Consider the following 72089-nt stretch of genomic DNA (forward strand, 5'->3'; position numbering starts at 1 on the left):
ACCCACGAGAAAACATCCATCCAACCAATTGGTGACAGGAGCATGCCCATGAATCATAGTCTGAATTGATGTTCACATGAAAACATGCACTTGATTAAGTATTTATTTCGTAAAGCTCATAACACAACTAATTCACGTTGTTGACTATTAACCTTTCCCAAATCATTTTTGGGAAAAGCCTCCCAATATAGACCTAATAATCACCCCCCAAAAAAAAAAAAAAACCAAAATTAGGCCCGTCATAAAGGTGAAAGGTAAGAGAGTACAAAAATAAAGAAAAGAAATACACAGAAGGAATTGATGAATCACCCACGTCAGCTCTCCAGCTTGGCACCGCGTTTTCTTCTCTCTCCTTCACGGCGTTGGCGTTTACCCGTCTTTTCTCGTCTTCTCCCTTTCCCTCCTTCCTAGTCTTCTCCTCACTCTTTCCATTTTCCCTCAAATTTCACAGAAAAAATATCTACTACTTACTTTAGTCAACTCCTTCTGATAATCAAAATAATTCCGCTAATTGTAGCTAATTCATGGATCAAACCCACTGTTACAATGCATCGTTTACCAAATATCTTCATTACTCGTAAAAAATCCGGCAGCCGGATGGGGAGTCGGGATAGCCCAGCCGCCAAGCCGAAGCCGCGGTTGGAGCGGCGAAACGCGTTGAAGAATATAGACTATGAGCTGCCTTCAACTTCTTCGGAGGAAAATTCGTCGGTCTCTTCGGCGTCTTCATCATCGGCGGCGGTGGCGACGGCGACGGCGGCAAGAACTCGATCGCTTGATCTGATTCATCCTTTGTCGGAGAAGACCAGCTTCAGAATTGAAGGGAACGGGGAGGGTGAGTATGAGGTTATTTTCAGAAGTTTGGGCCTTTCTGGACCAGAAGATTTTGCTATTCCTACTGATGCTTGGGAGGCGATGAAGGTTCGGTCATCTTCCGATGTTCTTCCCCGTTTTTCACGGCTTAATTATAATAGTGTTAGTAGTCCTGGAGCTGGAGATACTGATGGTGAAGTTTGTGCTGCTTCGCCTAGGGTTAGTGATGTAATTAGTCCTAGAAATGAGGGGATTGATTTTGGATGTTTGAGTAGTTCTGTTGCTAGCTCTGGAGTTAGTTTAACTAATCCACAAATCCTTGGTATTGATTTCGGATGTTCAAATAGTTCTTCTGCGATTAGTTGCGGTGATCAAATTGTCGAGAAGATTGATTGTAGATTGCCGGGTAATGTGCCTATTGATGTCAATGGAGGAAGTGTTGGTGCAGCGCCTGATGTTGTGTGTGAATTATTGTATAGGTTAGGAGATAGTGTTAGAATAACTGATGCAATATCTAGCAGAATAGATGAGCAGGTTAAATTAAATCATGCTAGGGATGGTGATGGGAATCTCAATGGGAATGAGGGTGTTGAGATAATTGGTCGTGGTGGAGGTGGTGGTGGCATCAAAGGTGTGAGGCCACCAGCTTTGGCACCGCCACCTGCTATGTCATTACCTGTTATTGATAATGGGTGCTCAACTTGGGATATCCTGAGGTCCTTTGCCCCAGAGGATGATAGGGTTCCATTTAGGTTTGAGGTTAGTGATGCTGTTACTTCTGATGATGAGGGTGGAAAGGGCTATCTGGAGGAGGAAGAAGAGGAGGTTTGTGATGTGGTGGTGAGGAGGACGATAACTGGAGAGAATGGCATGCTATCAGGATCATGTTCATTTACCACAACTTCGATTGACGATGATTCATCTAGCACTACTACAGAGCCTATGTCAAATATTTCGCCCAATGGGAGATTTAGACGCATTATCACGTATTGGGAGAAAGGTGATCTCTTGGGACGTGGATCGTTTGGGTCGGTCTATGAAGGGATTGCCGAGTACGTCCAAATTATTTGTATTTGACTTACTTTTTCCTGCTTTATTATGTATTATGCTTGTTTCTTCTTTTTGCTTGTAGGATTTTGACATGCTCTTTTCCCCCCTAGTCTATAGTCCTCCATCAACATGCATGTCATTTGTTTGATCCTGGAAGTTGACATTGAATTGATGATCACTTAAAATATAGAATTAAGGAGTTGAGTTGGAGATTATGAGGAAAAAGATGCTTTCGAAGTTGGAAAAGTTACTGGTTTTCATTTTGATACCAAATGCAAAATGTTATCTGTTTTGGTAACCCAGACTTCTAAGATGCTTATTCCCCCAGCTTTTTGCAAAGCCAATTATCTTAATTCTTTGACAATTATTAGCTTTATTCTATGGCTAATTGGCCCATATAGGGTTGACCGGTTGTGATGTATGAGCTCATTGAATGGAACACTTCTTACTATGCTTTCCTATAGGGAAGAAATGTGTACTCTGGCTCTTAATGTTCAAAACTTCATTTGTTGGAAATTTATAGTGCTTTTGCACGACTGGTCATTTTGACCTTTTTTATTAACTGGTTCATTTTTTTGAAAAATAAATTCAAAGGCAATTTCTGCATTTATTTTGACAACTGAACATTTTGAGATGGGTTAGGAATTTATTAGCTAACTGTTTGCTGAAATACTTCTGCTCAGTATTTTAGGTTTATGTTCTCTAAAGGATAGATTACTTCCTCCGTTTCAAGTTTTATTGCACGGTCAACTTGGGCACAGTTTAAGAAATGTAGAATTTGTCCAAAACAAAATCATCTACAAAAGCATCTATTTCTGCTATTGCCTCTAGATTAAGCTTTTACTCTTCTTAGTTTTAAAGTTCTGAAAGCAGCACAACTACCAAAGGAAAAAGATGGTCCGTGACATTGTTTATTGAAAAACATAACTGCAATGTTTTCTGACCAAACTGTGCAAATGATCGTTAAACTATTCAAAGTTCCATGATTTGATAGGTCAACTTTTGCTTTTGCTAAAATGATCATTCAATTAAGTCTGGCATATTTTTCTGAACAAAATATGTAAGTTCTAGAGCAGGTGGTGAGCAATGTCACCATACCGTTAACTTTGACCTCTTCTGGTTAAACTTTTGTTTGAGTAAAAAATGTCACTCAACTCTTGAAAGGTAACCATTTGGTCATCCCGTCTAATGCATGTAGAAAGGATGTCACATGAATTGCATGCACATATAGTTCCTTATCACATCTAGACGGACAATCTCATTTACTTATTCAGAAATCCACTTCTCAATCGCAGGAATTGATTGAAACCTGATTATGAATTTACAATCCTATTACACTCAATCTAACAAGGTTTCCCCAAAAATCCGGTCTTTTTGTTTTCTTAATAAACCCGAAATAGAAATCAATTTTTCACCAGGGTATCAAGATGATGCAGCAAGCAGAAGATGATAGGCTGCTGGGCTTCCTCACCAAAGCCCAGGGAGAATAATTGGCTCTTAAGTGCTGGGAGGAAGTAATTGTTGAACAAAACTGCCTTGTCAAATAGCTAATATTGTTCTTGGTGGTGGTTTTAGGTTTGGGGAATTGAGTTGACCGGGGAGGTGGGAAAGAGTGATTTCATCATCCTTGTTGAAATGAGTACCAGGAGGGGTAGGGAGAGAGATAGGGAGTAGGATCTCTGGTAGTGAAGGTTGTAGTATTAAAGGCTTTGTTATATTACTTAGACGGGTGTAGGGACTTGATATATAATTTAGTTAGTGTGAGTGGGGGGAAAGAGTGATGTCATCATCTTCGTTGAAATGAGTACCACGAGGGGCAGGGAGAGAGATAGGGAGTAGGAACCCTGCTAGTGAAGGTGGTAGCAGTGGAGGCTTTGTTTTATTAATTAGACAGGTGTAGCAGCTTGTTATATAATTTAGTTGGAGTCTCTATTTCTCTGATTTAGCTATTTTGATCCCCAAAACATTTTTTCTTTTCAAAATTTCCCTGAAAGATTTTCTAGACATTTTTGCCCCTAAAAAACTATCGTGTACGTCCGTGACTCTTCCCCAACCTTAACTCCTGAATTGCATGGAGTTGAGTTGAGTATAGTTGAGTGACATTTTAAGAGTTGAGTGATGCTTTTATGAGTTGAGTGACATTTTTAGCTATAAATAAATTGTTTAAGTGACTGAAGGAAGTCAAAGTTAATGGTTTGGTGACAATGTATTCCATTTGCTCTAAGTTTTATTACTTAAAGAACGTACACTTTTATTAAATGAGTAACAAAAAATTGTATGTGCTTATTAGTTGACTGACCATTTTGGCTCAGGAAAAAGTTTTGAAACCAAAACAGAGAATTTGTGCGGTTTAACACAATTATCATTTTGGCTCAAATCTGATGGCCTTCATGCTGCTTCGTCATAAGTACAAGTTAACACAGAATTTGTGTGGTTTATCACAATTATCATTGTTTTATCTCCACAACATGCTGAACTTTGAAAACAAAATGAGAAGGTAAGAAGTGGAAAGGTAGAGCTTAGTGGGATCAGAAGTATGTAGTAAATGTTAAAGTGTGAAAACTTTTTTAAAGTATAAAATTCACTGTATCGTCTTTAATATGGAATTATGTTAATCTTTGAAGACCTTTTTTGGCTGCATAAGTTTAGTGAAACTCTAACTTCAACTGTATAATAGCTGCTTCTGTATTTCGCTTACTAGTGGAAGGAGTATTGAAGTCCTGTAAAAGAATTGCTTCTTAATTTTCCTAAGAATCTCTGCCAGATGTTTGGATTCCTCCATTCTTGTGTTTTGTAGCATGTTTGTAAAGATGCATGTTCGTTAAAATTTTGTTAGCTTTCTCTGGTGTGATATCTGGGAAGATAATCTCCGTACGGGTATGAACATATGCATGGATATGTACGTAAATGTAAGTTATACATTCGTGCATATGCTCAGATAAATTGTTAAGAACTTGGTGGCCCTAAATAATGTTTAGTGGATGCAAAAGTTATAACCTTAAAAGTTACAACCTTTGGTGAAGTGATATTGGTGGGTAAAGTAGGTGTTGCTGGAATCGCTTTGCAAAACTCTAAAAGAAAAATGTGGCGTTTCATGAATATTAACAGTAAGCTTAATTTTTGTCGATATTTTAGCACCATTTAAAATGTCAATATTGGATAGACACTCAAAATCCAAATGAATAAGGGCTATGTCTGAGGCTTTAGGTTGAAAATAGAAAAGCCAAGTGAAAAGTTTAATAAAAGAGAGGGAAGAAAGGCTTTAAAGTGGAAGAATTCTGTTTCCCATGTTTGGTATTTTGGGACAGAAAGTGGAAGGATCTCAATCCCTTCTCTGGAAGGTCAGGCAGAAAAGGTAAAATAGAAACTTATGTGCTTTTTGCATGTTACACTATCTGGCCTGTTAAACTAATAGTTCTTGCAGTGGAAAATTCAGTTTTGTTAGAAATTATTTATACTGTCAAACAGTAAAGGAAGAAAAATACTTGGTGCTACAACAAGGAACCTGGCATTTTTCACGACTTCGCTTAGTTCCTGATTCTGGACTTGTGGCTCTCTTCCTTTAGCCCAACATCCTTTAGGCTAGTACTACTCCCACTGAGGCTAGGTAATTTGCCTCATGCCCTTCTCAAAGTTTCTTACAGTGTGTGGGAATTAAGAGTGAATTCTATAGAGAGACCCTTACTTCTCTTATCCTTCTATTATGATGAAGATTCATGAACAAGAGACTCTTCTTTATTTTCCTTTTCTTTACCACGGATCCCTACTTTTCTGTCCCTTTCTTTCAATGCAAAATAAACCTATGTGTTGGACTTATAAAGTGTAAGCACTCTCTCTCTCTCTATGTCTCTCTTTTTTTTAAGAGTTATATGTTTTGTGATGTTTGTCTTGGTTCTGCTATTGCTTTAACCTGGTACCATGTTATACATATTGTTTTTTGTGCGCCCTTGGATGTGCTGTTGCATAGTTTGCCACCTTAAACATCAGGAGTCTGTAGTTGCAGAAATTTAGCTAAATTCAATATTGAGAGGACTTATCTTGTTTAAAGCCTCATTGCATAATGGTTTAATATGGTGTACTACGTCTTTTTTAGTTTCTACCTCTTTTGCTGCTGTCAGAGTCTAGACATGCTCTTGGTGGTTGTGATTGATACGGAAATGAGTAGCATAACAGAAACTTGTGTGCTATTTGAGTAGCCTATGTGGTGCTAAACCTTTCTAAGATGTACTTTTGTTGCAGTGATGGGTTCTTTTTTGCTGTAAAAGAGGTTTCTCTGCTTGATCAAGGAGAAGAGGGAAGACAAAGCATTTACCAGCTTGAACAGGTCAGTCAGGCTTAGGTGTTTCCTCATGTAAGTAAATGCGTGGACCGTGGAGTAACTGAATTAAATCCAATTCATTCATTTCCATTCTTATATTGCAGGAAATTGCTCTTCTGAGCCAGTTTGAACACGAAAATATAGTTCAGTACTATGGTACCGATAAGGTAAGGTTTATTTGCTTTCTGAGAACTTTGTTTCTCTTCGTCACTCTGTATTTTTGTTGATCCTCTATTCAGCCCTGAGCATGATGATCCCCCCTGAGATAAGTGTATGTATGTTAAGTACATTTGGTTATGATTGGGTTATACCAAAAAAGAGTTTTAGATGCAATATTTTGTTGGAGAAGGCAAGGTATGCAAGAATGGAAAAAGCATGGACTAGTTGCATTTGCTGTGTTTTCGGCGTAAAATGGAATGAGATGAATAGAGGAGCTTTTCAGGGATCAGAGAAACCTTGATGGTTACAAACCATTGGATTTTATTGGACATGTACTTTTGGAGCGGTAGACTGTTCCTCATTGGGCCGACTCTTGGATGAACTCATTCTCTGAACTTCCAATGCAAATGTATACATCGTGTAAATGGGGATTGAATTCTCCTGCTTATAAGAAGTCTTGTACCTCTAGAAATCTTACACTTGTAGATGGATTTTACTGAATGGCATACCAATTTGTGAAGCCAGGAAATGGTTAATTAGAATTGCGAAGCTTCTACTGGATTTCTTTTTTTTGCTCCGGAAGTTTTGTATGCAGCATGATTATTTATATGCTAGTTGATGTTTTTGCAGGATGACTCCAAACTCTACATTTTTCTTGAGCTGGTAACTAAGGGCTCCCTTTTAAGTTTGTATCAGAAGTATAACCTTAGGGATTCTCAGGTCTCAGCATACACAAGACAAATTCTACATGGTCTGAAGTATCTTCACGATAGAAATGTGGTTCACAGGTGATAAAGCTCAAACACCATCTCTCAATTTTGAGTTTATTATGTTTGGTTATTGTCTTGATACTTGTTCCCTCAAATATGGCTTTTGCAAGACGTTTTGATGCTAATTTCTATAGCAAATTTTCAACTAAAAGTTGTCTTTGATTTGCTTTTAGGGGATCACAGGGTGGAAAGAGTAGTAATGTTGTCCATCCATATCCCTTCTCCTTCTTCGTCTTCAGCTTTTCCTTCTCCTCCTCCTCCTTTTTCTTTTCAAGCATGAAGTTTCATTTGTTCTTATGCTGTTAGAGTGGTACTTGGCTGGCAGTTTTATTGCGTTCATGTCAGTTTGATTCTTTAGCTGATGTCTCATAGCTCAATACTGTCTTCCAGGGACATCAAGTGCGCAAATATATTAGTGGATGCTAATGGGTCTGTAAAACTTGCTGATTTTGGACTTGCAAAGGTTGTAATCTTGTGTATAATTTCTTCTGGCACTTGCAAATTTTATCCATAATTGCTTTCTAAATGGTTTAGTCTTATTTTTAATCCTATTGTTGCTATGCATATGTTATGCAGGCCACTAAGCTGAATGATGTCAAATCTTGCAAGGGAACTGCATTCTGGATGGCTCCTGAGGTAAGGCTCTTTTTTACCAATTCTCTTGTAGTTTGATGATTCTTTACTTGACATTGATATAATGTCCCCATTTGTCTTTATATACATAATGCTATCTGGATATGCAATTTGCTGATTTGTGAGTTTGTTAATGAAGATACTGCCCTTCTTTTGAAGTCAAAGAGTTCTGTATAGGTTTGTTAATGAGTTTGTTTGAAGTTCAATTTCCATATCGACCTTAGTTTATGGGGCTTGTATGTTTTTCATTAAAATCTTGGTTAAGGAATTTATGTAGTGATGGCCTATTTTCAGGTCATGATGTAAAGTAATTCATCATTTAGGTTAGACCTAAGTGAATGCGATTAGGTTGCTCATCCATTGAAGGTCGAACTGGACAAACTGGGAGTATTTGGAACTGAATAAAATGTAAAAAGATGAGCTGTTTCACAAAAGTTGCACAATATTGGATGCAATTGAGGCACATCTGTCAAGTTATTGACATCTCTACTGATATCGGCTGCCCATAATTACTACTCAATAGGTAATTAGAAGATTCAAAAGGGGGGCTAGCTAAAGACTTGATGGTCAAGAAGGATGAATTTGCTATTGGTTGCATTAAAATGAATTAAGGCTGTCAATGTGGCAATCTTGTTGGAGTTTTATTGGTGTACACCTTGGGCCAGTGGCTTGGTTCCGTTATTTACATTGGGGTAACGTCTTGTAGTTATTCCCACCTTTGATGAAATATTATTATGTTTTTCCCGTTTGATGAAATATTATTCCCACCAAATTATTGGGCACAATCACTTTGGCTAAATGGGGTTATGAGTGAAACTAAAGTGGGTCTGTCGGGATTGCAAAGATAAATCAGTGTGGAGTTTGAAACATAAAATCTGTATGTTTATCACAAATGTAGTATTCAAGTAATTTGGAGACTACTTTAGCTGGGTAACTTTTGGACTTCGATTAACTCTGAAATCATTGTGAAAGGGAGAGAAACATGTAGAAGATATGAAGAGAGGAGAGAACATGCCTTTGTCCTCTGCAGGGGAACATGGAAATGGAAGGGAATTTTGTAACTTTGAAGGTGTGTTAGTTTAGTTATTGTAACTTTGATGGTGCGTGGGTTCAGAATGTTCTGTTCTTGAGGGATCTATAATTTTAGAGAGAGAACTTCATTGGGCTTTCAGGTGTGTTGGTTCTGTTCTGTTATTCAGTGTCCAGCACGCATCTATCAGATGGAAGGAGAAAATTTTGGGGGGGGGGGGGGGGAGAGAGAGAGAGAGAGTAGGGTGGGAAAGAAAAATGGAGGGAAAATTGTAACTTTCAGATGCTTGGTTACTGTTCTATTCTCGAGGGATTTGCCATTTTCTGTTCAGGAAATGTATTAGGATATTCCAGTTCCTTTTGATTTTGAAATGTTTCTCTTGGAAACAAATGTTTAGCCCCTTTGGTCATAGATAACAAACTACTTTTGGATTTCACATTCATTTCATGTATACACTTTATCTCTCTCTCTCTCAGAATTCTTGGTCGTGTGCAATCAGTAGCATTTTGGAATGTCATTTTTCTAATTTTGATATGCCATCTTTTTCTGATTATCAACCCTTTTGACTGTAGGTTGTTAATAGGAAGACCCAGGGGTATGGTCTTGCAGCAGACATATGGAGCCTTGGTTGCACAGTCTTAGAGATGTTGACACGCAAGTATCCATACTCGCGTTGGGAACCTGTACGTATCATGTTTTTGTTGTGCTCGTGTGTTAAACAGTATATGCTGTGTTGTGATTCTTATTTTAATTAAACCAGTAATTAATGAAAGAGTTAATTACATTTATCTCCTCTGTGGTTTGGCTAAATTATAGTTAAACCCCTTGATGGCAAAACTTCTATCAAATGTCCCTCTAACGTCAATTGCTGTTAAAAATATTGCTTGCGTCAGCACAATATAAATCTGAAAGCCCCAAAATACCCTTTTATAAATTGTGTTGGTTACATTTACTTCCCTTGAGTTTTGTCCGAATTACAGTTACCTTGCTTGACTTCTATCCAAATTACATTTACGTCCCTTAAAGTTTGTCCAAATGACAAAATGAACCCTACAGTTTGTGCAAAATAGTCTAATACTTTAAAAAGCCAAACATTTATTAAATAAGCATGGTTAATAAAAAAGTTAAATAAAATTCTGAAAGTACCCATTAATTACTGATCCATTTTTATGCCTATTCTTTTTATGGCAAAATTAATAGTAGCGTTTCGGTCACTGGTGCAGTTTATTTGGCCATCTATTGTTAGTTGATATTACAAACCCTCTCCCATGTTAATGTACAAAAAATAAAATTCCATTTTCTAAAACATAAAATACACTGTTAATTTTAACTCCATCTCTAATCATTAAACTTTAATTTTTATTGACAGAGATGTCCATTTAGGAATTAGAAGCTCAAGACTGGGACAAAAGTTTAATATGGTATTATGGATAAAAGATAAAATTGTTTCGTTAAACTTATTATTCCATATTAAACCATATTTTTAAATGTAATGGATGATTTTTTATTTGGTAAAATGGGTTGGGAAAGTGTGGTGGCGACTAGAATCAGCCACAGGCAAAACAAGAAGAGAAAGGAAGTTGTTTTCTCATTATTTATTTTTATTTTGTTTACTATTTTGTGCAAGTTAGTAACGATCATTTTCTTCTAATTCGTGTTTCATTTTTCTTCACATTAAGAGGCTTCTCACCAATAGTTGGTTATTGAAGGGGTTAAACTGCATTCTGGTCAGATGCTAAGGTTCATTTTGTAATTTGGTCAAACCTCAAGGGAAATAAATGTAATTTTTTGCAAAGGGCAGTTTTGTCATTTCCCTACTTCAGTTAGTTTATTTTGAACGGCGTCATTCATGAGGGGGTGAATGTAATTTGGCTAAACTATAGGGTTCGTTTTGTAATTTGGCCAAACCACAAGGGAGGTAATTGTAATTAACTCTTAATGAAATGGTTGGTGAAAGTTGGTTAACTTAAGCTGCTAAGCACCTTTCTGGCTTTCCATACTGATGTGATTCTTGTAAAGCAGCTTCTGAAAATATACTCATGCATTGGGTTGGTTATTTGCATCACATTGGTGCTAAATTTGGAAGCACTGAGTGGTTGTTGAAGTTTTGTTTTGCTAGTTTTGAATTAGCTGATTTGCAATTTAATTAGAAATCTAGATCTATTTAGCGTGCATTTGGATGAGCTGCAGATGTTTGGTTGGTTGAGGAATCAAGTATGTGTATTGACAAAAGTTTTTTCCACCTTAGCTTTATGATTTCAGTAAAATAACATGTTTACAGGCAAATTGCTTTTCATATGATTCATTCTTAGTCCTCTGCTTGTGTGGAATAGTTGGTAATGATCTGATGCCAAATAAGTAGATTCTATGGGAGAAGTATGCATTTTATCATCTCAATAAAAGAAAGGAAAAGCTACTGAAAAGGTTCTTCCTCTGCAAAAATGGTCAACTGTGCGCATATTTTTACGTACTCCACAAAATTGTTTTTCTTGCTCGCCAGTGAACAATATATGGATACTTGAATATTGGTTGTGCTTCCTGGCAGTTTAGAATGGAGAGCTGCCTAGAGAATACACGGACTTTATTTTCTTTTCGTGAACCTATGAAAACACTAACATCACAGTTTGATTACATCGTAGCAATCTCGTCTGTCTTGTTGCCTGTCTTTTTGGTTCACTCTCTCTGTATCCACTGAATCTGAGTGTTTTTCTTTAATTGGAAGTTCATATTCCAATTAAAGAATTTCTCCTATAATGTTTATTTCAGTTTGGTTGGTTTATCTTTCTAGGTTCTTAGGCAGCTTTGATATGCAACTAATCATCTTGGAGATTGACATTGTCATTGTTATGTGTGACCTAAAAATAGATGGCGGCACTATTTAGGATTGGGAGGGGTGAACCACCAGATATTCCCGAAACTCTTTCTGGAGATGCACGCGAGTTTATCCTCAAATGTCTTCAAGTTAACCCAATTGCTCGCCCTTCTGCTGCTCAGCTGTTGGACCATCCATTTGTTAAGCGTGCACTTCCCTCATCTTGCTTAGCATCACCATACCATCCTAGCAGGCGGGTTTGAACAAATTTGTAAGTGTTGAGACCTTGTTATTTTACAAGTGATTTAATTGAATCCATTATCCAGTTTTACATGATTCAAGCAAATTTGTGATTGTTTACTGCTCTTCTTCTCTTTGTGACATGGTCTTTCTCTTTGTTTGGTAGAGTGGTACTATTTACATTGAAAAACTCTCGTCCAGGCAGCTTCATTTAGGAGCGTAGCAATTATTGATGTTGTGGACTCATCTCCGATACAGGACTTTCAGAAGCTTCATGTTATTGCGGCAGTTTGTGCTTTGCAATTTCTTGGGTTTTGTTTGGAAATTTTGGAACAGACGCAGTTGCTGTTGAATTTATCCTATTTGTTATCCTCCTTCTGAGGAGTTGTTTTCTTGCCATTGATAGGCATTTGTGGATTCCAATTCTCAAATTTTTTCTCTCTCACTGTTGGACCGAGTGTCCACCTGTAGTCTGTAGGTTGTATGTGGACAAGATCTGATGCTTTGGCTTGTAAAGATAAGACCAACTTGCATTAAATGTAAATAGCTTTTTTTGGTCGACCAAGTGTAAAACATGATACTATATATTCAACTGAATCTGTGGGTTTCTAACAAACTTAAATTTTGGGGTGGGGGCTGTGTTTTGGTGTTTTTTTTTTTTTTTTGGGGGGGGGGGGGGGGGGGGGGGAAGTGGTGGGGGCGGGGTTTGTGTGTGTGGAGATGGTTCCATGGAATATGATATACCAAGAAAGCTTAAGCCAGAGTTATTGCGATCCAGTTCTTGGGTGATAATCAAAACGTCGTAATCCACTGAAATGTCGGTATAATCTAAGCACATTCTGATTTCTCGACTAATATTGCCTAATAATAAATTTAATATTGCAAATAATTTGCAGTCATAGTAACGGATAAGAATAGGATAACGTTGAATGAATCATACGGCAGAACAAACCTAAGGATCATAAATGGTGACAAAATCTTATGAGTAAAATTTTTTATGCATTGTCAATGAGTAATCTAATTTTAAATTTTAAATTTGAAATTTAATTTTTGCATATGTGGTATACATTCACAAATGGTAGTGTAAAATAACTTTGCACTAACAATGTATAAAAATTTAATCTAAATCCTATTTTTCCTCCCTTCATGCACTCATGTAGGACAATTGGTTATAGGCGAGCCTTATTTGGAAAGGGATTTTTCATCAAATAATTTCTATATTTTATGCGAACATATTTTTCAATCGCTTTTTTATCTCACATAAATCAAATTGCTATAGTAAATTTTGTACAAAAATTTCAGAAAATTACAATCCAAACACGACCTAAGAGTTTTACATTGGAGAATAAATTAGCTAATTTTTTGCTGGACATAGTTTCATTTATATGACTTGTTTATACAAGTTCTATGAAAGTTAGACCCTTGCATATTTGCATTAGTTCAATTTTACTGGATGTGTTGTTTTCTATAATAATGTAACAGGCAATTTTCGACTTGTACGGTCTATTTATTAGGTGTTCGTCTAAAATTTTGATTTAGTTTAATGTAATTGTATTAAGAAAATATTGATATTTATCCAAAACACCTCATTTTTCCAAAACAAACGCTTACCACTCCTTCCTGTAATACTAACCACCCTTGTCCTCCCTTCTCTTCTTGTTTTCCCCTCATCTTACCACCCCCATTATCTCCTCTTTTCCCATTCACCACCTGGCCCCTCTCCTCCACCTATCCCTGGCACTAGCCACCTCTTCACACATCCTTCCCTTCCTTTCTTTATTCCTCCCTTTTTTCCCATTAAATCTACACGAGATCTGGTCCATATTGGGAGAGGTCATGAGGAGAGAGGTGTTGCTCCCCATTTTTAATGAAAAAATAAATAATTACGGGTTTTATAAAATGAATTTTTATTGAAAATATTTTTTATTTTTAGAAAATAAATAAAGAAAATGGGCCTAAAATGGAACTTAGAAATGCGACGATTTTGACTCAAAATAATAGTTTAAAAAGGGTTTTTAATAATAAAAAATAGAATTCGCCACTTGGTATTGAGTTAAGGTATACCAAGTCACCTAAAATGAATTTTGAATAAAAAAGTAGAAAAACCCTTTTTAAACGACTCCAAATCTTCGAAAATCAGAGAAAAGTGTTCGGAAGTCACGTTTAAAGAAAGGGAAGGCAAGGATAAAATCCAAGGCACCATTTCAACCTAACCTAGAGCTAGTTGGGTGATTTAGTAAAAAGTTTTCTTAATTTAATCTAAAAATTTATCACATTTGGATGTCACTATATGAATACAAATCTAGACCTAATGTATATCGGAAGGATCAAGATGTCTCTTCAAAGCTTGATTGGTGCAATTCACATGAATTGTGATGCCCAAGTTGACTCTTTGAAGAGGTCACGAATATGCAAAAATATGAGACCTGAAGAAAAGAAAAGAAAATAATAATTACACAAATATACATGACCTAAAGGAATGCATCATAACGGGTGCGGAGGGCTAAAATTTGTGACTTTAATTTTCCCTTTAATAGAGGGAATACAAGCGTGCTAAGGTTAGAGAGTCATACTCGTCCATATTCCATATTTGAGGGGTATTTCCCTAATTTAATCCGGCAAATGCACTAATCTACCCCTAATTTCCTAAATGAGATGCAAATCTAAATGTTATGTTTCACACACAGGGATAGGGAATATATATAGGGAAAATATCATGCAAAATGGTAAGGATCCTAAAAAAGTGGAAAAACATGTATGAAATGTAATGATTTGTCACACAGACATGATCTAATGCGTGGACGGTCCTTAAGGGTCTAGTGTTGGACTAACCCATGTCTATAAGTTCTCACTAGCGTTGGACTAGTGAGTAATTAGAAACGAGGGTCACAACTAGCGTTTGACTAGTGTGGTGACATCATGCATTTATTATAATCAAATAAAACATATAGAATATAATAAAGCAAATAAACACATAATATCACATAAACACATAACATATAAGCATGATATTTAGATGCAAGACTCTAAGAAAGCGAGTAACACATAAACACAAAAGCATGCGAAACACACAAAGCAAATAGAGCAAATAAAGACCTAACTATTACATTTGGGGCCCTAACTACAATTTAAAGGGGGAAGGTATAAAATAAATAATAAAATAAATACCTAACTATTACATATTTTATCTAAATACATGTCTTAAACCCCTTAACTATTACAATTTGGCATTTAAATGCCTCTTAAATAATCAAACATTAAATTAAGATAAATGTACTAAATCAAAACAATTAAAGTGACAAAATAAATAAATGAAATAAAACATTCAAAAGGCATGCAATTACGCACATAGAGTCACATAGGGGCACATAGGATCAATAAAGTGTAGAGTGTACCTCCCTTGAATTGGTGACCTAATGAAATGAAATTTCCCTTATTTACCTTGACGAAGATTTTTGGATCAAAATCAGGACAGGAAAAGCCGTGAAAGAGCTGTTGGAGTTGCTCCGTTGCGGCTTTGAACTCGCACCAGTGAAATGAAGTAGCGGGTTTGGGGGCTGAATTTGGGAGCCCTCTCAACGTTATTTACAAAATTAATATAAACAAAACTCCTTCTCCTAACTACCTAGTGTTCGCAGAAACAGAAATATACCCGAATCAAGCTAAAATGAAAGATATAAATTCATCACAAAATGGCTGAAAGTCAGCCCTTTTTTGCGAAAATTTCTGTTTCCCCCCCCCCGGAAGCTTCCTCTTCCGTTTGTTTCCTTTATGTTTCCCAATCTTGTTCACCTTTTCTTTCTTGCTATTTCCTCCTCCTCCCTTGCTTGCTCAGCCACCCTCTCTCTATCTCTCACTCTCGGTTCCTCTCTTTCTCTTTTCTCCCTCTTTTCCTCCTCTTTTTTTTTCTTGCTCTATCCCTCCCTTTCTCTCTGTTTTGTTTCTGTTCATTCCTCTTGCTCAGCCGCCCCCTTTTCCCTTAGCCGAAACCCCCTTTTTTTACTCTTGCCTTCCCTTTTCTGATTTCTTGCTTCCCGTCACCTCTTCCCCTTGCTTTTTCCTCTGGTTTTCCTTTTTTTTTTTCAGTTTTTTCTCTTGCTTCCCTTTTTTCTGGTTTTCTCCCCTTTCCCCAGTTTCACTCTTGCTCCCCGCAGTCCATCGCCCTCCCTCGCTTTTTCTTTTTTCTTCCTGCCCCCAAAACTCTCCTTTTTGGTTCTAATTTTCTTCCTCCTTCCCAGCTCACTTCCCTTCCCCTCTTCCCTTTCTTTTTGCCCGAAGCTTTTTCCTTGCCCCATTTTTTTCTAATTTTCAGATTTTTCCTATTCTAACAAGTGTCCTAACCACCTAATCTAGCAAGTGTTGTGGTGTCAAAAGAAAAATAGAGACACTTGTCTATTGCCTACTTCATACACTTAGTTAGTTTGCATGACCTCCACCTATCTATTATGCATGTGTTCCACATATTTTTCTTTTTAATTTTTTTGTTTTCCAAAACAAATTAGGATAAATAACAAATATTACATTCCTTTTTTTTATTTTATCTTGCAAAAATTCATTTTATTTTAAAAAATTGAAAAGATAAAAAAGATTGAAATTTTTATAAGAATTTTCTTTTTTCGAAACTGTCGCGCCCCACTTTTTGAATGAGTTGTGTGAGTGATGTGTGTGTGAAGTGTGGTGTGAACGTGTGCAAAATGAAAAGTAAAAAGGCCATGGGACTTTGGAAAGCGACGATTTGGCCAATTGAAATTTTAAAAAGGGTTTTTTAAATATGAAAACGGAGTCGCCACTTGGTATAGATTTGGGGTGTACCAAGTCACCCAAAAAGTGTTTTTTAAAGACAAAGTAGTAAAACCCTTTTTAAAACGACTCCTAGTCCACGTAAGCCAAAGAAAAAGGTTCGGGGGTCACGTTTGACAAAGGGGAAGGCAAGGATAGAATGCAAGGCACCCCTTTGACCTAGCCAAGGCTAGTTGCGCGACTTAACCTTACCTTTCCTAATTTTCTACCCAATATATGTTCGCACGTTGGATATGACTATATGAATGCAAAACGGAAAAAAATGCAATCCTAAATTCTACGATGTCTCTCGTGAGGCTTTTGGTCCCAAACCACATGAATTGTGGCGGCCAACAAAGGAAAACCCCATAGAGGTCGATTAATGCAAATGAGACTCAAATGTGCCAGTGTGGAAGTGTATGAAAAGAAATTAAAAATCCAAGTGTTTGTGTGCAAGTGTATGAAAAGGTGCACGTGTGCAATTGTATGAAGATTCCAAGTGTTTGTGTGCAAGTGTATGAAAAGGTGCACGTGTGCAATTGTATGAAAATTCCAAGTGTTTGTGTGCAAGTGTATGAAATATAGTGATAAGTGCATATAGGTGTAATTAAATGCAATTTCGTGAAGTAGAAATCAAAATGAACAATAAGGAAAGGAAATGTGAATTGAAAAGAATGAGTGAGTGATAAATGAGAATGAATGAACCTAAGGGAATGCATCAGGTCGGGTATGGGAATGACTCCTAACTTGTCGACTTCGATTTTCCCTTTGATTAGAAGGCAAAACTAGCGTGCTAAGGCTATCGAGTAGCCACACTCGCTCGTTTCCCTTATCAGAAAGGGACCCTCAAGCAAATGGACCCTACAACTATCATGATATGCAAAAATCCTAAAATGAAGGGAAAGGGGGTTCGAGGAGCATGCCAAGTGATAAAACTAAGAAAAATGCATGATATGTGGTGAACAAGCAAATGATATGCTAATGAGGGGAAATCCCTAAGGGTCTAGCGTTGGACTAGCCCATTCTATGAATTCCGACTAGCGTTGGACTAGTGGAAACGATAAAAGAAGCCACAACTAGCGTTGGACTAGTGTGGTGACGTACATTCATCCATTCCATTCATCCACACTATGGAAAGCAAGTAGATATACCAAATACTCATAAACACGTAGCACGTAACATTTAGCAGGCTCGACTAGATGCAAGGCCCTAATAAAGCAAGTAACAAGTAACATATAGGCATGCAACCGAGCTAATGAACTTACTACATTCACTAACTAAAACAAAAGGGGAAAGGGAAAATGGACCAAATTGCTCGCCGCAGACCTATCTATTACAAGCCAAGAGGTGTACACATACCCCATAATGAATAACTTAAATAAAAGTAAAAGTAAATGAAATAAATGCAAGGAATTAAGAAAGCAAAGTAGACATGCATACTCACGTAACACGTAGGAGCACATAGGAGAGACAAAAAGATAAAAGAGATTATACCGCCCCCTTGGAATGGTGCTCTAATGGAGTGAGATCAACTTATTTACCCTCCAAAATAATAAAGGAGTCAAGGTGCCAATTTATTTGACAAATAATCACAAAGGATAAAAATAAACATGAATTTGAATCAATTAAATCATGTCAACAACCCACATTTAAGAAGTCAAAAGAAGAAAGGACTTGATTGCACAAATTAACAAAGTTTGGAGGTCAAAATTAAAGAAAAATAAAGTTCAGGGACCTATTTGCAATTAATTTAGGGACTCAATTGAAAGCATTGAAAGTTTGTAGGGCCATAGTGAGTCAAGGGGGAACTTGGGGGGTTAAAGAGCAAAATTCAGAAAGTATTTCATGCAATCCATGCAAATGTACGAAGCTGATTCTGCAATTCAACCAAGAAACGAACTTCAGCAACCAAATGTGAAGCTTGTTATATATTGAGTTTCAAACTCAGGTTTCGGACCCAAAACGCATAGCTTTGCTTGAAGATTTTCCAGCCAAAATCAGGATTTGTAACTAAACAACAAGGCATATAATTTCAACATCCAAACCAGCAAGAAACGTAAGATGAACTGGTGCAAAATCTAGAAGAATACTCATGCGAAAAAAAAAAACAAGGTTTGGCAGGTTGAAATGCGTTTTCCAGCAAAGTATTGGAACATGCTTCGAGCACTTCAGCCCCTAAACATGCAAATTCAAACACCATTTATCCAATTTCTGGTCAACAAGCAAGTTAGGGGGCAAAACTTGGTGAGCAATCGTGGAAAGGAAAACAGCAAAGAGATTGCAGCAGTTTTTCACTTCTCCTTTAGTTCAGCCAGAGATATTTACACGCAATGAGCTCAAACCAAATCTACTAAATGACCCACCAAACCAACCTGTTCAAGCTTCAACCCATTACCATCTAACACTCCCAAGCATAGTCATTTAACCCCAGAAACTAAATGAGACAGCAGGCATAAAACATAGCAAAAGAAAAGGTGAAACTTGCGACAGGTTTAGGAAACTTTCTTCAGTAATTTCAAGCTTTCAAACGCAGGTTTCATGCAAGACTTCAAGCAAGAGCTAGTGAAAAACAATCACTCAAAATCCTTGGGCCACTAGACACCTTACTCAACGCACACCCATCAGGAACACAAACCATCAAAATGAATGACCAAAATAGGAGACACAGGTTGCGGCAGAAAAGAGAACCAGCTATCCTTCTGCAACATCATTTCATTTCAATCAAGTACCAACGTAGCTAAACAGCAGAAATTTATATCAAGGAAAAGACTGGTATGCCTTAGTGACTTAGCTAAAATGGTTCCCTGAAATATGAGGTTAAACCACATTCCAAACACAGATGAACCGGGGACTCGTGACTCGTAAAAAAAAATGTGCAACAGAAAGACACGAATAGATGGAGTGCTCCTCCAATCTACTGGGTTTGCAAAGCAAGTTTTCATTATCTATCCATGAGTGAAATCTCTACCAAACGTCAAACATTAGTCTCTTAAGCAATGAAAACACAGCAAGGCAACCATAAGAACAGCAAAGGGATCGAACACAACAAAGGACCGCAGGCGTGGTCCAACAATCCTCGTAGATTTCTCAGCCAAGACAGAGACAGAAACCCCAAACCCATTTCTTACAAAAATCATCTCAAGAAACCCCCACTAAAATCAGGAATCATGCATAATCCTCAGAAAAGATAACATATTTTTCCTTTTTACTACTGAAAAGGGAAAGAAACAAACAGGTTAAATGACTCTCATTTCAAAGATTTAAGGCAGGAAAAAGGTAAGGAAGCATTACCGTGCTCCTCCAATGACGGTTGTCAGCGATGGTGGTGGATTGTAGCGTGGTGGTCGACGGACAGCAGCAACAGCAAATGCGGACTGGTGGTGGGAGGTTCGTGGGAGGTGGTTATGATGAGCAGTGGTTGCTCCGCTTTCTTTTCCCCTGCCTCGCAAATGATCTTTTTTTTCTAAAATTCTTCTCGGCCCTCCTGGGTTTTCCCTTTCAGATGAAGCTTTCCGTTTCTTTTTTCTTTATTTCTATCTCTCCGATCCTCTCTCTCTCTCGTTGCCTCCTACTCCATTAGACCTCTACCCTTTTCCAATCAAAACCCCTCAGCCGTTAAAACCTCCCTGATTTTCTTTTGCCGTTCCCCCTTTTTTTGTTCTTGTTCTGCCCCTTATCTTTTGCCGTTTCTTTCTAGCCCAATCCCCCTCCGACTCTCCCTTTGCGGCTGCTTGATCTCCTTCTTTTTATACCAGAAAACATCCTCCTAAACCCTTAAACATTCCCACATATTTGCAGCTTAAGGAGCCGCACAAGTCCTCCTTTGCAAGCTGCAAAAATTGCAGCTTGCCGTGACTAGCACCCTTTTTTTTTTTTTTTTTTTTTTTTAACTTAACCCTTAATAAATACAGAAATGATAAAATATAAATAATAATAATAATAACAAATTGACAAAAACCAGGTAATAATAATAATAATGAAAATAATTTAAAAACTAAAAACAACAAAAATGGCCATTTTTCCATCTTTTTTTTTGTTTCATTTTTCATTTTTATCATTTTTCATTTTTTCCAAGAAAACATTGAATTAAAACATATTTTTTTTTTGAATGCTTTTCTTTTCATTTTGAGAAGTTCTATGCTAAAAACTTAAAAATAATAAAACTATAAACTAAAAACTAAAAATCGAATACGACAAAATAAAAAACTAAAAAAACTAAAAATAAATAGTAAATGAAATTACACCAAAAATTTGGTGTCTATAGTTTGCCACTCTTTGTCTGAGTTTTGAAAAAATTTGAGACAAAGAAGTAGACACCAAATACTTACCTGTTTTATTCGGCGGCGAACGTCACGAACGGTGGACGTTTTAAAAATGGGGACTGACCCCTTTGACAAAAATTTAAAATGGGATTGACCCAAACAGAAATTTAAATTTGGGATAGACCCACGGGATAGACCCGGACAGAAATGTAAAAATTAGATGAATTGAAGTGAGATGGAGTGTTGGTGGGATGAAAACACGCACATTAGTGAGATAGGCTCGATGCTAACGGCGGTAGGATGAAAACGCACACGTTAGTGAGATAGACTCGATGCTAACGGCGGTTGAAATGAAACACGCACGTTAGTGAGATAGACTCGATGCTAACGGCGGTTGTAATGAAACACGCACGTTAGTGAGATAGACTCGATGCTAACGGCGGTTGAAATGAAACACGCACGTTAGTGAGATAAACTCGATGCTAACGGCGGTAGAATGAAACACGCACGTTAGTGAGATAGACTCGATGCTAACGGCGGTTGTAATGAAACACGCACGTTAGTGAGATAGACTCGATGCTAACGGCGGTTGAAATGAAACACGCACGTTAGTGAGATAGACTCGATGCTAACGGCGGTTGAAATGAAACACGCACGTTAGTGAGATAAACTCGATGCTAACGGCGGTAGAATGAAACACGCACGTTAGTGAGATAGACTCGATGCTAACGGCGGTTGAAATGAAACACGCACGTTAGTGAGATAAACTCGATGCTAACGGCGGTTGAATGAAACACGCACGTTAGTGAGATAGACTCGATGCTAACGGCGGTTGTAATGAAACACGCACGTTAGTGAGATAGACTCGATGCTAACGGCGGTTGAAATGAAACACGCACGTTAGTGAGATAAACTCGATGCTAACGGCGGTAGAATGAAACACGCACGTTAGTGAGATAGACTCGATGCTAACGGCGGTTGAAATGAAACACGCACGTTAGTGAGATAAACTCGATGCTAACGGCGGTTGAAATGAAACACGCACGTTAGTGAGATAGACTCGATGCTAACGGCGGTTGTAATGAAACACGCACATTAGTGAGATAAACTCGATGCTAACGGCGGTAGAATGAAACACGCACGTTAGTGAGATAGACTCGATGCTAACGGCGGTAGAATCAAATGTGGTTGTCAAGAGTGGGGAATGGAAAGGTGCGCGGCGGACACTAAGCTTTGCCAACAAGAAATGAAAAAATGGATTTTCAAGAAATAGGAATTTGAATTTGATTTGATTTTGATTGATTTTTTTTCTGATTTTTTGATTTTTCGTTCTTTCTTTTTCTGATTTTTTGATTTTTCCTTCTTTCTTTTTCTGATTTTTTGATTTTTCAAGAAACAAGAATTTGAACCTGATTTTTGACTTTTTTTTTTTGATTGATTTTTTTTTTGTTTTTTTTTTGTTGTTTTTTTTTTTTTTGACAAAGAATTTTTCAAAAATAATTTGCCCCAGTATGGTGAATTTTGCAAATTGAACCCATAGTTGATGTTGTTGCACCTTTTGATCAACTTTGCTTGCAAACATTTTCGATCTGCCTTTGTTCACTGGAGGACTCTTTCCGACACCGATTCCAGTGCGAGGCGTGGTTACTTTCATCTGTGCATGCAATTTTTCCTGTGAAAGAGAAAAACAAAGAAATTGCCACCACCATTTGATCCATTTTCCTTTGTGAATCGTGTAAACATGAGTTTTTCGATGCCCGTATCAACTTTTGCTGCGGCAGCCGATTGAGTTGGATTTTTCACCCTGAGGCTTTTCTGATTTTCAAACTGACCAGGTATGTGCTTTGCTATATTGTGAAGTCTGTGTAGCTGGCTTGGCTGAATTTCAACTGTTCTCAAAAGATGACTGAATCCAAGCATACTTTTGCAATAAACCACGGGGATTGTCATTCACCACAATTCAATGATAAAGAATGAGGTATGCAAGAAAATTCACATGTCATGTAAAAATGAATATACACGAGAATGTACACCTAACCATTTGTGCTTAAATTCTACAAAAATGCCATGAATGCAAGTAATGGAAAAAATGAGTTTCCTAAGAATGTATTTGCAAAAGAATGTTTTACAAAATGACAGCTTTGGCCAACGAATGTCATATTCGAATCTCTGGGTATCCTTGTTCTGGGATTCAATGTTGCCAGAGGTATGACAAAAATGAGAAGAAATCTAAATGGACCAAACCACCAGTTGTTCTTCTTTGTGCTTGCTCATTGCAGAAACCTACCTTGGCGCCCATTCGGGTTTTCACCAAGGTTGCCCCCCACCCTTTTTGTTGGTTTTTCTTTTCTCTTTCTTCTTTTTTTTTTCCTTGAGGTGCCCTTGTGGGTTTTTCACCTAATGAAATAATGGAAGAGCTCAACCATAGTCGACTCAGGAATGTAAGTTGAAGATTGCTGGCATCAGTAAAAATGCGCTTCCCTTATAGACTTAATGAAGGCATTATGGACATCACGTGCCAGTTGATTAGCAAAATCCCTAATAGAAATGCAGCAAGTGACGAAAGCCAGGACTTTTGGGCTTTTGTAATGAGGTCAGGTGGGGTGTTTTTCAAGAAAAGTTAAGGCTTGAAAGCAGGTTTGATGAAAGGTGTGAAATAACCTGAGATTGCATCATTTTGAAATTATCTCTAATTTTGAACAAAACCGAGGAAATTTGCCCCAGTTTGATTGGATTTTTCTTTCTTTGCATTTTCTTCATCGCATTTTTCTCACTTTTTGCATTTTTCTTCAAAAAAAAAACTAAATTTGCCCCAGTGTGGGGTTCTTTCCTTTTCATCTCTTTTTCAAAATAAATTTGTCCCAGCTTAGGGTTCTTTCTTTTTCCATATCTCTTTCAAAGATAAATTTGCCCCAGTGTGGGGTTTTCCTTTTCTTTCTGATCACCTTTCAAAATGAATTTGCCCCAGTGTGGGGTTTGCAATCTTCAGGGGCTGCCAAACGAAAATTATTGTTCTGATAGCTCAAAGGGGATGACTAGGGATGAAATGTTTTGATTGAAAAGGAAGATGGCCTGACTTTTGCCTCGCCCTTTGCATGATTTCCTAAAAGAAACTTTGCATAATCAAATAAAGAACATCTTACACATGTCCGAGTTGATAGGTTGAGGGAATGTCCATCCTTCCATCTCACCCAATAAGCTTTGTCAATTTGAAGCAAATTTGCCTTCGACTTCGTCTTTCATCGCTTTAGCACTTTGTTTCCTTTTTCAGAAGATCGGTGACGGATCCTTTTGTTATGAACAGAGGTCATGTGTTTTGACAACGTTGGTCATGGCACATAGCATTCAACTGCTTTCATTAATCAGAATCAATCGTTAATGACACTGCTTTAATCAATCAGCTTACAACCTGGCAGGAAAGGGATTTTCTCAATGAAGGAATTTCTCCATGAAGGTTTTTTATGAAGGCTTTCTCCATGAAGGGGTCTCTCAAAGAAGAGATTTCTCAATGAAGGGATTTTTAATGGAGGGGTTTTCAATGGCTTTCTCAATGAAGGCTTTCCCAAGGAAGGGATTTTCAACGAAAGGATTTTTAACGAAGGGGTTTTCAATGAAGGGATTTTTAATGGAGGGGTTTTCAATGAAGGGCTACATCAGATTCCAAAACAGTGATATTCAAAGGATCAAATAATTTCATCTTTGGCCATCTCAAAGAATTAACAAAAATTCAGGAAAATAATCAAATAAACAAATTGTGCATTTCATGAAACTTCAAATCAAAGCAGAAATAAGACAAAACTCAATTGCAAAAGATGCTTTCGTTAAGCTATTCACATATGCAAGAAAAAGTTTTCGTGAATTTTAGTAAATGACAACCCCTAGATTCATCGAAATTCCCTTCGAGAGGGAGGATAATCAGCCATCCAAATTGTGCAGAGCTCCTTCAGGATTTTTAAGTTTTGTCATTGGAGGTGGATGCCTCAAAGGTGTCCTTGTATTCAGAAAAAGGATTCGTACTTATGTTCGGTCCTTGTTCTTCCCTTTTCCTTAACACTATATTTCCTGCTTCGATCATATCCTGGATCTTATGTTTTAGTACCCAACATTTACTGGTCGAATGACCGGGCGCTCCAGAATGGTAGGCACACGCGGCTTGAGGGTCGTATCCAGAAGAGAGACCTCGACGAGAGTAGTTTGGAGGAGGTATGTCATCTATTTTACCGGCAGCCTTCAATTGCTCATACAACTGGTCCAACGGTCTGCCTAGATTAGTAAAAGTGCGATTGCGGTTTTGCCTTTGAGGTTCAGTGGGTTGAGGGTAGTTGTAGGTGAGTCTATTTGGTGGAGGAAGTTGTTGATTGTAAGAGGGCCGGGATCGAATTTGTTGAAAATTAGGGTGAGTTATTTGAAAAGGGTCTACAGGTGGATTAGGATAGCTTGGGCGAGGTCGAGGGTGGTGGATGTTGGTGTGATAAACAGGATGAGAGTTTGGATAATGAGGGTAAGGGTTGGAGTAGGCAGGGTATCGTCGAAATCTGGGTTTTGGGGTAGGGTTTTGATCCCAGACAAAAGCAGTTTCCCCCTCTTGCTTTTTGAGTTGTTGCTTCTTCCCATTGCTACTTTGACTTTGCAAAACTTCCACTTGAGTTTTCAGGGCAGACACATTAACAATCTTTCCAGCTTTCACGAAGTCATCATATTCCTCCAGCTTATTGACAATAGCGGCAAATGAGCATCCAGTCATGCGAAAAATTTCCTCAAAGTACGGGGGGTCGTGTGCCTTAATGAAAGCTCGTATGATTTCGTCTTCAGTCATCGATGGCTCGACTTTTGCAGCTATTTTCCTCCATCTCTTGGCATAAGTCTTGTGATCCTCGGAGGGTCTTCTTTTCGTTCCTTCCAATGTGGTTCGCGTCGGAGCCAACTCGCAATTATACTCGTATTGCCTTATAAATGCATTGGACAGGTCCAGCCAGGTCTTTGCTTCTTCGGGTTTCAGCTTGGAATACCAGTCGAGTGCGTCACCTTCTAAGCTTTCGGGAAACAAACGAACTGGTAGATTCTCGTCATCTATTGGTTTACCCAACTTGTTGGCAAACATTCGGAGATGCGTCTTGGGATTGCCTGTGCCATTGTATTTGTTAAATTTAGGGGTTTTGAACCCCTCAGGCAACTGTACACTTGGAAAGAGACAAAGCTCATCGTAATCCAGCACTCCTTGTTTGTTCAACCCCCGACTTTTCCTCATAAACTCATCGAAACGGTCAAGGCGTTTGAGAAGCTTCGTATCAACAGGAGCAGAACATTTTCCTATCTCCGGCTTGTTTTGAATGGTATGGTCTGGCAAGAAAGGCTCAGCAGCAGCGTGGTAAAAAGTGTGTGACTCAGGTGGTATATTTGAGGTGATGTGAGGTTGTGGACCTTGCATGTAAGCGGGGAAAAATGAAGGATCAGGAGGGTAAGTGTATGGCAAATGTATGGTGGGGTATGTGAAAGTTCCTTCGGTTGGAATAGGGAAAGATGGAGCAACAGTGGCTTGAGTCGGAGGGAAGACAAATGGTTCAGATTCCGATTGTTTGATAGGCGCCAGTTCGGGCTGCACTCCGCTACTAACGAGCTCGTCGATTAACTTCTTTTGCGCTGCCATTTCAGATGCTATTTCACCAAACTTAGTAAGCATCTCAGTCAACTGAACCCCCAAACTCGCAGTCTCGGGTTGAGCGGTAGTAGTAGACCTATCTGCTTGTTCCGGTTGTGAACTCATGTTTACACGACTCCTCTGAGCTTGACTACGGGATCGTGTTATGATGGGGCTTCGACGAGAAGCTATGTTTAAATATTACCTGAGAATTTTTGAAAAGATTGCCTTTAGATTTAACTCTTGCTTAGTTATTCCAATAAAAATAAAGAAAAGAAAGAGAAAAAGGCAAGAGTTAGTAGATTTCCAGGAAATTCGGATGCATGTCCTATGGGGGAACCCTTTTTGTGCCAAGGGTAGGCCTAGAATGAAAATGCAATCCTCTAGGGTAGGCACTATACCATACCTGATGGATCTGATCAACTCATTGAGTGAAAGTAACTTTTTACAAAATGAGGTCCACGTCCGAATGGATTGATCACTTTTGATCAATACAAGATTTTGCAAAAACGCACGGGTTTGACCTTGACGAACTTCCTATCGAAGAGTTTGGAATTCGTTGATAAAATTTCTCAGTGAATTTACGGGTCAAAACCCCAACTGATCAAATGGCTGGATGCAATGGATGGTTTTCTCAAAAATCGACTAAGTTTTGAAATCCGACATTAAAACCCTAATTGGTCAAATGAAATTGACAATTTATTAAAAATCGACCGGATTACCCAAAAAAGGGAAAAAGGTCAAATGAATTGAATGAAATTTATGAATTGACCGAACGACCCTAAAAAGGGTAAATTGGTCAGATGAATTGAATGAAATTGATTTATTCAAAAATTGATCGAATCACCTTAAAAAAGGGTAGATTGGACAAATGGACTAAATGAAAACTTGATTTATTCAAAATTGGTTCGATCGCCCTACCAATGGGTGAATTGGCCAAATGAATGAAATTGAATTAGTGATTTATTCAAAAATCGGCCGAACGACCCTAAAAATGGTAAATTGGTCAAATGACCCTGAAAAGGGTAAATTGGTCAAATGAGTTGACGATTTTTTCAAAATCGACCGGGTGACCCTAAAAAGGGTAAATTGGTCAAATGACCCTGAAAAGGGTAAATTGGTCAAATGAATTGATGATTTATTCAAAATCGACCAGATGACCCTAAAAAGGGTAAATTGGTCAAATGACCCTAAAAAGGGTAAATCGGTCAAATGAATTGATGATTTATTCAAAATCGACCGGGTGACCCTAAAAAGGGTAAATTGGTCAAATAACCCTGAAAAGGGTAAATTGGTCAAATGAATTGATGATTTATTCAAAATCGACCGGGTGACCCTAAAAAGGGTAAATTGGTCAAATGACCCTGAAAAGGGTAAATTGGTCAAATGAATTGATGATTTATTCAAAATCGACCAGATGACCCTAAAAAGGGTAAATTGGTCAAATAATGGTTTATTCAAAATTGATTATGAATTTGACAAAATGGATCGATTGAATCGGCCGGCCATTGGTGGTTTCAGAAAATTAGTCTATGAGCCTTCTAAAATCACGATTTGGCCTCAATTTATTTATCGTCTCAATAGGAGGAATCATTTGTAAATTTCTTCAAATTAGTGTCCTTTATACGCAAGGGATTTTACCAACTTTGATAAAATGGCCAAAAAGTGATTATTAGACGTTCATATTCCAGAAATCACTCTATGAAAATGATTGGATCCTACCTTACCTTGTGCACTACCCCTTTGGATGATACAAAAATGTAAACGTGCAAGTCTCCTTGGATTAAGTATCCGAGACACAAGGTGGCTTATTCCTACACACGGGATTCCCTATGTGGCATTCCCTTTCTAGGGTTTATGCATGATGCCAGTTTATTAAAGCAATGTAAATATGTGACAAATATGGCCTAAAGGACATGAATAATGCATCGGGGGGAAAAGGTCTAAAAATGAAATGTATTTATTGAAAATCAAGTGTAATAACTGAAATTTAAACATGTGAGTCATCTAGTGGGTAAGTCACTAAAAGAGTGCCAAAAGGCCTCTTATTGCTAAGGCCCATGGATGCAAGCCAAGAAAACAAAAGAATGGTTAGTGCAATTGATAGTTCACATAACACATTGGGAGCAATTAAGAAAAGAAAATACAATAAAAACAAGTAAAAAGGGGTGGAACCCCTTCCCTCGTGCCTAATGTGCTTAAAAGAGGGTGAGGCTGACTCTAACCTAGGAAAATGCTAACATGGATGCATGAGGCTGGGGCTAACTAATGCAACTAGACTCGATAAGGCTTCGGCTCCCAAGCCTTCAGACCTAAAGGCAAAGGGTCATCACTCCCAAGGCCTTCGGTCGGTGGCTCGAGTGATCCCTTAGGTAGCGCTATGGGCGCAGAGCACACCATCCGCCTACCCAAGGCAATCGGTCCTAGTCCTACAAGGCGGTGTGGGATGGCGCCCACGAAAATAAAAATAAAATGGGATAAAGCAAGTAAACATGCACGTATGAAGTGTTCCCCTATTTTGAGGGAAAGGGTTGAGAACCACGCGAGGCTCTAAAGGTGACACACACCCCCCCAAATGCAATGCAAGCGCGAGATACATACATCCAATCAACCAAACATACACACGTGAGTGAGGGAATAGTTTGATACGCGCGCGAGGCGAAAAAGTCCTAAAATAGAAAATGCAACCCTAATATCCAAATGCAATGCATAAAAAGGGTAGAAAAAGGAAACGAATGGTTAAGTCAAAATGCTTGGACCCACTTAGGAGTTCCCCAGTGGAGTCGCCAACTGTCGCGCCCCACTTTTTGAATGAGTTGTGTGAGTGATGTGTGTGTGAAGTGTGGTGTGAACGTGTGCAAAATGAAAAGTAAAAAGGCCATGGGACTTTGGAAAGCGACGATTTGGCCAATTGAAATTTTAAAAAGGGTTTTTTAAATATGAAAATGGAGTCGCCACTTGGTATAGATTTGGGGTGTACCAAGTCACCCAAAAAGTGTTTTTTAAAGACAAAGTAGTAAAACCCTTTTTAAAACGACTCCTAGTCCACGTAAGCCAAAGAAAAAGGTTCGGGGGTCACGTTTGACAAAGGGGAAGGCAAGGATAGAATCCAAGGCACCCCTTTGACCTAGCCAAGGCTAGTTGCGCGACTTAACCTTACCTTTCCTAATTTTCTACCCAATATATGTTCGCACGTTGGATATGACTATATGAATGCAAAACGGAAAAAAATGCAATCCTAAATTCTACGATGTCTCTCGTGAGGCTTTTGGTCCCAAACCACATGAATTGTGGCGGCCAACAAAGGAAAACCCCATAGAGGTCGATTAATGCAAATGAGACTCAAATGTGCCAGTGTGGAAGTGTATGAAAAGAAATTAAAAATCCAAGTGTTTGTGTGCAAGTGTATGAAAAGGTGCACGTGTGCAATTGTATGAAGATTCCAAGTGTTTGTGTGCAAGTGTATGAAAAGGTGCACGTGTGCAATTGTATGAAAATTCCAAGTGTTTGTGTGCAAGTGTATGAAATATAGTGATAAGTGCATATAGGTGTAATTAAATGCAATTTCGTGAAGTAGAAATCAAAATGAACAATAAGGAAAGGAAATGTGAATTGAAAAGAATGAGTGAGTGATAAATGAGAATGAATGAACCTAAGGGAATGCATCAGGTCGGGTATGGGAATGACTCCTAACTTGTCGACTTCGATTTTCCCTTTGATTAGAAGGCAAAACTAGCGTGCTAAGGCTATCGAGTAGCCACACTCGCTCGTTTCCCTTATCAGAAAGGGACCCTCAAGCAAATGGACCCTACAACTATCATGATATGCAAAAATCCTAAAATGAAGGGAAAGGGGGTTCGAGGAGCATGCCAAGTGATAAAACTAAGAAAAATGCATGATATGTGGTGAACAAGCAAATGATATGCTAATGAGGGGAAATCCCTAAGGGTCTAGCGTTGGACTAGCCCATTCTATGAATTCCGACTAGCGTTGGACTAGTGGAAACGATAAAAGAAGCCACAACTAGCGTTGGACTAGTGTGGTGACGTACATTCATCCATTCCATTCATCCACACTATGGAAAGCAAGTAGATATACCAAATACTCATAAACACGTAGCACGTAACATTTAGCAGGCTCGACTAGATGCAAGGCCCTAATAAAGCAAGTAACAAGTAACATATAGGCATGCAACCGAGCTAATGAACTTACTACATTCACTAACTAAAACAAAAGGGGAAAGGGAAAATGGACCAAATTGCTCGCCGCAGACCTATCTATTACAAGCCAAGAGGTGTACACATACCCCATAATGAATAACTTAAATAAAAGTAAAAGTAAATGAAATAAATGCAAGGAATTAAGAAAGCAAAGTAGACATGCATACTCACGTAACACGTAGGAGCACATAGGAGAGACAAAAAGATAAAAGAGATTATACCGCCCCCTTGGAATGGTGCTCTAATGGAGTGAGATCAACTTATTTACCCTCCAAAATAATAAAGGAGTCAAGGTGCCAATTTATTTGACAAATAATCACAAAGGATAAAAATAAACATGAATTTGAATCAATTAAATCATGTCAACAACCCACATTTAAGAAGTCAAAAGAAGAAAGGACTTGATTGCACAAATTAACAAAGTTTGGAGGTCAAAATTAAAGAAAAATAAAGTTCAGGGACCTATTTGCAATTAATTTAGGGACTCAATTGAAAGCATTGAAAGTTTGTAGGGCCATAGTGAGTCAAGGGGGAACTTGGGGGGTTAAAGAGCAAAATTCAGAAAGTATTTCATGCAATCCATGCAAATGTACGAAGCTGATTCTGCAATTCAACCAAGAAACGAACTTCAGCAACCAAATGTGAAGCTTGTTATATATTGAGTTTCAAACTCAGGTTTCGGACCCAAAACGCATAGCTTTGCTTGAAGATTTTCCAGCCAAAATCAGGATTTGTAACTAAACAACAAGGCATATAATTTCAACATCCAAACCAGCAAGAAACGTAAGATGAACTGGTGCAAAATCTAGAAGAATACTCATGCGAAAAAAAAAACAAGGTTTGGCAGGTTGAAATGCGTTTTCCAGCAAAGTATTGGAACATGCTTCGAGCACTTCAGCCCCTAAACATGCAAATTCAAACACCATTTATCCAATTTCTGGTCAACAAGCAAGTTAGGGGGCAAAACTTGGTGAGCAATCGTGGAAAGGAAAACAGCAAAGAGATTGCAGCAGTTTTTCACTTCTCCTTTAGTTCAGCCAGAGATATTTACACGCAATGAGCTCAAACCAAATCTACTAAATGACCCACCAAACCAACCTGTTCAAGCTTCAACCCATTACCATCTAACACTCCCAAGCATAGTCATTTAACCCCAGAAACTAAATGAGACAGCAGGCATAAAACATAGCAAAAGAAAAGGTGAAACTTGCGACAGGTTTAGGAAACTTTCTTCAGTAATTTCAAGCTTTCAAACGCAGGTTTCATGCAAGACTTCAAGCAAGAGCTAGTGAAAAACAATCACTCAAAATCCTTGGGCCACTAGACACCTTACTCAACGCACACCCATCAGGAACACAAACCATCAAAATGAATGACCAAAATAGGAGACACAGGTTGCGGCAGAAAAGAGAACCAGCTATCCTTCTGCAACATCATTTCATTTCAATCAAGTACCAACGTAGCTAAACAGCAGAAATTTATATCAAGGAAAAGACTGGTATGCCTTAGTGACTTAGCTAAAATGGTTCCCTGAAATATGAGGTTAAACCACATTCCAAACACAGATGAACCGGGGACTCGTGACTCGTAAAAAAAAATGTGCAACAGAAAGACACGAATAGATGGAGTGCTCCTCCAATCTACTGGGTTTGCAAAGCAAGTTTTCATTATCTATCCATGAGTGAAATCTCTACCAAACGTCAAACATTAGTCTCTTAAGCAATGAAAACACAGCAAGGCAACCATAAGAACAGCAAAGGGATCGAACACAACAAAGGACCGCAGGCGTGGTCCAACAATCCTCGTAGATTTCTCAGCCAAGACAGAGACAGAAACCCCAAACCCATTTCTTACAAAAATCATCTCAAGAAACCCCCACTAAAATCAGGAATCATGCATAATCCTCAGAAAAGATAACATATTTTTCCTTTTTACTACTGAAAAGGGAAAGAAACAAACAGGTTAAATGACTCTCATTTCAAAGATTTAAGGCAGGAAAAAGGTAAGGAAGCATTACCGTGCTCCTCCAATGACGGTTGTCAGCGATGGTGGTGGATTGTAGCGTGGTGGTCGACGGACAGCAGCAACAGCAAATGCGGACTGGTGGTGGGAGGTTCGTGGGAGGTGGTTATGATGAGCAGTGGTTGCTCCGCTTTCTTTTCCCCTGCCTCGCAAATGATCTTTTTTTTTCTAAAATTCTTCTCGGCCCTCCTGGGTTTTCCCTTTCAGATGAAGCTTTCCGTTTCTTTTTTCTTTATTTCTATCTCTCCGATCCTCTCTCTCTCTCGTTGCCTCCTACTCCATTAGACCTCTACCCTTTTCCAATCAAAACCCCTCAGCCGTTAAAACCTCCCTGATTTTCTTTTGCCGTTCCCCCTTTTTTTGTTCTTGTTCTGCCCCTTATCTTTTGCCGTTTCTTTCTAGCCCAATCCCCCTCCGACTCTCCCTTTGCGGCTGCTTGATCTCCTTCTTTTTATACCAGAAAACATCCTCCTAAACCCTTAAACATTCCCACATATTTGCAGCTTAAGGAGCCGCACAAGTCCTCCTTTGCAAGCTGCAAAAATTGCAGCTTGCCGTGACTAGCACCCTTTTTTTTTTTTTTTTTTTTTTTAACTTAACCCTTAATAAATACAGAAATGATAAAATATAAATAATAATAATAATAACAAATTGACAAAAACCAGGTAATAATAATAATAATGAAAATAATTTAAAAACTAAAAACAACAAAAATGGCCATTTTTCCATCTTTTTTTTTTTGTTTCATTTTTCATTTTTATCATTTTTCATTTTTTCCAAGAAAACATTGAATTAAAACATATTTTTTTTTTGAATGCTTTTCTTTTCATTTTGAGAAGTTCTATGCTAAAAACTTAAAAATAATAAAACTATAAACTAAAAACTAAAAATCGAATACGACAAAATAAAAAACTAAAAAAACTAAAAATAAATAGTAAATGAAATTACACCAAAAATTTGGTGTCTACAGAAATTTAATGCAAAAATATCTTAAAAAGAAAAATTATGAACCTAATTTACTAAAATAAATAAAAATAAACACTAACTATCATTTTGTAAACTTAATCAACTAAATAAAATAAAATAAAATCAAAACAAGAATATATAATAAAATAAAGCTAAAATTGAATTAAATAAAATTAAAATTTTGGTGTCTACAAGAGGGAGAGAAGGGGACATGGTAGCGGAGAAAGTGGAACAGGTGGAGGGAAGAGGAAGTAAGGAAAGAGGGGGTGGCTGATACGAACGGCACCAACCTTGTGATGCAACTCGTACAGAAAGGCTAGGATCTAGAAGGCAGGGACTCGCGTTGATGACAAACGAACGCAGTGAAATTACCTAAACCCATTGATGACGTGGTCAACGAACCTCAGTATTGGTAGAAAACGCCACAATCTAGCGCGGTTCTAGATTGATAAGTCGAATTGAATACCTAAGAAATGATTCTAAAATATTCAAGGATGCTTCAATGAAGTTTTGAGAGAACTCTCAAGTATTTTTTTTTTATTAATCATCAAAAACTAAGTCATTACAATCAAATTTTCTTCCTTAAATACTAGACTAGTAATAAAAACTAATGGGCCAAGCGGCTCACTAATGTGGCCCACATGGCCTATCCCATTGACCCAAGGACTGATAACGACGACTAAGGTCCAAACCACAAGTTAGTTGGATCTTTTTATTACAGTCTACTAAACTAATAATGGCCATGGACCCCTTAGCTGAATCATGGGTTTCTAATCTTCAGAGATGGCCGAAACTAGGACAACAAGCCTAGCTTCGTTGAGGCCTTCGATGACCTTTGGCTCTCCACTAGATTCTTGGGCCGCACGAACCAATATTTGTAGTGCCTCATTTAGTCTCTTCGCGTAGGCACATGTCATAGGCCCCAATGACACCTTTACTTGCTTAACGTGGATAGCTCTATCAATCTCCTCATCATTCCCCTCCTCTTGCGAAAGATTTGTCTTCAAATCGACCTCGTCATCTGCAAGATAGGGACTTAAGTCAGCAACATTAAAGGTAGCCGAGACGTTATACTCACCAAGAAGATCGAGCTTGTAAGCGTTGTCATTGATGCGCGCCACAACTTGGAATGGTCCATCTCCACGGGGTAGCAACTTGTTGTGACGCTGGACAGGGAAACGTTCCTTGTGCAAGTGTAACCAGACCCAATCACCTGGTTCAAACACCACGCGACGCTGACCCTTGTTGGCATGCTTGAGGTACTGCTGGATTTGAGCTTCAATGTTGACCCTCACCTGCTGGTGCAAAGCCCGGACACACTCGACCTTCTTCTTGCCATCAAGGTTAGTACACTCAGACAAAGGCAAAAGCATCAAATCCAAGGGAGTCAAAGGATTAAAACCGTAAACAATTTCAAATGGAGAAAACTGCATAGCACTATGAACTGTACGATTATAAGCAAACTCGACATGTGGTAAACACTCCTCCCAAGTTTTGAGATTCTTTTTAATGATGGCCCTAAGTAAAGTAGACAATGTGTGATTAACGACCTCAATTTGGCTATTGGTCTGGGGGTGACTGGATGTAGAGAATAACAACTTAGTTCCCAACTTTCCCCACAAAGTTTTTCAAAAATAAGATAGAAACTTGACATCCCTATAAAACACAATAGTCCTAGGCATACCATGCAAATGGACAACTTTCCTAAAGAAAAGATCAGCTATGTGAGTAGCATCGTCTGTCTTATGACATGGGATGAAATGAGCCGTATTAGAATATCTATCAACAATGACAAAAATGCTATCATGATGCCTTTTACTCCTAGGCAGACCAAGCACAAAATCCATTGAAATGTCAACCCAAGATTCCGAAAGAATAGGTAGAGGTGTATACAAATCGAAGGGTTGGAGCTTGGACTTGACACGGTGACAGGTAATGCAGCGTGACACTACTCGCTCCACGTCCCGTCTCATGCGTGGCCAATAGAAATGTTCCTGTAAAACACTCAAAGTCTTGGTGACATCAAAGTGTCCCATCAACCCACCTTCGTGAGCTTCACGTGTTAGTAACTCTATGAAGACCCGAAATTTTCTTTATTTTATTTTATTTTACTGGCTTAATTAATTAATTAATTTAACTATTTAAAATCCATTTATATAGAAAAACACCTCTCTTATGTTTTTAAAGCGTTTTGTAAGAAAAGTTACTTTTTGAAAACTCGTTTAGTTCAGAACAACGAGTACACATTTTTCAAGACTATATTTGAATTGAGAGTGTATTAATTTTGAAAAAAAATAAGAATGATCAATAGTAGATTAAGAAAAGTTGTGAGAACTCGCAAAATTTATTTATTTTAAACTCCTGTTACGAGTTTATTTAAATATTTAATAGCCTGTTTGTCCCGAATATTATTTTCTAACATTTTTAGATCTAATTACATGAAATTATGACTTACATGTATTTCTAAAATGGTTTGTTATGAAAATTAATTTTTGGAAGCTCGTTTAGTGAAAAAAAGTGAATACGCGTTTCGAGACAGTGATCGATTTGGGGATGCAGTGAGTTTGGAAAATTGGAGACTTATACACCAGTCTTAAAAATAGATATTTTATGTTTAAATACTCAAGTATTAGTTAGTAGTACTATCGTTATAAGAATTTCTTAGAGATTGCACTTTATCGCGCACAAGTCGGAAGTTCACATTTTTACGCGCGCGATCAATTAAGGGACTTAAGACCTTTATTTTTAGATTATTAAAATTGAATAATAATAGTATGAATACAAGTGCATTGGAGGTTTAGTGCACTAGTGAAACAAATTCAAGAGGAAACGAGCACGAAACCCACGCGCGCGCCTAGTAAGAGTTGACTTTTTCCACACCACCTAAAGCTACTATACCATTCTTTCTCCCCAAGTTTTAACACACAAACAAAACCTTATTTCTCTCTCCTCACTCTATTATTTTCGACTGGAACCTCCAAGGGGAGAAGGAAGAAAGCTCTCTTCTCCATTTCACCTCAATCTTTGCTCCAAAACCTTCACAAATCATCACACAACTTCCACGTCACTTGCAGAGCAACTTAAGCTAGAAGAAGGACATCATCTCACAATTTTTCTTGGAGTTTTTGGTGACCAAAATTTCTGGTTTTATCATCTAAAGAAGTAACAAACGATCAACCTCTTGAATTTTAGTTTATAGAAGTTGTATTGCACATATAATCTCATATATTCATGTGGGTAGCTTTATTTATGTTGAATTTTGGTAAGTGGGCTCTATGGACTCCCACAATGGCTTGATGGACTGATTTTTTGTGTTTTGATGTTATTAATGTTGGATTAGTGGTTAAATTAGTGGAATAATATTGTATTATTGGTAGAAACTCAAAGGGGAGTGAAGGTGAAAGTTTTCCAATTCTGCCCCTATGTTGTCCATGACCCTTAGGGTGATTTTTCGTGATTCTAATGGCTTATTTATGATGTATATATGTTGTGCGGGTTGTGTAAATCTGGAAATTTTCCCGTCACTGCCTTGGCAGTGTTTTTCAAATGGCCATAACTTTTTACTCTGATGTCGAAATTGAGTGCTGTTTGTGGCACTGGAAACTAGACATTCCCAGCTTTCCAATAGTGTAAGATGCACGTTCTGATTCCTCCTGAGTAGTCTATACCAATTGTTTAAACATGACTGTCCTATTTCACGTCTACACTAGAAGCCTTGTTTTGAGCAGTGAATTGATGCTCAAATATGAGTTAGTTGTGGACAGATTTTGAAAATGATTTCTTCTGAGAAATTGTAGCTTTATGAATCTAGTTTTCAATGCTACCAATATGCTCAATTCCAATTTGAATTGAGTGAGTTGTGGCCATATTTCAAAACTGATGCAGTGAGTAAAAACCCTCTTTTTGACTAGTAAATGCCTAAATCTTGATTGGGACTTGTTGTTTTGAAATTCTTGGTGTTAATCACCTACAAAATGTATTTTGGATGTTTTCTAGACTTTTTCTACACAAATGAATCATATTTGAGATGTTTCCATTGACCAAATATTTTAGAAAAGGAAAATTGAAGTACAAGGCAGATCTGCTTTGGAATCCTTGAAATTTTAGTGATTTGGTTAACCAACATCCCGTATGTATTTTTCTATGAAAATTGTCAGAGGAATAGCCCTTATATGGTAGTATGATCATACCAAATTTGGTGTCATTCCGAGTCCGTTTAGATGTTCAATCAAAGTCCCAAAATTTGTGAATTAAATTTGGAAATTTCTTAACAGTTTCACATTTTTACCAACTTTGAGCTACTATATCTTGGTGTTCAAAACTCTGATTCTTGTTCTGCTTTTGTGTTTTAAACCTGGATTGCAACTCTAATAGAGTTCCAAATTTCAGAGGCTAGTTTACAATGTGTGAATTTTTCCAAATTTCCAAACTTTGCAAAAAAACCCAACCCAAATCTGTCTTGATAACTCAAGTCATTAACTTTGAGCCAAATTTTGAATGTTATCCATTTGAAATCATGGAAAAGTGTCTTCTAGAAAGTACTTTGGATGTAGTTTCCAATGGTATCAAGTTTTTCAATTTTGCATCTACGGAGAGTGAGATATGATTTTTCAAAGATCGCACTTCAAATCTGAAAATTTCAAATTTGGGGGGAATTGAGCTTTAGGGACTCTTCCCAATCCTTCACTACTAATTGACCATTTTGGACTTGTCTTCATGAAAGAAATCAGATTTTTCTTGTGTTGTTAAACACCACTTTTGAATCTTGAATTTTAAGCAAGTAAAGCTCAATTTCACGGTATTTCCTTAGATTGTACAAGTGTACAATCTTCCTTGATAATTAGGGATTTTTAAGTGGTAGTGTGTGATAGTTAGTTGTTATTTGTTCAAGCGCTCAAGGGGACCTTCAAGAGGAATTTGAAGTGGACGCCTAAATACTTGTTGAGCACTTACTCGTTTTGACTAGGTGAGTATTCTATATAGGAGTATGTAATTTGAATAAGTCTATGACATGCTTATGCTATGATCATTAAGTGTTAAGGGCTACATGTTAAGTATTTACCACACTCATGCATATTTAAGTAAGGTATACTTGAATTACTCGACATGAAATGCTTGAAGAGCATATTTACACGACTACTTGAATTACTCGACATGAAATGCTTGAAGAGCATATTTACACGACTACTTGAATTACTTGACATGAAATTGCTTGAAGAGCATGTTGACATGACTACTTGAATTACTCGACATGAAACGCTTGAAGAGCATATTTACTCAACATGTCTCCCAATTAACCGTTAACCGTTAACTGTAATTACTTACCATTTACCAACCTAATTGATTACCTGCTTATTTGACTACTTGAATTACTTGCTTACCGTAAATTATATGTTCACATGAAATTATCCACCATTTTAAGGCGAGTGTGTACTTTATCTCACTCGACCTATTCAAATGATAAAATTTTACCGCTCGTCGATTTACTTGATTACTTGTGCATGTTATAAGTTCTAAGCTGAACTTGCGCCTTGCCCTTGGTTACTGACTTTACTCGAGTCAGGGCTGGACTCAGTCAGGTAGGTTGGAATCTTGGGCCACCGTTTCGGTATACTCGAATACTACCACTGGAGGGATAAGATGATGGCCAGACAAATCGAGGGAATCCGGAAGTTATAAGGTGAAGATGACCGACATGGTTCCACTGGAACACCATATCCTTCAATGTGTGTTTATTTTGCATAGAGATAACTATTTCATGCAAATGTACCAACGTGCAAATCTTGTGTCATACCTATGACATGCTCAAATTACTCGTACCATGATAATTGTCTCACGTTAATGTGTCATACTTGTGACATGCTCAAATTACTCGTACCATGATAATTGTCTCATGTTAATGTGTCATACTTGTGATGTGTTCAAAGTATTCGTATAATGATAATTGTCTCATGTTCATGAGCCAACATGCAACCCCGAACCATACATGTGGTATTACTTGATTTATTAGAACTGCTAGAGTGTCTTGGAACCTCACTGGGCTGTATAGGTTATCCCACATTTTTATTTTCTTTAACAGGGTTCGAGACCAAGAGTGCTCGTGAATAGTACTAGATATATTTCTTTTGAAAATTTAAAGTTGTATTATAGTGGATGGTTATAGTACATATTCCTTTGGATTGTACTTAAGCTTGAAAGCTAAATAATTATAAGTGTGAAATATTTTGGAGTACTTTAATTATGTATTGAAGTTATTTGAAGTATTCCGAACTTTTGAATTATGGATTGTAGTGAGTCCTAGCGAGAGATGGGTAGGCATCCTGTGGATACCTCTTGGTTCGCCTCAGGGAGAAGTGGGGGCGTCACAAACTCACGAATAGAACATGACGCAATACACAATTTATCATTGCAATACAGAAATCCATCATGTATGAAGAACTTACCCTGACCCGACTTAGTACAGGACTTATAGATAGCAGAAAAGTCAGAGTCGGTATCATAGAGTTCTTTGATGAGATCAAATCCAAGGAATTTAGCATCAAGTACAGCAATCAAGGCATACCTCTTGGATAGTGCATCGGCAACGACATTGGTCTTGCCAGTTTTGTACTTGATCACATAGGGAAATGACTTCACAAAGTTGACCCACCGCACATGTCTCTTACTCAACTTGTATTGAGACTTGAGATGCTTTAACGCCTCATGGTCAATGTGGATGATGAACTCTTTTGGCTGCAGGTAATGTTACCATGTCTCCAGTGCATGAATCAAAGCATAGAGCTCCTGATTGTAGGTGGAGTAGTTCCAGGCAGCACCATTCAACTTCTTGCTAAAGTACGCGATCGGCCTTCCCTCTTGGATCAACATAGCTCCAATTCCTACACCAGAACCGTCACATTCAACCTCAAAAGTTTTATCAAAACTAGGTAAAGACAATAAGGGTGCATGTGTGAGCTTGTATTTAAGGAGTTGGAATGCCTTCTCCTGAGCTTCCTCCTACTTGAACTTCACATCCTTCTTGATAATGGCGGTCAGAGGGGCAGTAATAGTATTGAAATCCTTCACGAACCGGCGATAGAAACTCGCAAGGCCGTGGAAACTTTGAACTTCACTCATAGTCTTGGGCATGGGCCATTTATTGATGGCCTGGACTTTGCTCTCGTCCACTCGGATGCCCTGTGCGCTAACCTTATAACCAATGAAAACAAGCTCATTAGTGCAGAAAATACATTTGTTAAGGTTAGCAAATAACCTCTCCCTGCGCAATATGTCAAGAACAGCTCGTACATGAGCTACATGTTTCTCAGGACTCTTGCTATATATCAGAATATCATCAAAATACACAACAACAAATTTACCTAAGAAAGGTTGAAGCATATGGTTCATAAGGCGTATAAATGTACTTGGAGCGTTAGTCAAACCAAATGGCATAACTAACCACTCATACAGACCATACTTGGTCTTGAACGCCGTTTTCCATTCGTCACATTCCTTCATGCGGATTTGGTAGTAGCCACTTTTAAAATCAAACTTAGTGAAAATGACTGCACCATACAATTCGTCAAGCATATCATCTAAGCGAGGGATAAGGTGACGATATTTAACTGTGATGGCATTAACGGCGCGACAGTCTACACACATCCTCCAAGTGCCCTCTTTCTTTGGGACGAGGATGACTGGAATTGCACATGGGCTCATACTCTCTCGAGCCCAACCTCTTTCTAAGAGTTCATCTACTTGCCGTTGGATCTCCTTAGTGTGAGAATTCGCAAATTTCTTATTATTTTTTTCTCAAAATGCCTTTTTATTTAGAAATTCTTCATTTATTAAAGCCCTACCACCCAATCACACCACAATAAGTGCAAATGAACATGAAAGTAAAGGTTTTCACTTTTCATTTTCAAGTTGGAGCGAGTTAGGGTTTTCGCGATTTTTCCGTAGGATGATTTTTCGGTACGGAGCAAGGATCAAATTTGGTGATTAAAAGTGACTTTTAAGTGAGAAATAATATGTGATTAGGAGCAATGATATAAGGTTAGTGAATAGGAAGTAAAAACCCTAGTACGTGTGTTTTAAGGAAAAACGGTGCGAACCGACGTGTACCGCGTACTACCGATTGAACGCACCACTGGACCACCACTTTCTTACCACATGAACTCATTAATATTTGAGCAAAATATCCCCTCATTTCCAGCTGCCTTTGACCGAAATTTGTGGCAAAAAATGCAAGCGTGAGAGAGAAAAATTTGCATGGCTTTGGTGGTGCCAAGTGTCACCACCTCATGGCTCCTTGATTAATTTTTTTTTCTTGCCTTTTTATCCTTCATTTCAGCCATCTTTCTTCTTCATTTTTTCTGGTCTGGCCGAGCTTGAGAGAGAGAGAGAGTGAGAGCAAGAGAAACAACTTCAATCCATCTTGATTTGCACCATCCAAGTGAGGAACCAAAATTCTAAATCGATTAAAGAGTGAGTTGTGAGCTTGAGAAGCTAGGGGAACCAAGAATTCCAAGAGGAGGTGAAGTATCACTCTTACAAGCTTCATTTGTTGAGGTACAAGGCTAAACCATGGCTTTGGTTCTTTTATTCTGGTTTAAGTTGTTATATAATACTTGTTTTGGTTGGATTAGTGGTGATACAAGTTGTTATGATGACTTAAAGGTGATTTATGTGAGGTAGGGTTTGAGGTATTTGCTGCCTATCCTTGCTATATGGATGATATATGTTGTATTTAAGCTTATATAAGTGGTTGTGGTGATGATTGGAGCAAGAAATCAAGAAAGGTTACATTGAATCCCAAAATTCCAGGTTTCTGGAAAATTTTAGCTCTATTCTGTCTGATTTTATTGCACCATGTTAGAGGCCGATTTAGGCTTGGTGTAAAACATGAAAGTTGTATAGAATGGTATTTTATAAGTGCCTACAAAATTTCAGCTCAATCGGAGTAATGTAGCTGGTGAAACGACCAAAATATCTTCACTATTTTAGGATGTTTCCAGTGTTCCGTTTTAGTCAGTTCATCCCGTTTATCATGTTTATTCATTATGATCCATGCTGATTTAGCCAATTTTCAAAACATGAAAGTTTTATTACTCTATTTTAGCTTTTCAATGCCACCAAGAACACCTTAAACGGACTTTGGTAGCCTGAGATATGACCATTTCAAGGTAGTACGGTTAATTAGCTGATTAGTTGGAATTCAGTTCTGTCAATTGGGAATTTGACTGGGTTACACTGGAAATTTGACTAAATAATCTTCATGAAAGTTGTAGGCCTTTGTCTTAGCTTCGAAACGATATAAGTTGAACACCAATCCGATAAGCGTAGCGTCGGATGTGCCCATTCCGCAAGAACCCGTCAAAACTGTCTTTTGTAAACTTCATTTCCGCACTCGATATTAGCTTAATTTTTGTTCTTGTATTGTTTTGAGCCTATGGAATGGCTACTGAAATGAAATTTGGTTATGGATACCCTTGGGTTTGATTGAGTAAAAGGATGAAGCCATAAATGGCTGGAAAATAGGAAAATACAAAAGGCATGCTGCCCAAATTTTTGCTCGAGAACTAAGTTTCTATTTGACCTGGTATACTTACGTTTGGTCTATGAAACCCTAGTTATTTTTGTCCACGGGTCCAAATGTCCTCGTTTCACTTTAAAGTCTTTTTGTACGTTCTATTCAATAATTGTCGAGTTTCTTTGATTGCACCTAATTGTTGTGCTAAATGATCTGTAATATTCTTTCTCGTTTAATTTAGGTTTTCTCGATGACTGAGGATAATATCCGGAAGGATATTTTACCCGTTGTTTTGCGTACATAGGTGACTGTTTCTTGTTTGTTATATTCTCCATGACTTCATGACTCGTTGTTGTTGTTTGATGATGTGTTATGTGTTTTCAATGATTTCCAAAACGAATTTTCTAGGCGAGCGTGTACTTTATCGCGCTCGACCTAAATGAAATGTGAAGTTTTCAATGATTTAACGATTGGAACATTAGTTGCGCATGATGTAAGCCTTTTGGCTAAATTGGGCCCTGCCCTTCGTTATCGATCGACTCGAGCCAGAAGCGAACTCGGTCGGGCGATATGGTGACCCTGGGTGAATTTGGTATTCTCGAGTATTACCTTGTAGTCCGGCCACGTCCGGATGGGTGGAGTCCGGCCAACGTCCGGATGGGGATGAATGAACGAACACAGGCACGAGGGTTTTACTTCTCAAAAAGGAAATTTTCAAAAAATTGGAGGAATAAGGGGAAATGTCAGGGGAACGAACGAACGAACGAATAGCTCCATGTGAGCCCGTATCCTTTTAATGAATGTGTTACTATCGCTTTCCATTGTAAAAATTTCTTGGATATTGATACTCCATGTTTAACGTATTGAATTGACTATCTGACTATGTGTTCGGAACTTCACTGAGGTTTTAGCTCACCCCTTTAGTTTTGTTTTCCTTAACAGGGGACGGCGAGCAGGATGATAGCATAGATTAGCCTAGTCTAGTTCTTTTGTTTTTGTTTTGTAATGGTTCTCGCCCTAGTGCTTAGCACGGGTTGGACGTATGAAGGATTGAGAACCTTTGTATATTCGATCTCTATACTCCCTTCTTTATACTCCCTTTTGGGATGGCAATGTATATAAGTTTCGCTTTAAGTTTGGATCGCTGCCCTATTTATTCTTGTGATTTATTCCGATTTTAATTGAGAATTGTAGTGAAGGACTGAGTTCCGGCGAGAGCTGGACAGGCGATCCGCCGAACCCTGGGGTACGCCTTAGGGAGAGGTGGGGCCATCACACTTCGTCTCCTCAGGACCCATCTTATAGGCCGGTCTGTTTGGCAAGGATGCTCGGTCTGTTTGGCAAGGATGCTCCAAGGACGAAATCAATCTGGTGCTCGATCCCTTTGAGTGGTGGTAGGCCACTTGGGATCTCATCTGGAAAAACGTCATCAAATTCCTGCAACAAAGAAGAGATTTCAGGAGGTAAGTCATTGAATGCCTCATGAGAGAGTAAAATCACTTCTTTGCAATATAAGACATAAACAACTTACTTAGACAAAAGTAATTTGTGAACTTCCCTATTCTTTGCAAGTAAGCTAGGGCGTTTGTCCAATCGACCAGATGTACTAGGGGTGGATGTCTTCTCAGCCGGTGCTTTAATGATTGCCTTAGAATCGAGTAACTTTTTAGCCACCTCTCGTTCATGCTCCTGTTACAATCGCAGTTGGTCTTCATGCACCTGCTGAGGTGTGAGAGGAACAAATGTCATTTTCTTGTTGTGGTGCAAGAAAGAGTATTTGTTGGTAAAGCCATCATGAGTGGTCTTCTTGTCATATTGCCATAGCCGTCCCAACAAAATGTGAGAATCTTGCATGGGAACGACGTCGCAAAGGATCTCGTCCTCATATTTTCCAATCCGGAAAGGCACCACCACTTGTTTGGTGACTTTGATATCGCCACTCTCATTGAGCTATTGCAAGCGGTATGGGCTAAGGTGTCTTAACGTGGGCAAAGAAAGATAACCCACCATGAGAGTACTTGCCAAGTTGGTACAACTACCCGTGTCAATGATGAGACTACATACTCTTCCCTTGATGTGACATCGTGTGTAGAAAATGTTGTCACGTTGGGCCTCATCCATTCTTTTGACTTGGGTAACATGAGCCTGGTGAGCTACCAGAGCAACGCCTACTTGCTCACTGGTGGCCTCAATCTCGACCTCGGAATCTTCACATTCATTAATCAATGGAGGCATCTCGGTGAACTCGTCCTCGTCATCAGACATGACATCTCCGTTCGGTAGGACAATCATGGTACGCCTACTGGGACATTGGGAAGCAATGTGCCCAAATCCTTGGTATTTGAAGCACTTGTCGCGGTTTCGTGGCTTGGTGGAGTCGAATGAAGGCTTTGGAGTTGCCATTGGGGCTTGCTTGGGTGGTTCGGTCTTAGAAGTAAACTTAGACACCCCGGCACTGGATCGATCCCGTTCAAAGGTCGGATTGCCTCTCCAAAGAGACGTGGTCGAGAGACTAGGGTTGCGGTGGTTACCCCTCATCTTAAGCCTCCACTCAATCTTGGATGCCTTATCAATCAATTCAGGCATATCCATGTAGTTTTGTAATTCCACCAACTCAGCGATCTCAAGCCTCAAGCCATTAAGAAATCTCGCCATGGTAGACTCTATCCTCCACGATGTCTGCTCGGAGCATGGTGATCTCCATCTTCTTGTAGTAGTCCTCCACACTGCGACTTCTTTGAACTAATGTTTGGAGCCTCTGGTATAGATCACGGTAGTAATGGCTAGGTACGAATCATTTTCTCATTGTGGTTCGTAACTCCTCCCACGTATTAATTGGCCGTTCTCTATTGCGGCGTCTGCTAGTGCGTTCTTGCTCCCACCAGACAATAGCGTAATCGGTGAATTCGAGAGTTGCCAGTTTGACTTTTTGTTGATCGATGTAGTCCTCGCACTCGAATACCATCTCGATTCGCTGTTCCCATTCTAGGTAAGTCTCTGGACTAGACTTGCCTTGGAATGAGGGAATCTTGATCTTTTAATCCATCGTCCGTCCTCCGGTAGTCCTGTTTTGGCCGACGGATGAAGTCATCTTCCTCGCTATTAGAAACCAACTCCTCGCAAGGTGGAGCATCTCGATGGGCAGTGTTGGATCGAGCTTGAGAAAGCTCCAATTGGTCCATCTTTGGTGTAGGGACTCCATAGACTCCTTAATCATGCGTTTAAACTCCGCCATCAATGCTAGGTTGTTCAATTTGGGGTCAAATTTGGATGTGTCACCTCCGTCCGACATGATGTATGTAACCTACAAAAGGTTAGTAGAAAACAAATAAATATTTGCCTCACTCACTCCCTCGCATGTTTACACTCAACTCTCATGTATGTCACTCAAAGAGCACTCTAATAATCTTACCAATGCTCTTAAAATCTCTTGATAACTTACCTTGAAGAAAATAGAACTCCTTCTAGGCAAACAATCAACTTCCAATTTTGGGTCACGAGAATGTGGCAATCCTTAATGGAATAGGGACGATTGACTCGAGGGACTCAATGAAATGGAAAGACTCAAATGACAAGAAAGGGATGACTAAGACACGGACAACAATGAAAACAAAGACACGATCCAAAAAAAAAAAGAAAAATACTCTTTTTTTTCTTTAGACACAAGCTGCCTTTGCTTGTTGAGTAGGTCCGAATGGCCTTCTAAAGGAAAGGAATGGATGGCGGCTAGCATCCTAAATTTTAGGAAGAGATGGCCAACAAAGAGCGGTGAAAGGAATGGCTAAGACAACTCCAAAAAGGTAGGAAGAGTAATGGCTAAAAAGTAGGAAGGAAATCTCTAAAAAGTAGGGATAGGTGGCGGCTGGAATGAAGGCTAACAAATAGGAGAGATGTTGCAAAAACGTAGGAAAGCAATCCCTAAAAAGTAGGAATAGTGATGGCTAAAATGAAGGGATGTGTCTTGATTGGAAAGCAATCACAATTTGGTAACTGTGACGCCCCGAAAAAAAAGAGTTTGAGAACCCGTAAAAGCCCTAATCTTTTCCGAGGGTTTTATTTCCTTTAATAGCATGTTTTCTGCATTTCCTGGCTTAGGAAATTTTCCTGAGGAATTTTTATGAGTAATTATAGTTTTTAGATGATTTTTCTAGTATTGGAGAATTTTTAGAAAATTAGGAATATATATTGGGCGTGGGACCCACTAGTGCGAAAAGTTCGGAAAAATTCGGCCAATAAGGTTAAGTTTCGGATACTGTGTAAAATTTATCGGGTGTTAAGAGATAAGTAGAGTGGGTGAAATGATTGATGTGAGAGGTAAAAGAAAAGATAAGATTGCATTTATGATAGTGACAAGTGTCACAATATCATTGGTTTTGACTTAAGAACACTATTCACTATTTTGACTTTTGACCCAATTAAGTAAATATCTCAAAAATTCACAAAAATTACCATTTTCTTACCTTGTGTTGGCTCTCTCTCTCTCTTGCAAGAAGGAAGGAAGTTCTTCAACATTTCAAGCTTCCAAGTGGCTCAAATCAACCAAACCAAGGGTTTGAATTAGTTTTTACTCCATACAATCTTTCCTTTTAGTGATAGTGAGTGCTTTAGTGAAGTTTTTTGGAAGAGCTAAGGTGTCCAACATCTTCCCCTCTCTTGTTTACTTGGTAAGTGAAGCTTAAACTTCCACCTACACCTATTGATGCTTAAGATATGATTAGTAGTGATTAAAGTGCTGAAATTTCTGGTTTTATCTTGGTTTGAAGTGATTTGGTGAAGTTTTGATTTTATTGATGATTTTTCTGGTTTAATTGGATTATGGTGTTGTGGTTGTTTATGATGATTGATAATGAGGGGTTATGACTCTAGTGGATGGAAATGATTGATATTTGCAACCAATTTTGGATTTGGAATAAATTTTGGAAAGTTAGGGTTCATGAAGCTACATTCTGCCCGAATTTATTGCACCATGTTAGAGGCCGAATTGGCCTTGTCTTAAAACATGAAAGTTGTAGGTATTGATGTGTTTGAAGTGCCTGTACAATTTCAGGTCATTTGGACTAGTGTAGAGTGAGATATGTCGATTTTACTGTTGCTGTTCTGGGTTAATCAGAATGCGAAAACTGCACTTGTAATTGGCCATTTTGACTGGAATTGCTTTGGATTTGGATGTTGGTGCCTTCTGATGAAATGTATCTGGATGTCTTAGCTTCCATATGCCTTTGGAATCAATGCATTTGGACCTGTACAGACCGAGTTATACCAATTACAGCATAGTGGGATTTGTGAACCTGTTTTAGTGGTTCTGGTTTGGAATTTTTTGCATATTTGACCTAGTTGTGCTAGGAACTGGACTGAGTGACCTTCTACATTGTTGTAGCCCTGGTTCTTATCTTCGAAACGGTGGGTCTTACACCCCCATCCGACAATCGTAGCGCCTTTGGTACCATTACCGCAAAATGACGTCAAAGCTGTTTTTCTGGTTTTGAGCTTAACCTTCATTTCCGGACTTTTCCCTAGCTTGACTTGTCTTTGTACTACTTGGAGCTTGCTGAATGGATATTAGATGAACTTATTTGTGTGACTTTGGGACTGGCCGAAGTAATAATGAAGCCATGATGGCTGGAAAAGTTAGCAAATGTAGGGGAAGTGCTGTCTGAACTTTGAAGGGACTTGTTTGCATTGGGTTTGTGATCTAAGGCTTGGATTTGAGCAAGGCAATGTTATATGATGGATGGTTTCTGAGCCGTGGAGGTGAGTGACCATAAACTGTTTCCAAAGTTACTTATGAACCGTTTCTTGCACTATTTACTTGTTTGCATATCATGAGTGTTTGCATGTGGCCCATGACATGTTTTGGCTTAAATGAGTGCTTGGAATTCGTGTGCTGAACACCAACGTCTCCACCTCTGTGTACTGTTCATCTGGAGCAAATGGCTCCCCACTGACTGTTTACTGTTAAATGTTTGTTTGGAGCGTTGGGTGTTTAAGTACAACGATTTCGCTGGCTCACGAGAGCAATAAGTGTACATTTGATCTTGAAATCATGACATCACTGAAATGAACGACTGTGAAACTGAATTGATTACTGATTTTAATGGTTACTCGCTGAGCTTCTAGCTCACCCCAAAAATGTTTTATTTCCCCCCCACAGGGCTCAAGGCGAAGGAAAGCTTGGAGTGCTTATTCACGTGACTGGATGGCTTATATCGTGTACAGTTTAAGTTTGGATCTATTTTATGTACGAGCTGGTCTTGTATAAATATTTGAAATTGATATGGATGTAAGTATACGTTCCACGATTGGAATCAGTTTTCCGCTGCATTTGTAATATGTAATCATTGGAGAATTTGATGTAATTTTGAGATTTGTATTGTAATTGGGTTGAGGACTGTAGTGAGCGATTGAGTCCCGGCGAGAGTTGGGCAGGCGGCCCGCCGAACCCTCTGGTACGCCTTAGGGGGAGGTGGGGCCGTTACAGTAACCAACAAGATTAGGAAACCAATTGCAATTAGGAAACCCAATCGAAAATTGGTAGCTACTTCACGGTTTTGGAGACCACCCTTCAATCAAGCAATCCAATTAGTTTTCGGCCTCTAATAAGGAGTTGGAAACCAAAATAGTTAGGAAAGTGAATCAAGATTACGACAGGTCTTCTTAAAACCCACAATCCGTGGCACTCAACACACAAGACAATAATCAAATTCACAAATCTAGTCACAATACACTTGGCAATTTTGGCTTTGCTCAAGACAAGAGCACTACAATGGACAATCAAGATGGTGCACTCAACCCTTCTCAAGATCCCCCCCAACAAGTTACCCAAGATATCTCAAAGAAAGACTCCAAGACTCCAAGAAAACCCTTCATCACAGCTCAGGAGTACAAGAAATTTTTCACTAGACGAATGAAACAAATCCCAAGATTTAAGAGGTTCAAGAATTTCAAGAAGTAGTGGACCAAAACTTTTGATTTTTGTTTTTGCTTTGTAGTTTCGGACACACTATGTAAGTCTCGAATGGATTGGCAATAAAATTTTGGAAATTTCTGACTTGCTCGAATCAATGTTGCTCGCTGTTTTTTTTTTGAACAACGAAACACAAGGTACGGCTGCTAGGGTTTTGACCTAGTTTGGCCGCAACTAAATTTTTGGTATGGCTGAAAAGGAAAACAAATCAGATTACCTTACTTGCCAAACGTATTCACGCTACACTTGGTTGTTTCAAGAATTCAAGATTTGTCAAGTTTTCACTCTAGTGCTTCAAGAAATTCAAGATTGATGCTAAAATCAATCAAGAACTTCAAGATTCACCAAGACTTGTGGTATACTTCCCAAACAATGGCTTTCAACTCCAAAACAGTCCACAGGTGCAAGGTAGCAAGGACAAATTTTTTTCAGATAGCCCACAATTTTCTTCCAAACAAGGATGGCAAACCTAATTCAGACAGCAAGAGAATAGGTACAGTAGCCGCTTCTTCTTTTGTTTTTTTTTTTGACTCAAGAACCCTAGACAAAACCCCAATGACTCACGGCTTCCACAGCAAAGTTGTGGCAGCCCAACACACGGCACACAACACGGCACAAGATGACGAGACACGAACCACAACACCCAAACGAAAGCAAAAACGGACAGGTTATGACACACGCACAATGAATGACGCAACAAAAACCACAAATCAGAATTTTTGACTCAAGAACAAGAGTAAACAGGTGCGGACTTACTTGGACAGATTGTAGACAACCACAGTCAGAAATTTTGACACAAACAACAAGAAAACAGATTCGAACAAGGCTTGGACAGATTAGCGACACTTGGACAGAATTTTTTTTTGACTCCAAACAAGAACAGAAACGACACCAAAGGAACACAATTAACGACACAAAGGAACAAAGAAAAGGGATATACGTGATACCTTCAACTAACTCTGATGCCAGCTGATACGAATGGCACAAACCTTGTGATGCAACTCGTACAGAAAGGCTAGGATCTAGAAAATCGGGACTCACGTTGATGACAAACGAATGTAGCGGAATCACCTAAACCCATTGATCACGTGGTCAACGAACCTCGGTATTGATAGAAAACGCCACAATCTAGCGCAGTCCTAAATTGATAAGTTGAATTGAATACCTAAGAAATGATTCTAAGATATTCAAGGATGCTTCAATGAAACTTTGAGAGAACTCTCAAGTATTTTTTTTTATTAATCATCAAAAACTAAGTCATTACAATCAAATTTTCTTCCTTAAATACTAGACTAGTAATAAAGACTAATGGGCCAAGCGACTCACTAATGTGGCCCATGTAGACACCAAAATTTTAGTGTAATTTGCATTTACTATTTTGTCTTAATTTTTATTTGTCGTGTTAGTTTTATTCACTTTTTAGTTTTTTAGTTTTTTAGTTTTTTATTTTATTATTTTTATTTTTAAGTTTTAACATAGAATTTCTTGAAAAGAAAAGAAAAGCATTCAAAAAATATGCTTTAGTTGTTTTTGATTTAAATTCAAAAAAAAAAAGGACAATGTGCCGTGCATGCAGCAGCGGCAAAAGAGGATGTCATTTTTACGGGGAGATTGCTGGAAGATCGGAGGGCTGGAAATCTTGGTAGAAACCAATCCCTTATCCTCACCTTTGAGGTGAGGGTTTAGGGATTGGGGGTTCCTATAAAAAGGATGGCCGCAGCCAGGAGAGAGAGGACAGAGAGGTTAGCGGCTGAGAAACAAAAGGGCACGGACATCTGAAGGGAAAGTGACGGACAAGGAGTGACGGCGGGACAAGGAGTGACGGCTAAAACAGATCTGGGGAGAGATTGAGGGAAGAGAGAGTAAGGTAGATAGGGAGAAGTTCTTCGACCAAGAGGAAGAACGATGAGAAAGGTAGGCAGCTGAGAGTGGGTCGGTTAGAAAACTACGCGTAAGGAAGAAAAGCTAGGAAAAGCCGTGAGTTTGAGAGAGGAAAAGAAAGGAAGATTGCTGGGGTTTTATTTACGGGTGAGGAAAAGCTAAGTCCGAAGGGGTTTGGCCGAGCAGGAAGCAAGGAAAACTAGGGGGTGTCTGCGGCGACAGAGCAAGGAGAGCCACTGGAATTGTCAACCCTCACGCCACCAGTAGTTGCGGATCTTCATCAAGAAAGCACGAGTACTGTAAGTTGTTTTTCTCCTTTAAATTCCAGTATTTCCTCAAAACATAGACATCTTTCAAAGCATGTGTTTTCGTGACTTTGCTTTTGGGAAAATCACTGTTTTGTAGTCTACTCTTCCGCCCCTTCTGTCTCATGTTCCCCGAGACTTTGTGTCTTTGTTTATGAGTGAAAAATCAAGTCTTGTGGCTATGCGTGGGTTGTGTTTTGAATTGGTATGGTTGAAAATTTGTGGACCTAAAAAAGCTGTCAGCTTTGTATTTTCCTTCCCCAAAATCAGATAGTTGTGATCCGTGGGTGTCATCTGTGGTTGATTCCCCATGGCTACAAAGATTCGATTTTGATGGCTTCGGGGCTTGGGTGAAAGAGTTGTAAATATGGTTAGTTGTTGAGGGTTGTAATACTGATCTTCATGGCTGCCCTTTATTCCGAGTTTTGTTTTGCTGTTTCGCTCCATATAGCATGCAGATAATTAATTTTTTTTTCTCTTTTTTTATGGTCACTCAAGGCTGTGCTCACTTTGTAAGATTAACAAAGATTTGGGTTTGTTTTCTGGTGTTGTCAATGATTGGTGCATGAACTTGTTAAAGCTCTAAAGCATTTTTGCTTGGTTGTTTTGTTTTCATGGTTGAGTTTTCGATAGATGTTTAGGTCACATTAAGTTTTTGGATGTCTCTTTCCTCTTACCCCAAGTTTTTTCCAGTTGATATGAGTTGCCGAATTCCTTAGAACTTTTGGGTTGTTCGCATAAATACGTCTAGGCTAACTGAAAATGGCGGCAAGGCTTCTGTTTCCAGATTTGCATGCTTTTCCCTTTTTTTTTACAAACCACCAATCTCGCCCAGATTAGGTTAGCTAAATGGCTTGAGATTTTTGCTGAGTTTCTTTTTTCTGATTAATGAAACCGTGAGCTTTGTTTGAGTGTGTATGTGCGTTCATTCGCTGGATAAGTGCAGAATGTTCCTTAAATGTTGCAGATGTCTAGTTAAGAAATTTGCTAAACCATTTTACTTGGAAATTCTCTCGGATGTCCATATTTTTCTTCTAAGTTTTGTTCGTTGGATGAGGTAGTCATTCGGTTTGCTGTTTAGATCAGAGTGTGGACGTTTAGATGATTGCTTGGGACATGAGCTTGGAGACAAAAATGCCGCAGGCTTCACTTTCGGTTGTTGAATTTTTTGATCGTTTGAACTACTTATTTGAAATGTTTTTTGAGAGGTGATTAACATGGTTTTGAGTGGAGCTGATTCGAAGTTTTACATGAATTTTATGTTTGCCGAAAGTTTGCTTGGGGTTGCTGAAGTTTGTGCATGCTGGCCATAGCAGAAATGGCCGGAGGAATGGTTTCAGTTTTTGGCCGAAAATTGCTGACTGCATGCATGCAAATGTATTCTAAAAGTTACATAACAATCCCTCAAGTCTCTTTTTGTTCCCTTATGGCCTAGAAACTTTGGAAGGTCAATCAATTTTGTTCCTTTTTGACATGATTGTTTTCCTTTGGTCTTTTTTATCATTTTATGTGTCTTTGGACAGATTGTCTAGGAATTTAAGGATTTAAGGATTTAATGATTCTCGATAATTTCTAGCTTTAACTTGAATTTTTTAGTGAAATTTTGAATTTTTGTTGTTTAATCCTAGCAAATTGCTTTTCATATTTTTTGTGAATTTTCTCATTTGATTTGGTATGTTTCACCTTAGATTCTTAATTTTATTTTATTTCTTTTTAGACCCTTAGTATTTATAATAATAATAAATTGGCCTTTTAAACTTCTTTAATCTTTCAATTGGGTCTCTATTTGTCTTCATTGGTTAAATACGAGCAGTTTACTTTCCTTGGAATGCTTTGAGTGATTCAATTTAGTGTTTATTTCCATTTCTTCTGATTTATTTGTTAATTAAAGTGATACCTTGACTTTTTTATTATTTTGGAGGGTAAATAAGTAACTCGTTCTATTAGAACCCGACTCAAGGGAGGTACACTCTATCCCTCATTTTTACTTTATTTGACCTTACGTGCGTATATGTGTCTTATGTGTGCAATTGCATGACTTTAAGTGTTTATTTCATTTGCACCTTATTTATTTCTTTAGTTGCTTAGTTTTCGCTTTAATTTTAGCTCAATTTTATCATTTGGGAGGCACTCGAATGCCAAAATTGTAATAGTTAGGGATTTAATTGTTTTATTCCTTTTTATTTCCCCGTTTAGATTGTAGTAGGCATTCCCCCCTAAAAATGTAATAGTTAGGGCCTTAATTGCCTTGTGTGATTTGCATGCTTACGTGCTACGTGTTACTTGCTTTCTTAGGGTCTTGCATCTAGATACCATGTTTATGTGTTATGTGCTATATGTGATTTGTGACAGCCCCACCTTCCCCTAAGGCGAACCAGAGAGGTTAGCGGACTGCCTGCCCAACTCTCGCCAGGACTCACGGGTCAGTTTACGTCGATCTAATACGGTCCGGAACATACCCACGCGCGCAAACAAGTCAAAATCACAAAATAAAATAAAATAGAAAAAATGGAAAAACGCCGATGATGAACAATGCCGGACACGTCAGAATCCGGAGTTCAACCATACATCAATCCAACATATACATACATTGAAATTCAACGTTTACAAGCCAAACGGCATACCAAAATATCCAACTAGTCCATACATGTGCAAATAGTCAATTACAACCAACCATTGGTTGGAACAAAACACTTAGGGTTTTCACTCTCAAGGAGCTATTCAAAATACATTTACATGCTCAACTTGACAACCAACTAGCACAACCTTTCCCAAAATAGTCATTTTCCTGTAAGGAAAACAAATGGAATGGAGTGAGCTAAAGCTCAGTGAGTTACTACCACATAAGCAACAAAGAGCATATAACAAGTCCTTTCAATTAAAGTACACAATTAAGGAATGAAACAAAACAGTAAAAGGATACGGACGGCTCTCAGGAGCCCATTTCCTCGCTTATATTCTTGATCCATCCTCATTGACCCTCCGTCAATGTTAAAAGTACCAAACCGTAGACATCACTTTACTTCCATTCCTTCCACCCAACATACCCCAACCGGGCCCGCACTCCAATCAGTAGCTTTTGGTAATACTCGAGTATACCGGAACCAAGAGTCTCATTACTACAAGGTTCTCCAGTACAGTCCCCGTGGCAGGTCAATTTTCACGACCAAGCCCTCGCCGGCTCGATTCAATTAACTATCTAACGGGGTTGAGCTCAGTGATATAGTAAGGCCATTGGATATTCGTCCAAACGACACCAAATCAGTTTTCCATGACAGGAATTCAATATATCATATATCAAGTGCAATATTTCAGTAAAACGGTAAACAGTCATGAATGGAATCACAAGGGGGGTGAGGGCGGTCAAGTACACCCTCAACTCAATCACTTCCAATAGCCAAATACGCCTTCAAGGCATCAAATTAACATATAACAAAGCCACATTGTAACATTTAAGTGAGTAGTAAACTCACCAATCACGTAGGTGATGTTTCATGCACCGACGTTAAAAAGGTCGCCGTGAACCCTCGTCACGTCCTAGAACACGCAAACAAAGACCATGAGACTCGATAACGAGTCATAAAGCCATGCCAATCACAACCCCAATAGGGTTTCATATGCATATTTAAGCATAATAGCAAACCAGAAAATCAGGAAATGTAACTCATTTGACCCAACATCAAAAATAGTTTTCGTCCTCCTTTTGCGGTAATGGCACAAAATGCGCTACGCTTATCGGATGAGGGTGTAAAATCCACCATCTCGAAGCTAAAAGACAGGGCTACAACAATGTAGAAGGCTACTCAGTCCAAATCCTAGCACAACTAGGTCAAAAATGCAGAATACCAAACCAGAACCGTAATTGCAGGTTCACAAATCACACTATGCTGTAATTAGTCCAACTCAGTCTATACAGGTCCAAATGCATTGATTCCAAAGGAATATGGTAGCTAAGACATCCAGCTACATTTCATCAGAAGATCTCAACAACCAAATCCAAAGCAATTCCAGTCAAAACAGACGATTACAAGTGCAGTTCGCACATTCTGATCAACCCAGAACAGCAACAGTAAAATCGACATATCTCACTCTACACTACTCCAAATGACCTGAAATTTTACAGGCACCTCAAACACATCAATACCTACAACTTTTATGTTTTAAGCAAAGGCCAATTCGGCCTCTAACCATGAGATAAAAAATCGGACAGAAAAGGGGGTTATGAAACCCTAACTTTTCACATTTCAATCCAAACCCAAAATTGGTTGCAATTATCAATAATTCACACCTACTAGAGTCATTACCCCTCATTACCAACCATCATAAATAACCACAACATCATGATCACATTAAACCAGAAAAATCTCCAATAAATTGAAAACTTCACCAATTCATCTCAAACCAAGAAATAAATCACAAATATCATCACTTTAGCCACCACTAGGCACAAATTAAACATCATTAAGTATAGGAGGATAGTCAATCACCACTTACCAAGTAAACAAGAGAGAGGAAGTTGTAGAACACCTTAGCTTCTCCAAAAACCTTCACCAAAACACTCACTAGCACCAAATGGAGGGATTTTATGGAGTAGAAACTAGTTTAGGCAATTGTTTTTGGAAGATTGAGCCAAATGGAAGCTAAAATGGTGAAGAATTTCTTTCTTCTTTGCTCAAGGGAGAACCGGCCATGGAGGAGAAGAAAAGAGTGAATTTTATTGATTTTTTTGAGATATTTAACTTAATGGGAAAAAGTCAAAAAGGTGAATAGTGTTCCATAAAGTCCACCCAATGATATAGTGACACTTGGCACCTCTTTAAATGCAATCCTATCCTTCTTTCCCCCTCTCACATCAATCACTTCATATTCTCTACTTATCTCTTAACACCCGATAAATTTTACACAGTATCCGAAACTTAACCTTATTGGCCGAATTTTTCCGAACTTTTCGCACTAGTGGGTCCCACATCGATAATCTCTCCATAATTTTTCAAAAACTACCCAATGCTAGGAAAATCATCTAAAAACTATAATTACTCATAAAATCCACCAAGAAAATATTCCTAAACCAGAAAATGTAGAAAACATGCAATTAAGGGGAAAAACCCTAGGAAAAAATATTAGCAAAATACGGGTTCTCACATGATTTATGTGTTTATTTGCTTTATTAGCCTTTACATGATTTATTTGATTTATAATGAATGTGTGACGTCACCACACTAGTCCAACGCTAGTCGTGGTCCATTTCTCGAATCCACACTAGTCCAATGCTAGTTGTGGCCTTTTTTGGTTTCAATTTTTCACTAGTCCAATGCTAGTGAGAATCTGTAGGTATGGGCTAGTCCAATGCTAGGCACTTAGGAGCCCCTCACGCGTTAGATCATGATTGTGTGATAAATCATTTCATCTCATGCATATCTTTACTTTTTAGGGCTTCTTTCACCATATTGCGTGGCATTTTCCTTATATATGTACACCCATTTTCCCATATTTCCCTTATATGTATATTACTTCTTCCTTTTGTACGAAACATGACATTAGTCTTGCACTTCATATAGACATTAGAACTAGATTAGTTCATTTGCTTGACTAGATTAGGGAAAACCCTTAGATATGGGATATGGACGAGTTTGACTTTCTAGCCTTAGCACGCTCGTATTCCCTCTATTAAAAGGGAAAATTGAGTCACGAACATTAGTCCCCCGCACCCGACATGATGCATTCCTTTAAGACATATATATTTCTATAATTATTTTATTCTTTTCCTTTTCTTAGAGTCTCATATTTTTGCATTATTCGTGACCTCTCCAAAGAGTCATTATTGGGCATCACAATTAATGTGATTGGTACCATTAAAGCTTTGAAGAGAAAGTTTGCCTCCCGATACCCTCCTAGGTCTAGGGTTGCATTCATATAGTACGTCCAAAATGTGATAAATCTTTCGATTAAAATAAGAAAATCTTTGACTAAATCACGCAATTAGCCTTGGCTAGGTCGAAGGGGTGCCTTGGATTTTTATCCTTGCCTTCCTCTTCGTCAAATGTGACTCCCAAACCTTTTTCTTTGATTTACGTAGACTAGAAGTCATTTAAAAAGGGTTTTTCTACCTTTTCCATTGAAAAATTCATTTTTAGGTGACTTGGTACACCTTAACTCTATACCAAGTGGCGACTTCGATTTTGTTTTAAAAACCCTTTTTAAACTATTATTTTGGGTCAAATTGTCGCATTTCAAGTCCCATTTAGACCCGTGCTCTTTATTCATTTTTCGAATAAAAAATTCACTTTTAAACCATTAATTTATTTTATAAAAAATGGGGCGCGACAGCCCACATGACCTAACCCATTGACCCAAGGACTAACAATGACTAAGGTCCAAACCACAAGTTAGTTGGACCTCTTTATTACACTCTACTAAACTAATAATGGCCATGGACCCCTTAGCCGAATCATGGGCTTCTAATCTTCAGAGATCGCCGAAACTAGGACAACAAGCCTAGTTTCGTTGAGGCTCTTGATGGCCTTTGGCTCTCCACTGGATTCTCGGGCCACACAAATCAATGTTTGTAGTGGCTCATTCAGTCTTTTTGTGTGGGCTCGTGTCATAGGCCCTAATGGCACCTTTATTTGGTCGATGTGGATAGTTCTATCAACCTCCTCATCAGTGGCAGTTGGAGGAAGGGAGAGTGGTAATACATTAGATCTATACTAGATCTTGTCCATATTAGGAGGAGTCGTGAGGAAAGAGGGAGAAAAGGGTAGAAGGTGAAGGAGAAAGTGGAACAGGAGGAGGGAAGAGGAAGGAAAGAGGGGGTGGTAGATGGAGGAAGGGAGACTGGTGAGAGAGTGGTGATGTTAATTTGTTTGTGTGTTTTTAGGTTGTTTTGGCTATTTAGTGTATTTTCGTGTATATCTTTTCTGTGTTTCTATAAAATTTGAGGGTATTTTGAAGTATTTTTACCAATGTTTTAAAACTCAATTCAAATTGCCTAGTTGAACTAGAAAACCATCAACTGGTCAATTCAACCCTCAAACTCACTAATGCTATAAAAATGCCCTCTTTTATGAAAATGAAATAGACTGGATGATTTAACCAGTAAACTAGTTCGAGCTTTTGAAAACTGTTTTGGATTAAAAACTATTAATTTGTCAGGTCTAGGGACTTAGGTGCAATTAAATAATTATAATAATTCAAAAGGGTCATAACTATTTTGTATAAGCATAAATAAAATGATAGATTCTGTTTGAGGAATTAGCTACTGGCACAGTCACAACTATTGGATTGTAAGTGTGAATAAGCATCTTGGCATAATGAAATGATCTTTCCTTCTTCCCTAATTCTTTCTGTAATTCTTTCCTTTTCTGTCTTTTCTCCTTCCCGAGTCTTCTTTTTTCCTTTTCTTTCCTATTTTCTTTCAAATTAGTCATTTTAAGTTTGGTTCTTGACAAAATATGTATTTAGAGATAGCCAATTCTTGGTAGAAACTATTGGACACCATTGCCAAAAGTACGTGATTTAAAACCCTAGAGGATCAAGTCAAGAAATAAAATGTCAAGTTGCAAGAAGTTATGGAGAATATGTAGAATTTTTAGCAGCAAATTTCGGGAGGAAATGGATGGTAAAAACAAGTCAATGGAACCATTGATTAGTGAGTTGGATAAAAAATTCAATACCCTCAGTATCATGGTGATGATGTTGATAAGCAGAGAGAAGGGCCTAACTGAAGAAAAAGAGCAGGAAATGATTGTACTCCATTGCTACCAACTCTTCCAGTCTCGTAAAGGTTGAATATGGGAGTTGATATTGAAGGAAAAAGCTATGAAATTATGGGTAAGAACTCTTTCTATAATCTGCCTAAAATTGAGTTGGCTATGTTTTGTGGGGATAATTCGAGAGAATGGCTGAGAAAATGCAACAAGTATTTCTTGCTCAATAAGATTCCTGAAGATCAAAAACTGCAAGTAGTAGAAATGTTCTTGAGTGGGAGGGCGAACAATTGGTTCCATAGGGCTAAATTGGAAAAACCTAATATGTCATGAAAGGAATTTGAAGAATTAATGTGCAAATGATTTACTAGAAATTGTGGTAGAAATATTTGAGAAGAATTTAACAAGTTGTGGTAGGAAAGTATTGCAGAGATATACCAGGGAAAAATTTGAGGAACTAAAAATGTTGATGTTGATTAAGAATCCTTGTTTGAGTGAGCAGTATTTCATTTCCAATATCATCAGTGGACTTAAGGAGAAAACCAAGCCTATGGTGAAAATGCTTAAGCCATTCACATTATATGGGGTTGTAAAAGTAGCTCAACTACAAGATCAAGCCCTTAAATTGCAAGGGAAAACATTCAAGGAAGGGAATAAGGTGTTAGTAGAACCCAAGTTTGGGCTATATCGAAGCCCTGCATCTATCAGAGGAGGCACTAACCATTACAAGTTACCTACTGCTCCTAGTAGTAAACCAGCAGCCTCAAATAATTAGAAATCAAGAAATTTCACTTGAAGAGATACAGTTTAGAAGGAAAAACGTGTTTTGTTTTAAATGTGGAAAGAAGTTTGGGGTTGGTCATCAATGCAAAAATGAGGCATTTGAATCTTATGTTGTATGAGGAAGAGAAGGATTTTGAATTCTTGGATGCCATTGGTAAGCAGGATGAGCATACTGGAAGCCCAGGGAATCTTTGGAAATTCTTTGAATGCACTCTTAGATCTCTTAAAAAGGAACACAATCATGTTACAAGGGACAATAGCAGGTGAACCTATGAAAATATTCATGAATACAAGAAGCTCTGATAGCTATGTGCATCATAGAGTAGTCAAAGATCTTGGAATTCCATGTGAATATGTCAAGCCTTTCACAGTTATTATGGGGATGGGAGTTATGTAGCCAGTAGTACAGGTGTCCACTAGTTCTTAGAATGTGCAGGAGTATAGATTTGCTTTAATATTAGGATAATGGAACTTGGGGAGTGGGACATTGTTCTAGGTGTGGATTGAATGTACCACTATAGCCCCATTACTTTTGACTTCCATCAACTCAAGATTTCTATATTTCATCAAAGGGAGGTGGTTACATTGCATCACATGGGACAATAAATGAAGCTATATGTAGTGAGGAAGAAAGATTTTAGAATGTTTTGTCAGTTAAAGAAAAGGTGTTGTCCAGCTTCCTGCAATTGACAGAACTATTTGAGAGTAGTTAGGGCATACTAGAACCTGTTGAGGCTGTACTGAAGCAATTTCCTGAGGTATTTGAAACACCAACTCAGCTACCACCATCCAGAAATTTTGATCAATAGATAACCTCAAAACCTGAATCATAACTATTCAAAATGAAGCCATATCATTATCCTCATTCAGAGAAAGCAAAAATTGAGAAGCACGTTGCTGAGATGTTAAAAGGCATGAATTATTAAGCAATGCAACAACCCCTATGCATTTACAGTCTTATTGGTAAACAAAACAGACACTACATGGTGCTTTTGTGTTGACTATAGAAATCTAAATGATTTGACTATCAATGATAGATATCCAATTTGAAACATTGATGAACTACTTGATGAGCTATATGGAGAAAGGTGTTTTACCGAGATTTGCCTCAGATATGGTTATCACTAGATCAGGATGAAGTTGGAGAATACATACAAGATTGCTTTCCAAACACCTCAACGACATTATGAGTTCCCTATGAAGCCTTTTTGATTGGCAAATGCACCTGCAACATTTCAGGCATCGACGAATTAGGTATGTGGACCTTTCCTAAGGAAATTTGTATTGGTCTTCTTTGATGATGTATTAGTGTACAATCCTACTCTAAAGTCTCTTGTGGAACATCGACTCAAGTCATGACTGCACATAGAGATAACCAACTATATGCCAAGCTTTCTAAGTGCTTCTTTGCTCGAAAAAGAGAAAAGTATCTTGGTCATGCTACAATAGAAAGAGGTGCTATCATGGATATGAGTAAGGTTGATTGCATTCTTTCCTGGCCCACATCTAGAATAGTCAAGGAATTGAGAAGTTTCTTGGGGCTTACAGGATATCATGGGTGCTTTATACGAGGTTATGGAGTTATCTGCAAACCTTTGACAACATTACTCAAAAGAGATGCATTTAATTGGAATCCAGATTCCTAAAGTGCTTTTGAAAAACTGAATCAAGCAATTAGTAGTGTTCCAGTGCTAAGGCTACCTAACTTCGATCTTCCTTTTGAGATTGAAACTAATGCTAGTGGATATGGGATAGGTGCAGTATTATTAAAGAAAGGCATCCCATAGCATTTCTTAGTAAAGCATTTTCCTTGAGAAACATGGGGCTGTCAGTTTGTGGGAAAGAACTCTTAGCCTTGGTTCTTGCTATAACCAAATAGTGACATCATCTAGTTGGAAATCGTTTCATCAATAGAACTAATCATAGGTATTTGAAGTTTCTAGTTGAGAAAAGGTTAACAACCATAGTGTAGTATAAGTGGCTAACTAAACTGCTAGGACTGGATTATGAAATCCAGTACAAAAAGGGTGCAGAAAACACAGTAGTAAATGTACTATCCAGGAGGGATTTTGAAGATTCATAATTAGATTCCCCATACATAATGGCCCTCACAATTGTTTAATCTAAGTGGATAGAGGAGTTGTAGAATAGCTATTATGGGGAAAGTCAATGCCAAGAGCTGATAAGCTAGCTCATCCATTATCCTTCACTGCAAAACTCTCATTGTCAACTACAACAAGGATTATTTAAGTACAAAGATAGATTATATGTAGGGTGCAGCAATGATAAAAGACAAAAATTGATCGGGGCATTACATGAGTTAGCTGTTAAAGGGCATTTAAGACATAGAGCTTGCTTGCAAAGGATGAAGAACACGTTTTACTAGATAGGAATGAAACGAGAAATCACCTAGTATGTATAGTAGTGTGAAGTTTATTAGAAGAACAAGAGTGAGCATTTATGATAGAGATATTAGAGCTGATCTTTGGCAAGTGGAACATGTACATTGGTTTGTGTTCATGATTAAGTTGAGTTGGCAGCATGATTCTTGGATTTCTTCTATGTAAACGTTCCTCGATGTGCTTCAATGTAGCCAAGGCGTCGATTTGAGGACAAATCGTCCTTCAAGAGAGGGGGGATGATATGAATCCAATGTCAGTCTATTCAACAAGATGGTGTTTGCAGGTTCAACCCTAGCTCGTGTATTCATGATTGAGTCCGATTCATGTCATCAATTATTAGTCTTTATTAGTTGACTATTTAAGTAGTAGCTATGAATAATCTAGTCCAAGATCTCATGTTGAGTTGGGTTGAGATCCGTGGTAGGTTATCATGTTGGGTTACATTTTAATTGAGTCATTTGTTAGAGGTCAAGTTCGGCCAACTTTCATAGAGTCGAGACTTGGTATGTTAAGTGTTAAGGCCAATTGAGCTTTTTAAGTTAAGTTAGAAATATTGTGTTTTATGTCTTTCCTAGTAGAGTTAGGTTGGTTGTTGTCAAGGCTATAAAAGCCTCACTTTATGCGTTTAATGGATATAAGACATTACATGAATTTTGAGAGTTCTCTTTCTTGTTCCTTTGGGAACGCCTCTTGATACAAAGTGAGTGTGTCTCCTTTGTTTGCTTTTTGGCTTATCAATCAATGACCACGGTTGGTTGTGGCACTAGTCTACCTTTCTAATGAATCTCGTGCTGCCCTTGATTGGTTTAGAATGCATCCAAATTGTCCAAAACTTGATCAAGATAGATTCTTCTGCTACCTAATCAGATTGTTTCTTCAAGGGTAGGAGCTTAGCGATTGGGGTTTGTATCAGTTGGTATCAGAGCTTCAACTCTTAATCTAGGTTAATATCCTTTTCTTTTCTTGTTTTCCTCTTTGTTCTTCTACCAAACCCTACCCAATTAAAAAAATAATTCTGTTCATTGTTATAGGGTTTGAATTTCATGCGATCACCTTGTGTTGTTTGTTTTGTCCCATTTTCCTCGTGTCATTTGTCTCCCTTGATCAGATTCATGTGTCTTCATCGTGTCAAAAAAAAAGTCATACCTTTGTTGTTCTGAAGTGGTTTTCATTATTTGTGGGAAATCCAAACTATTTGGCTTGAAACGTGCATAAACCTCTTGAATTTCTAGAATTTTTGATTGGATTCTTGAAGTTCTTGATAGTTGTGGGGGCTGGTATCTATGTTTCTTGAACAAAAAAAAATTGAACAAAATTTGAACTAGAAACTCTCGCTACAAACCCTAGCCAAATTGGAAACTTGTTGGCTGTTCGCGCTTGAATTAGACTTCAAGTAGCCATAATTTTATTTAAATCAGCAAAAACCTAATGTGCTGCTCTCTTTAAATGGCCAAAGGGGTGCTAGTACCAAGTTGGGAAACGAAAACAAACAAATGCACTCCAAAATGTGCTTGGAAACAAAATCTGTCCAGCCGCACATTTTGGTTTCCTAATCAGACTAGGAAACGAACAAGCAAGCTATTTCTTAATTTTTTGAGCCAAATCTTGATTGATATTGGAAAAACTAGACTCTAGCTAAAAAAATTCGAACCTAGGAGGGGTTTAAAAGCCAACTATTTCAGCCAAAATTCCCAGCCAACCTCGAATCACTGCCAAAACAGTCCATCATATAAATTTCCAGGTTTCGTCATTTTTCCTTGTGTCTTCGGAACTTGTTTCTGGTCTTGTTTGCTCTCCTTTGTTTAAGTCACTAATTGCAGTCTCTTTAGTAGTATTTTGGAATCTCTAAAACGTCCAGAAATAGTGATTAAGTCAGCCGCAAGTCTATCTTGTACGTTGTTTCCTAATTCTTGCAATTGAGTTTCCTAATAGCGATAGACTTGCACCTGTTTCCTTTTCCTTTAGCGATTTGTTCAGCAGTCTTGTCTCATTATTTTCACATCATTCCTAGTTATTTTGAGTCATGTTCAAGTCCTAAAGTGTGAAAAATTTTCTGAGTTAGTTTTCCAGTTGTTAGGTTGTGTTTTCCATAGTGCTTTGTTGTGAATAATTTCCATCTTCACTTTAATCAATTTTCCAGCTTTACCCTTGTATTGAGTCATGAAGTCCAGCATTGAATTACCTCTAATTTTCATTCCGTGTTGTATACCATCGTGAGTTGAATTGTTGGGCATTCTTGGTCAATTGTGAGCAATTCATATTGTCTCAAGGGTTGTGACCAATGACTTAAAAGAGTTGGTGACATCAATAGAGTGTAATACACTTCAGTGATACACGAGGGTTGAGTGTAAATATGCAAGTTTGTGTGGTGAGGAAAATATCTTTTGTTTCACTAACTTTTTATAGGTTCCCTAATACATTATGGAGGATATGAGGCATATGAAAACTAGCTTACAACATCGTCTTACTGATCCTAATGGAGTCGAAGATGTGGCATTACGGGGTGTAAATGAGCAATTGTACATCATCAAATCTTAGCTGCATGGTTTGTTTCATACTCGTTGTGTGGCCATTGTGTTAGTGGTTGTGATGCATGTCTATTTAGTGGTTCTAGTAAGTTTTGGGGTTGTAATAAGGGCATGCGAATGTAGCATGGTGTTCATTCATTTCCTACTTGTTATCCATTAGATGAATTTAGTGCTTATAATTCTTTCATTTCTACTTATATCTCGATTTTTTGTCTTTGACCCAGGCATTGATTTGAGGCCGAATCGTTTTTATGGGAGAGGGAATGATAGAAATATTAGAGCTGATCTTTGGCAAATGGAGCATGTGCATTGGTTCGTGTTCATGATTAGGTTTAGATGGTAGTATGTCTCTTGGATCGTTTTTATGCAAATGTTCCCCGATGTGCTTCAATGTAAGCAAGGCATCGATTTGAGGACAAATCGTCCTTCAAGAGAGGGGGAATGATATGAATCCAAATGCCAGGCTATTCAAGAAGATGGTGTTCGCGGATTCAACCCTAGCTCGCGTATTCATGATTGAGTCTGATTCATGTCATCAATTATTAGTCTTTATTAGTCAACTATTTCAGTAGTAGCTATGAATAAATCTAGTCCAAGATTTCATGTTGAGTTGGGATGAGATCCGTGGTAGGTTATCATGTTGGGTTACGTTTTAATTGAGTTGTTTGTGTAGACATCAAGCTCGGCCAGCTTCCATAGAGCTGAGACTTGATAGGTTAAGTGTTAGGGCTGATTGAGCTTTCCTAGTTAAGTTAGGAATATCATGTTTTATGTCTTTCCTAGTAGGGTTAGGTTTGTTGTTATCAAGGCTATAAAAGTCTCACTTTATGCATTTGATAAACATAAGACAATACATGAATTTTGAGAGTTCTCTTTCTTATTCCTTTGGAAACATCCTTGATACAAAGTGAGTGTATCTTCTTTGTTTGAGTTTTCGCTTATCAATCAATGAATACAGTTGGCTGTGGCACTGTTCTACCTTCTAATCAATCTTGAGCTGTCCTTGATTGGTTTAGAATCCATCCAAATTGTCCATAGTTTGATCAAGATAGATCCTTCTCCTACCTGATCAGATCGTTTCTTCAAGGGTAGGAGCTTGGAGATATGGGTTTGTATCAATTTACCCTACCTTGGATTATTGTAGCCTCTTCATGTTCCAACTCAGGCTTGGACTCAGATCACAATGGACTTTGTAGAAAAATTACTACCGTTTAGAGGATTTGATACCATATTGGTAGTAGTTAATAGATTGACTAAGTTTGGCCACTTTATCCGCCTTACTCATCCCTTTACATCATCACAAGTGGCTCATTTATTCATAGATAACATCTAATTTACATGGAATGCCAAAATCCATTGTTACTAATAGAGATAAATTATTTACAAGTAAATCTTGGCAAGAGTTGTTCAGGATAATAGGGATTAGACTACACTACAGCTCTGCATATCATCTAGATAAAGATGGACAAAGTTGATAACTAAATCATTGTCTAGAATCTTTTTTGAGGTATATGATCAATGAAGTACCTACACATTGGAGCAGATGGTCAAATATGGCTAAATGATGGTATAACACCTGTGACGCCCCTACTTCTCCCTAAGGCGAACCAAAGGGTATCCGCGGGACGTCTGCCCAGCTCTCACTAGGACTCGGTACAATTTCCGTTCAAGCTTAATACAATAATATCTAAACGATAAGGCAAAGTAAAGAAGTGTGGAAAACTTCTATAAATTATCCAATCTTACACCACAAGTTTACGATACATAAGTTATCCAATCCTTACATCAGGATTTCCAAAAGATATATTCAATCCCAAAATATGCAACAGCCAAGAGTCTAGCCGAATACATTTGGAACCTAATACAAGAGTACATCAAAAGGGGTTCCATCAACTTCCACTTCATTCATCCCTGTTAAGGAAAACAAATCTACGGGGTGAGTAAAAACACTCGTGAGGCCAAGAACACACATGCAAGCACATAGTCCAAATAGCAATCCAAAATTTACAAGTCGAGCAATAATATGTCAAGAAATTAACGATTCACTGAAAAGTAAACAGAAACAATTCAAGGATATGATAGCTCTCAGGAGCTAAGTTCCACGTGCTTTGTCAAGGTTATTCGTATACCTTCCCGCAATGAACCTCCGTCAACCGGGTCGGTATTTTCAATCTGTAGATCTCCACTTACTTCTCATGTCCGTCCACTGTACATATTATGCCAAGCAACATCTCTCCAATAGATCAACCTTATCATGTGATTCCCATGACTCACTGAGATTCTCGACCAATCTCGTGTTGGCTCGAGTCCCAAGGTCGGCCTATGAGTTTGGGCGTCCCCCATGTACATGTGTGTGTCGAGGAGATTCACTCCAGCGACGTATGCAGCCATAGCATACTATTTCAGGTCAAGTAAGTATTTGATATATTCAAGCATTCATGTCATGTCCAGCAGGTCATTCATTTCATGTCAAGCAAGTTAATCATGAGTTATTTGTTTCAAATGAGAACGAGTGCGATAAAGTACACACTCGACTCCATTTTCAAAATCTCAGATCATTGGTAACAGCTAAGCATGTATCAGGTTCACAGGATATCAAGTAGTCATGCACTTGACACTCATCAAGTGAACAAGAAGGAATGGCACTTGAAGTTCAAACGTCAACCGTGGGATCCTCTTGAAGTTCCTCTTGTGTGCCTTAACAATTAACAATGGACTATTACTGATAATCCTCAAACAATGAGGAAGGTAATACACTAGTACGATCTTAGAAAATATCTTGAAAATCGGGCCTAGGTTTCTTTTGAAAAATCGAGACTCAAAAGAGTCACACGACTCGAGTAAAATGGATCATTATCCTTAAAATCATGGGACGGGAACAAGTACGAGCAAATAGATCTCAAAACGAACGACCGAAGTCGGAAAAGGGCAGGTGACGTCACAATCCGGCCGGATTCCTGGCCGGATTGGAGGCAGAGGCTAAGCCTCATTTTTTTCAAAATCCAACACCAATCTAGCCGACTATCCGGCCAAGAACTGGCCGGATTCTGGTGAACAGTTTCCCGCGCGGATTTCTTTTCGAAAGGCCAAGAATTTTCAATTTTTGGGTATTCTTTGAAAAATCATAACTCACACCCTGATTGTCCAAAATTGGAAAAATTAGTACCATTGGAAACATCTTTCAAAGTACTAAAAGTTTCTAAAAGACACCTTTCCATGAATCCAAGTGGAAGGCATTCATATTTTGGCTTGAAGTTGATAACTAGAGTTATCAAGATAGATTTAAGTTGGTTTTTGGCCAACTTTGAAAATTTGGCAAAATTCACTCAATTTGAACTAACCTTTGAAATTTGGTACTCTATTAGAGTTGTAATCCAAGTTTAAAATGGAACAAGCAGAATGAGAATTGAAGTTTTGAGAACCAAGATATGGTAGCTCAAAGTTACCCAAATTTCCTTGTTAAACAAGGGTTTTTCCAAAATCAAGTCATGAACTTTGGAAATTTAGTTGAGTAATGAAACGGCCTCGGAATAGTACCAAAATTAGCAGTATAATACTACCATATAAGGACTATTTCTCTGCCAAATTTCATGAATAAGTAAGCACGGGAAGTTGATTAACCAAATCACCCAAGTTCCAAAAATTCCAAGGCAAATCTGCCTTGTGAGTCTCGTTTTCCGTTTACAAAACGTTTGGCTTACAAAGTACCTCAAACACGGTCTATTTGTATAGAAAATGTCTAAGAGGCATCCAAGACAAAATTTGTGGGTGATTAGCACCAAGAATTTCGAGTACAAGTCCCAAACCAAGATTAGTTAAGGATTTAGCCCAAGATGAGGAATTTCCTCATTGAGTCAGTTCCAAACTTTGGTCACAACTCACTCAATTCAACTTGAAATTGAGCGTGATTGGTGGTGTTGGAAAAAAATTCATAAAGATACATTTTCTCAGAAGAAACCATTTTTAAAATCTGTCCACAACTAGTCCACATTTGAGCCTCAAGTTGTAGTTCATGTTCTGCCTTCTAGGGAACTAATGAGACAGGACAGCAATTTTTAAACGAATGGTTTGGCTCACTCAAGTGGAACCAGAATGTGCATTTTATACCAATAGAAATCTGGGGATGTCGGATTTCCAGTGTCGCAAACGGCACTCGATTTCAATATCGGAGTAAAGAGTTACAACCGAAACAACAGGACTGCCTGGGCAATCCGGGAAAATTTTCCAGTTCTGCCAAACTTTAGAAATCAACACCTTTGACCAACCAAATCATGTTATTTTTCAATGAAACTTTCTACACCATCCATATAACATGTATACATTATAATCAAGCCATTAGAATCTCAAAAATTCGCACCAAAGGTCATGAACATGGCAGGGGTAAAATGGTCACTTTTGCACATTGCACCATCCTTGAGTTTCTATCAACAACCCAACATTATTCCACTAATATAAGCACTAAACCAACATTAATTTCATCATCATTCACCAAATCAGTCTATCCAATCCAAGTGGGAGTTCATAGAGGCCACACATCAACTTTTCAACATAAATAGAGTTACCCACATGCATGCATGAGCTTATATGTGTAATAGAACTTCCATAAACTAAAAATTTCAAGGTTGATCATTGATTACCTTAGTTGATGACTTAAGCAGAAATTTCGGTCCTCTTAGAGCTCACAAAAACCGTGGAAATGAAGGCCTTTTTCTAGCTTAAGATGCTCTCCAAGCGATTAGCAAAGTATGGTTGAAGTTTGAGGTGATTTGGTGATGATTTAGTGAAGAAATAAAGAAGAATTTGAAGCTGTTTTTCTTCCTTGTTGTTCGGCTGTTTGAGTGAAGGAAAAGAAGAGATGTTGTTGATAGTAAGCTTCCGTGAGAAGCTTTAAAATTTGTGGCCAAAAGTTGTTTCAAAAGTCGCATTTTGTGCTCGATTTCTCTTGCGTTTGTTTCACTAGTGCACTAAACCTCTAATGCACTTCCATTCATATTATTATTATCCACTCTTATGGGTCTAAAAGAATGATCTAAAGTCTCTCCATTAATCGCGTGCGTAAAAGCGCGTATTTCCAATTTAAGCGCGATAAAGTGAAATCTCCAAGAAATTCTTATAACGATGGTACCACTAACTATCACTTGAATACTTAAGCATAAAAACACCTATTTTAAGACCATTGTGCAAGTCTCTAATTTTCCAAGTTTATTGTATTCTCGAATCGATTATTGACTCCAATCGCGTATTCATTATTTTCACTTAACGAGCCTTCAAAAATTAAATTTTGAAGCAAGTCACTTTAAAAATATAACTAAGCTATAGATACATATAATTAGGCCTAAAAAGGTTAGAAAATAATATTCAGGGCAATTGGCCAAATAAATAATTAAATGAGCTTGAATTAGGAGTTTAAAATAGATGAATTTTGTGAGTCTTCACATGAGTCTTGTATTACTTCCTCAAATCTCCAATAAATTTGTATCAGCTCATCTTTCGGAAAACTATCGACGCGCAAGCGGTGTACACTTAGAACTCATTCACCTTTAATTCCTCAATTAACTTTTCTTAATCTACTATTGATCATTTTTAATTCCCCAAGATAAATGCACTCTCGAATAGAATATCACCTTGAAACACATGTACTCATTATTTCTCATTTAAACGAACTTCCGAAAATTAAATTTGCTAACGGGACGTTTTAAAAACATAAGGAAGACATTGTTCCATATGAATGGACCAAGAATGGTTGAAATAAATTATTTGGAGAAAACAGGTAAATAAATATTTAAATAAACCAATAATACTCGACAAAAATAAGAAAAATATATTAGTTATATATATACATATTATTAAATACTAGTCCAGCTTGTGCCTCAGCTTCTAGGCTGGTGCTATGGCCATAATACGTGGAAAATACAGTGATCACATAACCCAAATGGTCTCGGAGGATTCCTCCCCCGCCTAAGGGCCCAGGATTTCCCAACGAGGAGCCATCCACATTTAACTTGACGAAAGGGATTGCCGGTGCCTACCAATTTAGGGTAGTAACTTTCGAGGGAACCCTCGGCTTAAGAAACGGAACCACGCCCATTGAAAGAAGCTTCACGTCAGCTGTCGTCTTATGTGCCAAAGGCCAAGTAATGGAAATGGCATGAACTTCAGCAAGAATCGGACGGTAGACTTGGAAAGCGGATAGAACAACGCCATCAAATAATTGGAGATTCCGTGCTTTCCAAATCTCCCAACATACAATGGATGGTAAGATGTTCAGAAGATAGCCAATTGCTGAAGAGGTAGAGG

General features: G+C 38.2%; 1 protein-coding gene across 1 annotated transcript; it reads left to right on the forward strand.

Annotated features, from left to right (window-relative positions):
- Positions 1-299: 299 nt before the first annotated feature.
- LOC113714550 (mitogen-activated protein kinase kinase kinase 1-like) lies at positions 300-12384 on the forward strand. Its single transcript, XM_027238456.2, has 9 exons — positions 300-1865; positions 6103-6187; positions 6286-6348; positions 6971-7128; positions 7501-7573; positions 7687-7746; positions 9346-9456; positions 11639-11856; positions 11992-12384. Exons 1-8 carry the CDS (start codon positions 547-549, stop codon positions 11846-11848), a joined length of 2079 nt encoding a protein of 692 aa, XP_027094257.1. The 5' UTR covers positions 300-546; the 3' UTR covers positions 11849-11856; positions 11992-12384.
- Positions 12385-72089: the final 59705 nt, after the last annotated feature.

Source organism: Coffea arabica, chromosome 10c (genome assembly GCF_036785885.1).
Source record: "Coffea arabica cultivar ET-39 chromosome 10c, Coffea Arabica ET-39 HiFi, whole genome shotgun sequence".
Lineage (NCBI taxonomy): Eukaryota > Viridiplantae > Streptophyta > Magnoliopsida > Gentianales > Rubiaceae > Coffea > Coffea arabica.

What these genes read in the sequence shown, in the direction of transcription:
- LOC113714550 (XM_027238456.2), top strand. Translation starts at nt 547, where the DNA reads ATGCATCGTTTACCAAATATCTTCATTACTCGTAAAAAATCCGGCAGC. An exon ending in GATAGAAATGTGGTTCACAG is followed by an intron (nt 7,129 to 7,500) that starts GTGATAAAGCTC and finishes ACTGTCTTCCAG; the next exon opens with GGACATCAAGTGCGCAAATA. An exon ending in CATTCTGGATGGCTCCTGAG is followed by an intron (nt 7,747 to 9,345) that starts GTAAGGCTCTTT and finishes TTTTGACTGTAG; the next exon opens with GTTGTTAATAGGAAGACCCA.